The following is a 72,089-nucleotide window of genomic DNA, read 5'->3' on the forward strand; positions in this document are numbered from 1 at the left end:
CAACCGTGGGATGAAGATGAGATTGGGAGATGTGTTGAAACCAAAAACAAACATATAGGTTGTTTTAAGAATTTTGTAGGGAAAAGGGGGGGATAAAAATTTAAAGCTTCCATGTTTTCTATGCAAAATTCTTAGATGGTCGTAGCAATGAAGATCATGGTGTTTCAACAGGGTTTAGTCATGGTATCTTTTTGGTTTTGAATCTATGTGACATGGGTCCGACCTAGTTTTTGGATCAAAGGCGCCTGATTTAAGATTAGGTGATTCAAATGAATCAGATGAAGATTGAATACCGTGATTGAAAATCCGAGTAAACTGTTCATGATCTTTGCTTAACATGTGTTTGGGATTTTGTCGAAAAGCTTTGGTGATAAAGTTAATCATTTGTAGCCGAGTAACTAAAAATCAAACCTTTATTTAATGCCAATGATGTAGAGATGATTAATCTGGTGACTAAATGAAGAGGTTGCAGATTAAGTGGTTCTCTATGTATTTTGGAGATGCTTACCTTGAGGGGGAGATTTGATATGAAAGACTTTAGGTGATTGGTGAATTCATGAAGATACAAGACAAAGTCAGACACTATTGGTTGAAGACATGGATCTTGTGAGTGCTGCATATTTGAAATTCAAGTTACAAAATTTCTTATCGTTGTGAGAGCTGATTAAATTCGATGCTGATTGTTGGAGATTCAACTTCTTTATCATATGTCGGTTAAGCTTAAAGATCAAAATAGATTGAGCGATGTTATTTTGCATAATGTCTGGAGTGATGATATCCGAATTGCATGAGGAGGCAATGATGTCTGTATTACTTTGAAGTGATGATGTTTGGCATGATAATATTGCTTGGAGCTTAATTTGGTATTGTTCAGGAGGAGAATTACAATCTGAGTATTGAATTTATTAATTGTTATAAGGATACAGAGATTTTGCAGTTTGAAGATCAATGTGCAGCGCATAAAGATCAAGTCTTACTAAAAGAAGACATAATATTATTAGTTAACGAAAATTTGTTGATTGCAGATTTTTTAACTAATGATTGTCATTATTGATAGCAATAGTCAAGGAGTGCTTGATTGAGCATTTCCTTTACCATGTATTACAAGTGAAGACTTTGAAGATCGATGGAAACTTCTAAATGCTGATGTCAAGGGGGAGTCTGTTGGTGCATTTCCGGGTGACAACATCATTATAGAAGTTTGTCTTGAGTCTATTGAATATGTACTTGTAATAAACGTTAAGCTTTCGCGTATAATAAAGTCAACCTCGACCTTTGACCAGTCAACCTCGACCTTTGACCAATCAAACTCGACCATTGACCAGATCAGCCTCGACCTTTGACCAGGTCGAGATTGGGCTTGGGTCCGTGAAGTTCGAGGTCTGTTTAAGTCTGTAAGTTTTAGTATAAATAGGGATTAAACCTTATGTTTAAGGTTTAATCTTCCAGACGTTTTGTTTTCATATTCTCACACTTCGAACCTGGTGTGTTACTTGTAATTGCATTTACTGAAGTAATATACGGTTCCGATTTGTTCATATTTGTGTTCGTGTTCATATATTGTGTTGATTGCTAGTATATAAGAATTTTCGCGCTTATATATTAGTCACTTAATCTCGTTGATCCGGTGGCAAAGGGACTTACAGATTTTATCAGCGAGGTACACGAAGGCAACAACTCCATGACACACTCCTTGTCGCTAGAGGTAATGGGAAGTGTCAAAAATGACACCTGGAAACTATATACCGACGGAGCCGCTAGCTCCAATGGTTGCGGAGCCGGACTTATGTTAATCAGCCCGGAAGAGAAAGAATTCACCTATGCACTCAGGTTCGAATTCAAAGTAACCAATAATGAAGCTAAATACGAGGCGCTGTTGGCAGTGCTTCGTATCGCAAGGGATATGAGGATACGGAACATCCAGGTATATGTTAACTCCCAACTAGTGGCGTACCAAGTGAAAGGGACATACGAGGCAAAACAAGGTACCACGAAGCTATACCTACAAAAGGTACATGAGTTAATAGAATACTTTAGCCACTTCGAAATAGAGCATATAAGAAGAAATCAGAAAAAAAAGGCAGACGCCCTGAGCAAGTTGGTATCTCTTACGTTCGGGCATCTGGGAAAACAAGTGCTAGTGGAAGTTCTGAAAGCAAGGTTAATTGGAGAAAAACAGATATCAGATCTCGTAGAAGAGGAGGGCAAAACATGGATGACCCCCATCTACGAAAACCTTGTAAGTGGGATACTTCCGGCCGATAGGAGTGAGGCTCGCAAGATAAGGGTCAAAGCCCCGCAATATAAGATACTCGATAAAAAGCTGTACAAAAAAGGTTTTGTTACACCTTGGCTTCGTTGTGTAGGGCCTAAGCAAGCAGAGATGATCATCCGCGAGATACATGAGGGAATTTGCGGTGCCCATTCAGGAGCAAGATCTGTCGCTACGAAGGCCATGCGACTCGGATATTTTTGGCCAACAATGCACCAAGACTCCACGGCCTTATTAAAGAACTGTGAAGCTTGTCAACTGCGCTAATGTTCGCGACAACCGAAAAATGATATGATTTCAGTAACCTCAGCATTGCCATTCATGCAGTGGGGAATCGACCTCGTGGGACCCCTTCCCAAAGGTCAGAACAAAAAGAAATTCCTGGTCGTAGCCATTGATTACTTCACTAAATGGGTAGAAGCAAAGCCACTTGCCACAACAAACAGGGATCAGATAAAAAAATTCGTATGAGAACATATCATATGTAGGTTCGGGGTACCACATACAATAATATCTGACAATGGCCCACAGTTCGCAAAGGGTGTTTTCCCTGAATTTTGTAACAATATGCAGATAAAACAATCGTTCACATCTGTATATCATCCCCAAGGAAATGTGCAAGTAGAGGTGACCAACAGGGAAATAATAAAAGGTATAGAGAAGAGACTCGGACGAAGTCATAAAGGATGGATAGATGAACTACCATCGGTCCTTTGGGCCAATAGAACAAAACCCAAAAGAAGCAATGGGGAAACCCCCTTCAGTTTAGCGTATGGGATGGAGGCTGTAGCACCTGCAGAGTTCCAAGTCTCCACATATAGGACACTGAATACCGAAGGAAACTCGAAAGAATTGAGGGTTGACCTCGACCTATTGGAGGAATGACGAGAAATCGCAGCTATCAGAGAAGCTGCCTTCAAAAAGAAGATTGAAGGATACTACAATAGAAGGGTAAACCCTACAGCATTCAAAACAAGGGACTATGTAATGAGATTAAATAGCGCAAGTGAGAAGGAATACACTGGAAAGTTAGGCCTAACAAGGGAAGGCCCATATCGGGTGCGAACAGCGTTCGGGAACGAAGCATATAAACTAGAAACACTCGAAGGAGCCCCGGTAGACAGAACTTGGAACAGTTCGAACCTAAAAAAATTCTACTGTTAGATTTTCTCTCTTCTCACATAAGCATTTTTTATGTATTTTATATAAAGCAGAAATCCTGCAATAAAAAAGGACCAGTAGTCTTCAAATAAGAGACGATTAAAGTCCTACACATACATGGTCACGAACCATATTAAAGCCCCACGAGGGACATACAAAAAGACTAGTCATTTACAAATAAGAGGATCGCAACCTCATAAAGGGAAAAAGCTGACAGGGACGCCTGAACAGACGACCCTATAAATACATAAATATAACGGAATCCAAGTAGAGGGAATACGAGTCTGATACAACTAAATTCCATATAGCTAATCAAAACGGGGCTTAACAACAAGAAAGTAATACGCCCCGGGATCACAAAGATGAGTGATATAGTTACTATGATAACTTGCCAGCTTAAAAATGGATTGGTGGAATGCCTCCTTTGCCTTCAGGTATTCTGGAGACTCTTCGGAATGGTTAGCAGAGAGAATCCCTTTCTTCTTGGACGTATTCACAACAGCATCAATCAAAGCAACAGCCTCAAGACCCGTTGCAAGAGTTTCGCAGACGTGAGGAATCACCTTTTTCACAAATGCCTCCACTTCCTCCCGTAGACACATGTTCTCCAGATCCTTCTGCAAGATCTCATCATGATGCCTTCCTAAACTAGCCCGGAGTTCTTTTACCTCTACGTCCTGTTCCGACAACCGCTTTTCAAGAACAGCGATTTTGTCAAGTAAATTCCAAGCCATCGACTGCGACTCTTTCAACATATCTTGAGAATACTCGTATTCTCGGCATAACCCACGGACCAATAAGTTTTTCCGTTCACTCATTTCTTCTGATGCCAGTTCTTTCTCCATAAACTCACGAGAGGAATTACCTGAAAAAGATATGGGGGGAACAACAGTAACACCTTTTCCCTTCTTTGCCAGAGCATCATCCATAGGAGCAGCCAATGATCCAACCTCTGTCGCCTTTCTTTTTGAAGTCATGACAGTGGAGGACGATAGAAATTAAGCAAAAAAGGTATGATAGCACGATAGAGAAATGAGAAAAATGCAAAACAAAGTTATTTAAAGTGACGGTTGTATACTTTTATGAGGGAACAGTCAGGAAACCCTAACCGTCGATCCAGCACTTTGGGATACGTGCACTGACAACGAGGACTTTAGGTTTTCCCACTTTTTCACAAACACCCCCTGAGCAAATATAACAATCTCCGAATAAGTCCAATGCAATGATTGTTTGGCAAAAATCATCACCTCGGACTGGGGGGCTTGATGACATACCCTATCGGTACACAGGACAAACCGCTAGGAACTACGATACCAAGGGTTGTCCGTAACGAAGGCTTCCGCTGTAAGATAAAGAGATAGGAATTGTTCCCCTATAATTCAGGGATTCGGTCTTATCTCTTAGTCCATTAAAGAAGGAAACGATCCTCCTGGACTCTTATTTCCTAAGACTTAGGGAAACCCTAAAAAGTCTTTAACTTTTCCTCCAAGATAAAGTCTCCCTATAAAAGGAGACTCATAAGACCTTACGAAGGCATTCGAATCATTATTCACACACACACGATCAATCAGGTCTAAAAACATAATCATCGGCACGATCCCAATCGGCCATATATCAATCATACTCGAATCGGCGTAAAGAGACTAACTCTACCTTCGGGGAATCGCCAACAAACAACCAAAAACACCTATCATCTCTCCTTTCTAAACCTAATCTCGGTTTGGTGTACAATCATTTGGCGCCATCCGTGGGACCCGCTCGCTCTATAAAAAGAATTATGTACGCCCACCATGGTCACTATAGTTCATGCATATGTTTAAATTCTGGCTCCCCCTTCCGAAGAAGAGGACCACATACATCAAGTTACCTTGATTGCGTAAGCCTTTAAACAATTTAAATTACCAAATAATATCACATAAACACATAAACATGCTGACTGGAAATTTCCAGCAGCTTGAAGACCAGTTTAGACCTGTTTCTGGTCTGAATCAGCTTTCGACCAAAACTACAAAGTTGTGACCCTATGAGTCTACAATCTACAGTCCGAATTTCGACTTCTAACTCGTTACCGATTAAAAGATATGGATTTTTTAGTGAACTGTCGTAAATCAGAAAAATCACACGAAAAATTCACAGTCACACAATTATCTAATAATTAACCCTAATTATTTGATCATCATGCTTTGGAATATATATCTCTATATATTCAGTAAAATCATAATTAATTTTGCATGAATTCCTTGTGATTTTACTATTATTTAACAACTTTAAATAATTAAGATATACGTAACATGCAATTTATAACACATAAATCATGTCAATTCACAATTCAAAACTTTTATTTAATTAGGTCAAATTAATTAAAAAAACCCTAGATTTTATTTAATTAAAATCGATTTTAATTAATTAAAAAAAAATAAGAAAACTCTTTTAATTATTTAAACAATTAATTAAATATAAACCAACCATTAATTAACCCCCCTTCAAGTTTTGATCTTTGTAATTAATAAATCACATATGTGGCTCGTGATACCACTGTTAGAATGTATACACTAATCACGAGTAAAGCGCAACAGAAAGAAACGTAACATATATGCAATCAAATTAATTAACAAAGAATATAATTGAGACGTATAGCTTATGTTCCAATAAATAATAATGATATTATTATTATGATGAATTAGGGTTTAAGTAAAACCCCTCTACGATCGCACACTAGACACCCCTTATATCGTATGCTAGTACCCCGATCACGAACAAACAACCCTTTGCAACCCTTGAAGTCGAAACCCTAAAACCCGAACCCCTTGGGGTTTTCTTTGCTTCAGCCGAACGAAAAAAGAGAGGGAGAGAGAGAGCATTTTTTGTTAGAGTTTTTCCCTTGTAAACTTATGAAAAACCCCTAACTTTAATCTTCTATTTATAGGCTTAGGTTTAGGGTTACTTAACTTGATGGACAAGTTTAGTTTAGGGCCTAAAACCCCTTAGATGGTTCGGCCTCCCCTTCCCCTTAATCCTATCCCAACTCCAACTTTTAATTCCTTTTTAATTAAGAAACATTATTTATTTTAACATTTAACAAATGTTTATTAATCATGATCAAATTAATTAATACTCGTATATTACTTTAATATACTAATTAATAATATAGAGTTACCGTGTCATTTCTTGTGACCCCGTAAACTTAAATTATTTCCGGACATACATTTATAATTAACATGATCACACTCCAACAGATGTTAAGATGGAGGTTAAAATAATTTAAAGTATAAAAGAATGATTGCGAATGTGGTGATAACTGATGACGTAAATTATTTTACTAAGCATAGGATTGTCATTTTTCATTTTTTTTTTACACAAGGATGTAAAAATTTTATATTAGTAATGTAACATAGATAATGAAAATGATTCAGTTAATAAAATCAATATAATGGGGTTTTTTTCAAAAAATTATGGAAAGTGTGCAGGATTATTTTGAAAAATTAGAAAGTGCGTAAGTACTAAATTTGCATGTATAATTAGGGATTGAGATCTTGTAAAGTTATTATCATTTTGACAATTGAATTAAAATTACGTGTCATGATTCAAAGATTATTTTTGAATCATAACCTTTGATTTTAATTTAAGGTTCAAGATGTCTTCAGTAAAGCTAGAACCAACTTTAGAGGATTCTCATCCTATATTGGAGGTCGAATTTAGTTAGCTGTCATCATTTTGTATAAAAATAGCTTAACACAAGGCATTATAATTTACACAATTGTTTCAGTGTGAATTGAATCAACAATTTTGTGTTAGATTGACAAGTGATAACAAATAAAGCTATGGTATACCAGACGAGATTGTTGGATTTTTGTGATACTAATGCTGGTGGTTCGTGGTTGTGATGCTTACGGTTGTACGTTGTAACCATTAGTTAGATATACTATTTTTATAAGTTTATACAATTTCATTTAATTAATTTTAGTTTATGACTCATATTTGATAAAAGTTATGGTAGGCTGGGGAATAATATATGGGAAAGGATTCCTTAAAGTTATTTCAACCCTTGATTAAGTTTTAAATCTTGACCCTTGATTTTCATCCAATGGTCAAGATTTTTCCAATTTGACTAAGATAATTTTAGGTAATCCCTCACATAATATATACTCTTTAGCATGAAAGGGGATTCTTTAAAGTTCTCTCGACCTTTAGATAAAAATCATAGATTAAAATTTAAAGATAAGTTTTAAATCCTGACCCTTATTTTCATCTGATGGTTAAAATGTCAACTTGATGTCTTTAGTTTAGGAATGTCTTTCCCTTTAGCATGGGAAATTGGGAATATTATAATGATGTCTTTTGACACAGGAATAGTGTATGATGTCTATCGTGTCAAAATATATATATATATATATATATTAAGGTTTTTACCCGTACGATGTACAAATATCTAAAACAATCATTAAACAAAGTTTTAACTAACATTCTTTATTTTATAGATATAAAAGAATAAAAATTATCAATGATAATACTTTTCATAATAAATAATTGTAATAGTGTATCAGTACCACCACACTGTCGTTGTCATGACTACCGGCGCATTTTCATTGATACCGTGTTAGTAAATCAAAGGACGATGCATTGAAAAAACACCCAAAATATATATAAAAAAAATGAAAAGAAATAGAATATCACACTTGAACTCTATTTTATACTCCACCGGTTAACATAACGCATCCGTTTCATTCTCCGATTAATAGCCTGTCGCCTGACCAAAATTCATTAAACAACAAATCAATAAATTAAGGACCCATGGTCAACAACAATTAACAGGAAAAAAACAAATCCTTGATGGTTCATATGTAACTAATTAAAAAGAAGGGAAATATAATAATATTTCTTTAAATTAAAGTTATAGATAAATGAACTTTACAAATAACATATCTTTTGCTTCCATTAATCATCGCATCTTAATCAACCATTATCAAACTAAAGATTTGAATTGGGAACCCATAAACTTTAAAAAATCATTGTATTGAATTAAACATGTAAGAGAAACATCAATGAGAAACCAAACTAATTTACATATTGAATAAAAAAATTTGATACGATGATATGATATTATCAATATGATTTAGTATATTGATATATTTCAAGTAATATAGAAAAATTTTAAGATAGGTTATTCCAAGTAATAAAAATTTTAATATATGTTATTCCAAGTAATATGGAAGATTTTTAAAATCTAGGGAAAACAAAAAGATTTGTCTAGAGTATACGACTATACGTGACTTCTTATATTTTAATGTAATGTATTTAATATCTAATATAATTTTAAACTCAAATAAATATGGTTAATTTAGATGGAAATAATTTATTTTTTTTATCTATATAATTAATAAGATAAATAATTATTGACAAAAAAATTATAGAAATGGCACATTGGATAAAGTCTTATGTGGCAATCTTTTAGTATAGGTTTAGATTTGAAGAGTGTTTTAGAATGCTCAGTTAACTATTGTTTTAATATATATATATATATATATATATATATATATATATATATATATATATGGGGTGAGTTATTTTGAGAACTCCTAAAGAAAAGAACTCAAGAACCATTCTGGACCACACATTCTTTTACTCTTTCTCTCTCTTCAATTAAATAATAAAATTCACCCAAATTATTCAAAATGTTCTAACTCACAAACCGTAAATCGTTAGACGAAACAAAAAGCATGGGTAGTCTTAAAATTTTGTCATCTTTCATTAGAGATCCAATTCGATATACTTTTGACGACTTTTTAATTTTCGTTTTCTTTTTGGTAGTTACACATAACTTACACATGTGTAGGTTGAACTTACACATGTGTAGGTTGAACAAAAATTATGATTCGGACAGGGCTTTGCCCTTAAGGATATTCATAAACCAAAGCTAGTGGGGGTGATAGGTCATAGGATGTGATAGGTCATAGAGGGTGATAGGCCATAGAGGGTGATAGATCATAGGGGGAGACCAGTGAGGGGTGATCTACCTAACAGGCTCCGCCCTTAGCCGCTATTCCTCCGCCATGGACTGACGGGCTCCGTCCTTGGCTACCATGACTCTGCCATGGATTGACGGGCTCCACCCTTGACATTCATTGTTGTGTACTTATGTTCATTTACTAATTTACATGTGAAAACAATGATCTTACACATGTGTAGGATGAACGCGGTGGGAAAAAAAACAAAAATTAAAAAGTCGTCAAAATTATATCGAATTGAATCTCTAATGAAAAATGACGAAATTTTAAGACTACCCATGCTTTTTGTTTCGTCTAATGATTTACGGTTTGTGAGATAAAGCATTTTAAATGATTTGGGTGAATTTTCTTATTTAATGGAAGAGAGAGAAAATATAATAAAATGAGTGGTCCAAAATTGTTCTCGCATTCTTTTTTATTTGTGAGTTCTCAAATAACCCTTCCTCATATATATAGTTTTCGGTATATATATATATATATATATATATAAGTGTGTTAGTTAGTCCATAACCATAATGATAAATGTGAAAGATGTCATATGAGGAGAGATTTAATCTTTGATGCTTGAGAGGTTTTACTGACTACTAATGAAGATGTACCTCTTTGCTACAGTAAATGCTACAGTATTTTCACTCACACAGCCGATAAATGTGCCTTGTTATATATATATATATATATAGGGCCTTATTTTAAGAACCCATTTTTTTGTAAGAACCTTGAGAACTCTTAAATTATGTATTGGATCACATGTTTTTATTGTTTATTCACATATGAAACGTTATAAAAATACATGTTGTAGAAGAAAGTTTTTTTCAAAACCTTATATATATATCCATTTGTTAACATGTGAATGAAAATGTGAACATATCCATTCACAAATTCACAAAAGGCAATAATGAAGGTTTTTAAAAAAAGTTTCTTCTACAGCATACTTTTTTATATCATTTCAAATGTAAATGAACAAAAAAAACATGTGAACAAATATATTATTTAAGAGTTCTCATGGTTCTTATAAAAAAACGGTTCTCAAAATAAAGAAACTATATATACATATATATATATATATATAGGGTAACACTCCGGTGTGAACACTTTTAAAATAAGAACGGTGTGAACACTTAAAACATCATTTTGATGCACTAAAAGTCCATAAAACTATCATAGTGCATAACTAATTATCATTATATAAGTGTTTAACAACACATTGATTCGTCAAAATCGAAAAAATCATGTTTTTTGTTTAGTGCATCTATCTTGGATGCATATTCATCAAAATGATGCATCCACCAAAAAACGTGATTTTCTCAATTTTGACGGATCAATGTGTTGTTAAACACTTAAATGATGATAATTAGTTATGCACTATGTCAGTTTTATGGACTTTTAATGCATCAAAATATAGTGTTTAAGTGTTCTCATTTGTTCTCATTTTAATTTGGTTCTCATTTGATAGTCACCCTACATATATGTAAGACTGTCTGGTATCTATATATATATATATATGAGGGATGGGAATATAAGACTGTCTGGTATCTAAGCTTAGGTGTGGAACACTGACATATTATTTTTTTAAATCATAAAAATCATGTGGGTCCATGCATTTATTCATTAAACAATAAATAATAAAATATTAATATGTGAGGGGTTCCACACCTAAGCTTAGGTGTCGGACAGCCTTATATTCCTTTTTCCCTATATATATATATATAATAGTATGTATGCTGGCTAATTATTAATAAAATATATATAGATTTAAATCCAATGTTAAAGAATGTACAAATAATTCTAATAAAGTTAAATAAGGTATAGTGACGTATGATGTGATGGCAATAATTCTTTTCATAAAAAAAAAACGCATACATTGTACGAAAATGACAATTATGGTTCGAGAAAACTTACGCAGAAGACAATTTCAATAAGAAAGAAAATGACTAGTTTTCAGTTTTCATATAGCTCAAATCTCAAACAATCAACATGACAACATGACAAGTTAGGTAAGAATATAGCTTTGTTTATACAAGAATTTGATGTAAAAAATAATTTATCAAAATTCATGATTGGCGTTAGTTGAAGATATATCTATACTATACTCCCTTATAAAGCATATTGACCTCTTCTATTTTAGGAAATTCAACATTTTTTTATACCCAAAATATCTCTATTTCTTAATTCTAATTCCCTATAAACCTAATCTATACTTTTATTTTATTTAACAAATAAAACAACCCTCTCTTTAAAAGCTATGGGGGAATTAACTAAAATATCATTAATGATTAAATTACAATATCAGTTATTTATCCAAAATATGCCCATTAACCTTGTACATCAATTATCTACATCAGTTGACGTTGTCGCCGCCACCAACAATAGCCCTCGCCACCACACCGTTGTCGTCACAACTACCGTCGCATTGCGCGGGTACTATGCTAGTATATTATAAAGCAAATAGTCCATGTTTAAAATTTTAAGTTTCAACATTTCTATACTATTTTATTATAAAACAAATAGTTCATGTCTAAAAATTTAAGTTTCAACATTTACTTTCTAAAAATGTCCTTCTATCTATTTTATATTTACTTAAAATAACTATAATATTTTTATACTCTCCTCAAATCTCAATCACTCATTTATTTTCTCTCTCCTTCATAAATCATTTTATTCCATTAATTTATTCAAAATCTATTATCTCAAAAACGGTGCATCAATCCAAGTCTAGAGCCTATACGGCTAAGGGTGGAGACCGTCAGGTAGATCACCCCATCACCGCCAACACACCTTTATCACCTACATTACTGCGCAATGCGCGGGTACCTTTTTCTCATCTATATATATATATATATATATAAATAAAGGTTCATGTGAGAACCCTTTGAATTAGAAGAACCATGAGAACTTCTATATTATAACTTGGTGTTCATATATGAATTGTATATGTAAACATATTCGTTCACATATTAGCTATCAAATTATACTTATAATTCAACCCTATATATATATATACGGATTTTACTCGAAGGAAGGAGAGAGAAATCGTGAATTTCGTTTTGTGCCATATTTTTCGGCAAATTGCCATATTTTCCGGCGACGGCTTCTGAAGTTCATTTTGGTCAGTTTTTGTGCGCGGTGGAATTCTGAATTTATTGGTATCAGTTTCGAGTTTTTACTCGAAGAAAGGAGAGAGAAATCGTGAATTTCGTTTTCCTGTCGCGTTTTCAATTTTCCGCCAAACTGTTGAGCATTCCAGGCGCCATTGTTTCTTACATTTTGATAGCTAAATTACAAAAATTTCATTTATAGAGCTCATAAAATTTTATAAATTTTTACAATACACTCACGTGTGTATTTCTGTGACAACACGACAAACTTTTTGACCCCTTACACTTTTATAAATTTACAGTTAAACACCATTTTTAATTCTAACAGCACTTAACGGTTTCATTTAACAACCACCGCTAATTTGTACCAAATTTGCAAAACGTTTCCGAAATAGGGATTAAAAATGCAATAAAACTTGAAAAGGTCCTGAACCTGCCAAAGCATACAAACCACATGGACCAAAAATGCAATTAGCTCTATATATAAGGTATAGATCTAGAGAGAACCTTCTTAAGGATGGAAGGGAGAGAAGATTCGTTTTAAATTTTTTTTACCTTGTTATTTTGATTTATTTTTTTCACTTTTTCATTTTTTTTAATTAACTCAATCCATAAAATTTAAAAAAAAAAGTTAAAAAATATATTTCTAACCCGAGTTAGTAAGTTAAACATGTAAGGGTACGGTACGGGCTTCGTGCTTAAGGATATTAATAAGGTCAGCTGATGGGAGTGATAGGTTATAGAGGGTGATAGATCATAGGGGTGATCGGTGCTTGGGTGATCTACCTAACGGGCTTCGCCCTTAGCCATCATGGCTCCGCTATAGACTGAGAGGCTTCGCCTATAGCTTATGGCCGGGATACGTCCTTTTAAAAAAATAAATATATTATGAAGTTTTTTAAAATTTTTATATGGAATTAGTTAATTAAAGAAAGGATAAATAAAAGTGAAAAAAAAAGCTAAAAGAAAAAAAAAATCAAAAACGAATTTCTCCCTCTTTCTCCTTAAGGTACATTCTCATTTGATATATATATATATATATATGAGGTTGTTATGCACCAAACTTGGGTGAAAAACCCCTCACAAATATTTTAATATTTTGAATAAATGTTTGGCCCCTTTGATTTTTATGGTTTAAAAAAAGGTATGTGAGGGGTTTTTCACCCAACTTAGGTGCTTATATATATATATATATATATGAGCAAATATCATATATTATGAAAAATGATAAATCCTTCTAAAGATTAACCTAAAAATTCTCTTAAAACTATAGAATTGTGACATGTGTTGTCCACTAATTTTCTTTCCTAATCTTATCCCCTGATTTTGTCACATGTTTTCATCTAATAGTTTGGAGGATTTTTAAGTCATTTTATTAAGAGGATTAATCATTTTCACACACACAGATATATATATATATATATATATATACAATATATAATGTATGTAATAAAAGAAAAAAAACCTTAATTAATAATCGCAAAAGTTTAGACCTTTAGATAAAAAATAAATTTAAATTAGCCGTTAGATTAAAATGATGATTTTATATACTTTCTATAATTTTTTTAGGTTTATATTTAACTTAATAAATTTAAATGTGACCATTAATTATGGAAAATGATTTTTTACATTTTATAATTATCCAAAGTTTTTAATATAATAATATAATTATGAAAAATAACTATTAAGCTTTATATTATTTTTTAAAAATCTGTTATTGATTTTTTTTTTTTGTTATCAAATTAAGATTTTATATATGTTTTTATCATATAACAGAATAAATATTGGTTTTAGTTATAAGTATATAAATTACATTGTTAATATCTTATGATATTTAGATAAAAGATATTTCTGATCTATATATGGTGTCTTGAATAATCAAAAAAATAAAACTTTATTAAAATGATAACATCATCATTTTTCAACATCTTTTATATATAAAAAGTAAGTAAGTAACTGCTCAGTGCCGTCTTCCGCGGGTTTTGAGCCTCAATACCTCGACGGTGTACGGGGAGGTTAAGATGTAGGCAGACCTTACCTCTACCTAAGTAGAGAGGCTGCTTCCAGTTTCTACCTAAATGGTAGAAAAGGCCCTCCAACCTTTGCATGGGATGAGGATCGAGCCCATGACCTCTGTCTCCAGAGGCAAAGGTGTTTACCACTAATTCAATCATGCTGCTTAATTAACATCTTTTATATATGTTTTGTTAAATAAATAAAATGATACATATATAATATGAAGATTACGTATGTGGAGAATTGACCATTAATTTATTAATTTTTTTTCATTTTTACACCATGCAATTATTTTGTAACATATACATATACTTTTTTAACTATATATTTAAATATTTAACGCATTATTGTTAGCTTTTATTTATAACTTGTCAATATAAAATATCATGATTTTTTTAGTTTTATATGTTTATTTACATATTACACAAAATATGATCTATTTAATAATATAATATAATTTAATGAATATAATATAACTTTGGTTGTATGTTACATCATCAATTTTAAAAATAAGCATTTTTTCCTTTTAACACAGAGTAATATAAGATAAAAGAGAGTGTATATTTAAAAAAATTTATTATATTATTTTATCATACTTTCCTTTTAGAATGACAAATGTTAGATGTTAATAATTCGAACTCCAACAGTACCATCTAAGGTGGTCAATAGTTGGAAGTTGAAACTCGCACAGTCCCGCAAAACATGAGTAATAACACAAATTTTCAAACGTTCAAGAAGTAAATGTCCGAAACTATAAAAATCAAAATTTGATCTCAGGTCTACAAACCAACACCTCCTCCATCAACTTTTATAAAAAAAACTCCAGCTAGCCACTTGATGACTAAATAGTTTATTTTATCATACTTAGATTACATGTATAATGAGATATGTCACCCGGGCGTTGCCCCGGGAGACATTACATTTGTTAAGGATTTAATAAAAAATACAGTATTATTCAAGAGATAATGTGCCATAAACTTTTTGAAGAAAACATGTATTATTCAAATTATTAAAAACTGACATTTGTCAGTTAAAAAATGAACTGTAAAAGTTTTGTGTGAAACTGAAAGTCGTTCGCGTAAAAGTTTAGTGCTAAAAGTGTAAGAGACTTAAATGTTGTGGTGAAACTAAAAGAAAATCAAAAATTTTAAAAATTTAGTGCTAAAAGTATAAGAGGTTAAAATGTTGTGGTGAAAATAAAATGAATAGAAACTTTATTATTTTTTACAAGTTTTCCTATATATTTCTTTTTAATATGTGTTAAAAAGTTTGTTGCTAAAGTGTAAAAGATTAAAATATTATAGTTAAAATAAAAGATTATCAAAAAGTAGAAAAATTTAGTGTTAAAAGTGTAAGGAGTTAAGATATTGTGGTGAAAATAAAAACATTAAAAAGTTTACTAAGAATTATATAAGTTTTGTTCTAAAAGTGTAAAGAGTGAAACTATTATAATGAAAATAAAAAATAAAATAAAAAGTATATTATTCTATACACGCTTTCCCGTACCTTAAAATAAAAGAAAATTAAAAACTATGAAAGTTTAGTGCTAAAAGTGTAAAGAGTTAAAATATTTTGGTGAAAATAAAAAGAATACAAAGTTTACTAAAAAATATTATAGTTTAGTGCTAAAAGTGTAAAGATCGAAAGGTTTGTGTTGAAAATAAAAAAAATAAAAAGTTTACTAAAAAGTATTATAGTTTAGTGCTAAAAGTGTAAAAATTGAAACTTCTGTGGTGAAAGTAAAAAGAAAAAAAAGTATACTATTACTAAAAAATATTATAGTTTAGTGCTAAAAGTGTAAAGATTGAAAGTTTTGTGGTGAAAATAAATAGAACAAAAAGTTTACCTATACATTTCTTTTTAATATGTGTTAAAAAGTTTGTTGCTAAAGTGTAAAAGGTTAAAATATTGTAGTTAAAATAAAAGATTATCAAAAAGTAGAAAAATTTAGTGTTAAAAGTGTAAGGAGTTAAGATATTGTGGTGAAAATAAAAACATTAAAAAGTTTACTAAGAATTATATAAGTTTTGTTCTAAAAGTGTAAAGAGTGAAACTATTATGGTGAAAATAAAAAATAAAATAAAAAGTATATTATTCTATACACGCTTTCCTGTACCTTAAAATAAAAGAAAATTAAAAACTATGAAAGTTTAGTGCTAAAAGTGTAAAAAATTAAAATATTTTGGTGAAAATAAAAAGAATATAAAGTTTACTAAAAAATATTATTGTTTAGTGTTAAAAGTGTAAAGATTGAAAGGTTTGTGTTGAAAATAAAAAGAATAAAAGTTTACTAAAAAGTTTAGTGCTAAAAGTGTAAAGACTGAAACTTTTGTGGTGAAAGTAAAAAGAAAAAAAAAATATACTATTACTAAAAAATATTATAGTTTAGTGCTAAAAGTGTAAAGATTGAAAGTTTTGTGGTGAAAATAAATAGAACAAAAAGTTTTACTAAAAAGTATTATAGTTTAGTGTTAAAAATGTAAAGATTGAAACTTATGTTGTGAAAATAAAAAAAAATAAAAAATATACTATTCTTTACACGTCTTTCGAGATTTTGTTTTTAATATATATTATAATATAATGTGAATTAAGAGTTTAAGACTATGACAAAATTTTGACAAATACGAAGACACAAAGTTATCTGAAAATTTGTACTTTATATACTTTGACTACATGTATAATATGGATTAAAACTCTGACATTTGACACACATGAAAACAAGAACTTATCTTAACTTTATACTTTATCAACTTGACTAAACATGTAGATAAGAATTTTGTATAATGTGAATTAGCACCATGACATAATTTTGACACACATGAAGACAATATCTTAAACTTTTCACTTTATCCTCTTGATTATTAAATATATATATATATATATATATATTGAGAGGATTTTTACTTATGAAAACAAGAAGTTATCTCGACTTATATACTTACTTGACTACATTACATGTATGTATGATGTAAGTTAACACTAGAAAGGGTACCTGTGTGATCCGACGGTGGTGATGTAATGATGGCGATGGTGGTGGAGGTAACAGGTGGTCGCGGGAGGTACTAACGGCAACGATGTTGGCGGCGGTGATTGGTGGTGGTGGTGGTGGCAGTGGCGAATAGTGGTGATGGTGGTGGCGGTGACAGCGACGAGTAGTGTAGGTTATTGATGTAATATCGTTTTGATGAATTGTTGAATGTCGAAACTTAAAATTCAACAAATTTAGATGTCTTTTATAATTAATACGAGTATATAAGTATAGATAAATAATTAGATTAGGGTTTGATGGTAGATTTTCGTGGATTGAAATTCTTAGCGGTATTTTTGGTACTTTTAATGGATGATTGAGAAAAAGGTTGAGTTTGTGAAAGTAATTTGGGTATTACAAGTTCTTAATTAAGTAAGGAGGTGGGTTGGATTTGTTTTACTAGATTGGTGTCTACGCAATGCAACGGCGGTAATGGCGACGGTGCTGGTGTGCTTATTAACGTAAAAGTAATTTCATTGCGGTTGGAGATGTGATGAATTGTTGCGTGGGATATGCAAGGGGGAAGAGGGGGACGGATTTTGAGTTAGGGTTTGTGTTATGTGTTTCTGTGTGAGTGAGAGATAGATGTTGAATTTGTTTAAGGGCATTTTAATCACAGTCATAAAATGAAAATAAGGATATATTAAAATGTGTCATTAAAATGGGAGAGTCTGTTTTATAAAGGTATATAGATAATATATTATAGACTATGACATGATTTTGGTTTTTAACTTCGAAATTAAGTATAATTTATAAAAGAAACATAAATGATAAACTAAAAACATAAACCTAAAGTTGTACCTATAGTCTTTTTTTAAAATAAAACATGATCAAGAGGAGATCAACTAGCAAGTTACTAGAGATTCCAAATAAGAGTTATAAGAATAAAGAAAACTCTACATTACAATAAAGGAACAAACTCAAGACTTAATTGCAAAAATATACCTAATGTCTTAAATGCTTGACACATATATCATGAATTTTTCTTTTGTAATTTTACCATTCATAAGATAATATGTAGTTATCATCTTGTTGTTAGACGTATTTTAAACACAAGATTTATAAAATGAAGTTCTTTTAAAATATATGAACAAAATTTTCTACTCAAGGATTTTACAATTTAGACATGAGATTGACAATCTTGAAAAGACACAAAAGTACTTTGGAGTTTTCTTGATTGAAATAGTTTTGGGCTTTTGGCACTACATTCTCATTCCCCTCCATAGACCCATGAATTTATGCGAAACTTCTTATGATTTATGGACACCTCTATTATAAGTAAACTTTTGTTTGGAAGTTTTCTCTTATACCAGTAAATTATAAATTAATTTATTAAAGTACACACGCTTATCAAACTAGTATATTAAAATGGAAGCAAATGAGATCAACTCAACCGATAAATGTATCTCTTTGTTTTTTCTCACGGATGTCAGGTTTAACTTTTTAGAATAACAAATTTGTAAGTTTTTTCCCCTCAATCACCTATAGTAGCTCATGAATTACATCTCGTTCTCTAAAATACGTGCAGTGGCCTTCACCATTATATGGTGAGGTGTCCAGTGATATCGAATACCGACTGACCGTTAAAAAACTATACTATAACAGAGATATGATTAATGTTACTCATTTAGTAAACCTGAATACATATTCGAGAATATAATGTTAGCATTTGACAGACGAAAAGTTCAATTTAAGAGAAAAAGATACTAAGATGATTATGTGCATCCAATAATCATGTTGCGTAGTATATTATTCAGATTTGGCAATTTTTCTTTGGTGTTGTGAGAGGTTAGGATCAAAGAACAACATCAATATCTTTCAACAACTTTTTGTTGTTTGAGCAACCTACAGAATGCAACACAACCCGAGTGCATATTGAGGCCAACGTCAACCAATACAAGCATGGTTATTATCTAACCCACGAGATTTTTCCACGGTGGTCTACTTTTATCAAAGGTATGGCGGTATCACCTGACGAGAAACAAAAATAATTCAAAAGTTCCAAGAAAGTACAAGCAAAAAATGTTAACGAACATTTGGTATGCTACAAGGTAAATGAGAATTCATCAAGAACCCAACTAGATCTTGGACCATAAATAAGTTCACATAAATCATATATACTTGTATCATATTACATAATATGAATGTTGAGAAAAATGAACATTGCAAATTTGCAATAAATACCTCCATTCCATGCCAAGTTGTTCAGATCCAACAAACATTCAAGGTCGAACATTAGAGAAATTGGTTGATCGTGTATTGAAATTTGAAAATAATGTAAGCTACGCTAATATTAATAAGATAGATATCATGATTCATGACCTTCGACAATATCTTACAAATTACATTTGGAACTGATGTAATAATGGTAAGTAGTCAAAAATGTTAAGTTAACTAAGGGGGGTTTGGTATTGCGATTACAAAATAAATTTTGCGTTTTAAAAATAGACTAAATTTTAGACCAGTGTTAAATATACGGTAACTACAACATTATTAATACAAGAATTAATAATGGAACAAAAAAAATTTATAAGTGAAAATGTAAATATATATTTGGAAAAAAATTGAAATATTCAAATGTAAATAATGAATACTAAATCATATCAAGGCTGGATAGAGTAACAAAGTTTTTTTGATACAAACTCTTTTAGATAAACAATATTTTAACCTTGATTACACAATTAATTGAGTTCTTATTAATGTCTTGCAAAAAAATATTTTTATTTTCGTTAGCCACGGTTCTTAAGTACAATAAAAGTAGCAGTTGGTTCGTGATTTTTCAAGAATTTTGTGTTTTGATTTTATTTGTAGAGTTCGGTTTATATAAGAAGAATCTGTATCCTAAATATAGTTTAATTCCAATTACTAACAACAATGATTATCTTAAATTGGGTAAAAGTGTAAATTGGTGATGAAAATCAAAAATGTAAATTAGTTATTTTTAAATTGGGTTAAATTGTAAATTAGTGATGAAAAATCAAAAAGTGTAATTTACTTTAGACATATGTTGATTTAATTAATTTTGATAAATTAAGAGTTGTGATTGGTCAATTAAGGTTTGGTTAGTTGCCTTTTAAGATTATGCGTTTTCAAAATTGCGTTTTTCATAACTTTTTTTTTGAACGGCATTCTATTTTATTCCTAAATTACACGTATGCCTGGAAACCAGGACTCTCGAAAAACCCTCCATAAATTCACCCCACAAATGTGGGAAGTGAGACTCGAACTCAGGTGGATCCTCCCAAGGTCAAAGACCTTACCAATGGGCCACCAACCCCATTGGTTGCGTTTTTCATAAGTATTAATCATTTTTTCATACAAACACTTTTTTAGATTATTTGCGATTTACAAACGTAATAATTAGATAATCAATTTATAACACAATCCCAAACACCCTTTAATTATGTGTTTATAGTAAATCTAGTATTTCTTCTATACTATATTATAAAAAAAGAACATTTTATTTTTAGAAGTGTTAAAAAAATGCAATATTTTCACTTAGCACTTCTTAAAATATTTTCACATACATTACCTCCTTAAAATAAATGATTAAATATATTATCAATCATTTATCTTTTAATGTATTTCCATTAACCTTTTATATTAATTATATTTAAACCAATTATTTACACCACCCGTCGCTTCTAAGGCCAACAGTCTCTCCCACCACCAACAGTCATCACGGCCACCACACCGTCGTCAACATGACCACTAACACATTGCGCAAATATCATGATGGTTTTTATTTAATATATTTGAGTCTTTTTATCTTTTACTAAAGAATAGATCTTTATATAAATATTTAGTTTGAAACCTCTTTCATAGTTCATATACCCTGCAATCCAATATCTAAATAATCTCAACTTACAACCACCGGCCACTATATATAATACGCTGATTACATCTCGATGTACACAAAAAGGAAAATTTGAGTTTAACAAACTCCAACTTTGTTTTCAACCAACCTAATTCGAATTACAAGAATTTTACTTTTAGATTAATCAACTTTTAATATACACCCGAGATAATATATATACAACTTATATACCATCACATATGTCTTATTATTCTTAAAAGTGTTTGGCAAAAAGAAATCATAAAGAATAAAAATATAGTAAAAAATAAAAATATTTGAAAAGAGAAACCAATTGATCATAATCAACGGGTACCGTCACTATATGAACACATGGGCCCACAGATAAAGGCTGCAAGTCACATGTTGAAATATTGCCAAAGACAAGAGGAGAAACTAAATTTAATGACCCATGTTTGAGAATGTTGAGTCACCAGACATAATTCTATGCGGCCTGCACTCTGAATACCAAGACGGTACACGGGACCAGAGGTTTCCCACACATTTACCTCTTTTTTTATTTGAAAAGAGAATAGATTATGTTGTTTGATATCTACATAGAATGAACATAGAAAAAATACAAACATTTAAATAATAGTAAATTAATACATATAATATCCTACAAGAATAATTTCTTTCACCCATTGTCTACTCTTAAAGAATGAAAATGATTGTTATTTTCTTCATTCTCATTCCCATTATTCATTGCAATCAAATAAAGGAAGTGTTTTTCATTCTCTTTTCCCCCTTTTCGTTCCATCGTACCAAACACTCTCTTATTCTTGCTTACAAATTGATAAGGTCTCTTACTAAGTTACTATCATCCTTTCATTCTCACCGCCACATTAGTTGTTTCTCTTCAACACACATCCAAAAACACTCTCCATTCTAGGGATGAGAAAAAAAACCGAAACCCGTGACCTGACCCGAACCGACCCGAACCAACCCGCCCGTAGGGCTAACGGGTCGGGTCGAACCAAGACAAAAACTGAAAAAAGATGAAGGAAAGCCGTGACCCGCCCTCGACCCGCCCGAACCCGACCGACCCGAACCATCATGGGCCAGGGCATGGTTCCGATTTTCATGCACTTGTGGGTCGTGGGCCGGGCCGGGTTTTCACAGGCTGGGCTGGGTCGGACCATTTGCACATTCCTACTCCATTCTATCATAATCTCATCGCTAATTAAAAAGTATAAACTCCCTAACACATATAATTTCTCTCTTCATCCACAAATAACAAACAAATAAACCATATACATATATAGTTATGTCAAGTTGAACAAGCCATCATGACGACGAGCAAAAATGAGCGGCTGCTAGTGTCGTCTTCAACAACGACCAAAATGACAAGGCGATGGCAGGCCTAAGGGGAATCACTGAATAATAGATTTTTTTTTCTTTTTGAAACTTTGATTAAAATCTAACGTTCAATTATTAAAAAGTGTATTCTTGTTCCAGTTATCTTCAATATCCAACAAATTTTTTGCTAATTTTATTTCCCCTGTGGCTTAGACTGTTTTTTTAATGTATATGATGTTTTAGTTGTGTTTGTGTTGCATGCATGGTAATTATTATTCATTAAAGGTTGGTGTTGTGTATTGGGGTTCTCGAGACTTGTTCATTTATAAAAATCACAGTGGAGTGAAAAGTGATAAATCGATTTATATTGGTGAGGGTTTGTCATATGTCTCAAAATACTTATAATTGACATAAGTTTTTCTATCTTTTTTATAAACTTAGTAATTTAATGTATGTAGATTGTGTAGTTTGTTCATGTCTAGATATTAGTGTTCGGAACGTATATAAAGGAGAGTGATCCTTAAATAATACATTTTTATCATACATAACAATGTATGTATCATATAGTTATACGATACAACTGTCCAATTCATATAAATTTATAAATAAAAAAAATTAACTTTTTAAGGATCATCTCGTTTATATATATATATATATATACTACCCAATTAAACCTTGGTTCAACCCGGGTTTATTAACTAAAATTTTAAAATCATGAAATACATTAAAAGTATATGTAATATTTGTTATTGATACATTATAAATTAATATGAAACAAATAATTCAACTAACATAATATATTATAATTTATAAATCAACAAAAAATTTATAAATATAAGTAAAATGATTGAACTAAGTAAATAAAAAAGACTTTTTATTTATAACATTATATAAGATAGATTTTTTTTTCTTTTTAATAAATAATTAATATTTTTATTAAACATGTAAGGGGTTTTAAAATTTTTTTTTTTTTTCATATGATATCATAATTAAATAAAAGACTTTTTAATGTAATATATGAGTTTGTCACATAAAAACTTTCTAAAAAAACAATATGTTTTATTTATAATAGAGATATATCATTTTTCACTAATAAAAAAATAACAACAAATAATTAATTAATCTTTATAATAAATAAAAGAGAATTGTCTTTTAAAAGTATTTTTAGAAAAATTATGATGTGACAAAGCCTTTTTTTTTGTCAATGGGTTGGTGACTTATTGGTAAGGTCTTTGACGTTGGGGAAGTCCACCAAGGTTTGAATCTCACTTACTATATTTTGAGGAGTGGATTATTTAGGGGGGGGGGGGTTCGAGAGTCATGAATTTCATCTCAGGCATGCGTGGTTTGAGCACTGCATACTGCCCAATTAGATGTTACTGTGGTGTCTTGAATGCTAACTATTAACTACTAATTATTAACTCGCTGTTAAAAAAAAAAGTCACATATTTTAAAAAAAATATTTTTCTTTAACTTATGATGTCATATATATCAAATAAAAAACCCCACTAAACAATTATTTATAATTCCTAATCTTTTATCGGAGACAAAGAAAATTAATTTTTTTAATATAATTTTATAAAATGTCCTTTTATTTTAATGCAATTGATATTTTTATTTTATGTATGTTTTTGTTAGCCTTTTCACTATATTTATTTCAATATCAAGTTATAATATATCAATACCAAAAAATATATATATTTTTTTCACATAACTTTTGGTTTTAAAATTTAATAAGAATATCCGGATTGAACCCGGATTAATTAACAATTACATAATTAAAATCCAATGTCAGTCATACCCAACCAACTTTAAACAAAAACCAAAAACATAAAAAGTAAAAAAAGCCATGAGAGTATGACCATAATTTTGACTAATAAAGTGTAAACAAACCCACACATACTCACACACCCCATTGTAGGGTTTACAGCCTGTATATCTATATATCTATATCTATCTATATCTATTTTTGTTGCTGCTCACTTCCCGTTTCTATCATCAAAACCCTCACTCTCTCACACACAAAAATGAAACCCCTCTAAAAAATCAAACCCCAACATTTCTTCAAAAAAACATTCTCACATTTTTTTTTTACAAATCTTTTTTTTTTTAAATTTTTTTTCAAGAAATGGGGTTTCGATTTCAAAATGTAACCGCAACCTTACTGTTTTTATCCTACATTTTTGTCATTCTCTCCGCCGTCACACCGACAGATCTGTCTTCCGACAAGGCAGCACTGTTGTCTCTCCGGTCAGCCGTCGGTGGCCGTACACTTTTCTGGCCATCCACTGAACAAACCCCATGTAATTGGTCTGGTGTACATTGTGACAACGTTACTAACCGTGTTACTGCTCTTCATTTGCCAGGTGTCTCTCTTTCCGGTTCACTTCCGGTCGGCATTTTCAGTAACTTGACTGAACTTAAAACATTGAGTCTCCGGTTCAACTCGTTAACCGGTTCACTCCCGGTTGATCTTTCTTCTTGCAGTAAGTTAAGAAATCTTTATTTACAAGGAAACCGGTTTTCTGGCGGTTTTCCTAGTGATTATTTTAGTAATTTAATTGATCTTGTTAGATTAAATGTTGCTGAAAATAATTTGTCTGGGGAGATACCTAGTGGGTTTAATAATTTTACTAGGTTGAAAACATTGTATCTTGAGAATAATCAGTTTTCCGGTTATTTGCCCGAATTAGGGGATCTTGAATTAGAGCAGTTTAATGTTTCGTTTAATAAGTTAAATGGGTCGGTTCCGAAAACGCTTTCAAAAGAACCGAAAGAAGCGTTTTTAGGGAATTCGTTATGTGGGGGTCCTCTTGATGAGGTTTGTGTGAATGGTGAGGATGTTCCTCCTGCGGTTTCGGTTGACTTTAACCGGAAACGTAAAGGGAAGGATGGTTTGTCTGGTGGTGCTATTGCGGGGATTGTTATTGGGTCGGTTTTGGGGTTGGTTGTGATTTTGATGTTGTTGTTTATTGTTTGTCGTAAGAGGAAAACGAAAAAGACTAGTTCAGTTGATATAGGTGGGACTAAGTTTGCGGATGCTGAGGTTTTAGGGGAGAAACCTTTAACGGGTACGGGGAGTAACGGGTTTTCGGTGGCGGCTGCGGCTGCTGCTGCAATGACGACGACTGCGAACACGGGTGGTGGTGGTGTTGGGGATGGTAGTGGGAATAAGAAACTTGTGTTTTTTAGGAACTCGAGTGCGATATTTGATTTGGAGGATTTGTTGAGAGCTTCTGCTGAAGTGCTTGGGAAAGGGACATTTGGGACGGCGTATAAGGCGGTTTTGGAGGCAGGGATGATGGTGGCTGTGAAGAGGTTGAAGGATGTTACTGTTTTGGAACCGGAATTTAGGGAAAAGATTGAATTTGTGGGTGCGATGGATCATCTGAATTTGGTTCCGCTTAGAGCTTATTATTACAGTCGAGAAGAGAAGCTTCTTGTGTATGATTACATGCCAATGGGAAGCCTTTCTGCACTTCTTCATGGTTTGACTTTTTTTCATCCTACGTTTCTTATCATATTTGTTGCTATTATGTATTTTGATATAGTGTCGAGTGTAAGTAACCATTATTTTTAAGTTAGTTTGTGAGAATAAACTGTAAATATTGATTGATTATAGCAAAACTTTGTCACAACAACAGGGTCAAATGAATATTTTTAAAGTAATGATTGTGACCTAACAGCGTTATTAGGGTATCTTTCAAAATCTGATTATTTTGCCGTTGGACTGAAGCTGTCAAGTTCTTGGCTCCTTTTAAAAAAACAAATATCATACTTAACTTTCATCATTAATTGAATAACTTGCCAACAACACTATTTTTTAAAGAATAATGGTTAGATAGGACAATTAGAACAAGTATAATGGTTAGAAATGCCATCCACTTGTTTATTATCTTAAAAGGTGAACTGTCTTCTTTTGCTAGAGTTTTGGAACTCATTTTTGCTATTTTGTTGCCTTGTTGGTAGTGTGCTTCCATTTGGAATAATAGTCTATATAAACAATTATTACCACAAATGACTTAGAATTTTAACAACTAAAGGGGCTCACTCTCGTATAGAACAACCATTCTATGGGTAAAACTGCAAATAAGTTTGTTATATTTTGGACTGAAGTTGTCACATGTTTGCAAAAGAAACATCCTACTGTTTTATTCTGATGTCAAAAGTTGAAATTGTTTGTGTTGGTTTTACTTTTTTGTATTTCAAAAGTTATATTACTACAAAGAACCATTGTTTCATGTCTGATTCCCCTTCGATGACAGTTGAGTCTAGGAGAGTTCAACATTGTTAAATGAGTTGAAAAATTTGTGTTTTAATTACACAAGTCATTTCCCTCATTTTATCTACAGCATTTATGAATTGGTCCCGAGTCTTTCATTTTGGGAATTTTAATGTTATTTGGGACCATTACAAAGTTAAGTGAGTCTTGATGGCTTCGTAGCAGAGCATCAAGTTTATGACAATTGATTTTGGTTCTCACTAACTAGTCTCTTTTGCTGACATTTATACTAACGTGTATATTTTTGACCATAAAATGCACTGGTCTTAACTATATACATAAAAGAATCTAAGTTTGTAAACAATGAAAGGTATTGAACCAAAGGTGTTTGTTTCTTCCATGCTGTATTGTGTGGTAGGTTTTTTTTAAGCATTATTGATATTTTTGGGACACAAATGAAGCATGATGGTGTCCTAAAGTTTATAATCCCAGGGAATTTGGAGTATCTCACTTTTAATATATTAGCATATACTCGTAATAAATTTTTTCAAGTTTATACTTCCAATAAAAGGTTTCTTAAATCTTAAGCATTAATAAAATGTCAACTTTGCTGAACTATGGGAGTATTTTAATGTGGTTATAGGTGGCAAAATGGGTAGGTCTGGCAGTGGCAGGTTGGATAATGGGTCAAGATGGGCAAATTTAATGTACTGTTCAAAATGGGTTGGGTTATGTAGAGCTGAAACACTTTTTGCTCAAGTTTAAGTTGTTTTTGTGAATAATTAATGATGTTCAATTCAATAATAGGCTGATGTTTTTTGAGTAAAATAATTTAGGAGGTATTAACGTTAATAATACACTTTTTGCAAGTTTTCAACCATTTGTTAGCTTTTTATCCCCTTCTTTTTTACCCTTATGAGCAGTTAGAGATAAACCATATGTTGAATCAGCCGGTTTATTAGTAAATGGGTCAACATTGCCTCTTATAATATACAGTTAAATCTCATCATGGTGAATGATGAGACAACATATTCATTAATTCTGAAAAATGAACTATTTTGATTGTGATTTTCGATTATTTCAGGTAATAAAGGTGGTGGTAGGACACCATTGAACTGGGAAATCCGGTCAGCCATTGCTCTTGGAGCTGCCCGTGGCATCCAGTATTTACACAGTCATGGTGACAACATCTCCCATGGGAACATCAAATCATCAAATGTTCTATTGACCAAATCTTTAGAGGCCCGGATATCTGATTTTGGTATAGCCCATCTCGTGGGTCCTCCTTCAACTCCTAACCGAGTAGCTGGATACCGTGCACCAGAGGTCACCGACCCACGCAGAGTCTCCCAAAAAGCAGATGTTTACAGCTTTGGGGTGTTGCTTTTGGAACTTCTAACCGGAAAAGCACCAACCCACGCTCTTCTAAATGAAGAAGGGGTGGACCTTCCGAGATGGGTTCAGTCAACAGTCAAAGAAGAGTGGACTTCTGAAGTGTTTGACCTCGAGCTATTAAGGTACCAGAATGTGGAAGAGGAGATGGTGCAACTTTTGCAATTAGCTATTGATTGTGCTGCTCAATACCCTGACAACCGGCCCACAATGTCAGAGGTGACGAGCCGGATTGAGGAGCTGCGTCGGTCCAGCTTAACAAGAGGGGATGACAGCACGGATCAAGATCGGGTCCATGAGTCAGATTGAGGCCTCCACAGGAATGTAGTTGAATTAAATGTAGTAGTTGGAATTCAGATTGAATGGATGGATGGATGGTTGGGTGGTGGTGTTGTAATTATGATTGCTTTTATCTTTTGCTTTTTGAGAAGCAACTTTCATGTGTTTCAAGATAATGACCTGTCTTTATTTTTCCAAATGGTTTGCCTGCATTTACTTGCTTTTTTATGCACCGCATGAGTAGCTCTAAATGTCTTTGTGGCCCATGTCACTTTGCATATATTTGTCAATTTTGTACACATTTGCTCTTTGGTGGTTGTCAGTCACAGGTCACAACAACTAACTAGGTCCATAAAACACAAACTTATGCTCTTTTGTTAGGATATAACTAGACAAAAATTCAGCCATATAAGTCATGTTTAATTGCCAACTTCTTTTTTCTTGTGTAGGTTGAGTAATATTGGTTCTTTTGAAAGTTCGTATGCTTTTTTAAAATTCCTGAGAAACGCCATAATTCATGTAAAAGGGTATTATTTCATGATGGGACAATTTGCAAAAAAGGTGGGATTTTAGGAAGGGTTTGTTTGCGATATTCATTTTCTTTTATTTTTATTTTTTATTTTTATTTTTATGTTGGTGCAAAATCTGACTTTAAAATTATAATTTAGCAGGAGGATCTATGGATTTTGGTGGTTGTGTCATGTGTGTCTTAAGTCATAAGTGATCGTAACTTGAATTATGTGGTCTGAAGATAATTAGAGAAAGTTAGGCCAAATTCGGCCATCACTTAATAGCCCTCCTAATACATTACTTAGTAGAACTATAACACTATAACGTAACTCTCTTATTTGATGTCTAAAATGAAGTTAAAAAAACTAATACAAGATACAATTAATTGGAATTGGTAGTTTTCGACATTTTTTATTCTTCTTATAACGTTATTTTGGGCCACTAAGCTTAATTCGAAACTTAGCCCAAAAGAATGTGGGATAATAAAAGTGTGAGCCTTATAAGTTGAGCAGTAGGTAACTAACATAAGTGATTTTGGAAAAAAATAATTTGGGCCCTGAGCCTATGACCACGTTGCCCTTCGCCCCTTCCTAAAAAGCCGGCATTAATAGACACATAAATGTATCATTTACAAATTCATTAAGTTAAAGTTAATTTTCTTCATTAGTGTTTAAAATTGTAACAATTTCATTTTGTTTCTTTCTAAATCTATGATTGGTTTCTAACATTTTAAGTAATTCTCACCGAACAAAATTCACATACTATAAATTATTTCTTTATTATTCTACAAAGTACTTTTTTGCATTTCTTAATTTTTGCCAAAACCAACTTATTTCTCTCCCATCCTATTGCAAAAACATGTTATTGACTTATTGTCAAAGCTTTCTGTAAGTCTTTGTTTGATTTTGTTTTTTACTTTAATAAACAAAACAAAATTAAAAGAGAAATGGGGGAGAAAGAAAATATTAGATTTGTGCACAAAACTCAATTTTAAATTTTATCTGTTCAGGTTATTTATTATTATATACATATGACATTCATACATACATACATACATACATACATACATACATACATACATACATTAAGAAGATTTGTAGGTGTTGACCGAACGTAAAAAAAAGGCCCATAGGCTAAGCGCAACAAATTATATTTATATATATTTTTTGAACAACGAGTTTATATTATATAAGCTAATCTTTAAAAACGACGATAAATGTTATATCAATAAACATAGTTAAAGTTATTCTTCAAGAAACTAAAAAAAATTCAAAATTATTTGCAATAAATCGTTATCTACATGAAATAAATAAAAAGAGAAAAGTATCACCTGTAAATTAAAAAAAAAAAGTGAGAACAAGGACAATTTGTGATCAATTTGACAGAATGAGAGCACCGCGAGTCATACCAGAGTTGCCAAATTTACACGCTCACGCTACCCCGCCTAACGCAGACAAATGGATTGTTAAGTTTCATCACATACCGCTTATGTGCCATGGTATAAACGTACTTGACCACCATATGCCCTCTTCGTACTTTCTCCCCTTTTATACCTAAGTTAGTTATAGTTTTTCATTTTCATACCTAACAAAACCCTAAAAAAGTTATATCCTTTTCCATTTTCAATGCCGGGCTCCGGTTGTTTAATCTGGCCAACGGATGTCGATGATTACAATCCCTAAAATGGTAAGAAACCCAGTTTTTTTTTATTTGCTTTGTTCTAAACCCTAAAATGTGTATTTGGGTATAAAAACCCTAAAATAAATTAATCTTTCATATTTTCATTATTTTTTCTTGTTATATTCGTAGATGGGAAACCTACAATGTTGACATTAAAGTTTCATCATGGGAGTATAAAAGTTGAAGATGGACGAAGCTTCTATGCTGGAAAGACTACTTATGTTGACTACGTGGACTACAAAACTTTTTCTTTGCTTAAGATGAACCCCATTATGAAACACTTAGGTTACACACTTACACTGCAATTAGTATTAAGTCTTTTGAGTTTGTAAGACCTCACTGTTCTTATGACTTAGGAGCCATTTCAGTTTGTAATAATGAAGATATAGAAAAATTGTCTATGCACACTCAAGGTCCATGTAAATTTCTAAATTTGTATGTTGAGCATAACCTTGAAGCACTTAGGTCACCCTCTAGATCAATAACGAGTCAATCTTTTTGTCTATCAACTAGCTTATGTTCGCAAATTGGTGTGTTTGACGAGGACTTACAAGGCCAATTGCAGATGACATACATTAACAATATGTCATATAAACCGATCATTTGTCCAATCCGTGCAAAGGCCGGAGGTCATTGTCTATAGATGAATCCTAGGTAGAGGTAAAACTGTCTACATCTCAACCTCCCTCATACACCATCGAAGTATTGCGACTCAAAACCTTTAAAAGACAACATTGGGTGTTACATTTATATTTTATTTGTTCAGTCCATGGACGACACAGTTGTGTAGATTATTTATAAACTTTGACAATATTCTATGCAAATAATTATAAGTTTCAACATTTTATTAAAATCAAATTAAATCAATAACCTACATACTCACCGCCGCTGCACCGGCGCCACCACCACCACCGATCTTTGTAGCCACCACCGTTGCTATCGCCGCTCGCCACCACCACCCGTCACCGTCACTACCGCCACCACCATTACATCGTCATCATGCATCATCGCCACTTCCACTACCACCACAACTTGCGGGTACCATTATAGTCTAAATAAATTGAAGACTTAGTGTGAAGATGAGATCAAATTTCTTGGCACCTAAGTAGCAACTGCCTCTGGATTTGATTTGGTTATTGAATTGCTTTTCCACTAAAGCAAAGTTACTCTAGATCCTCTTTATTCCTTGCGTGTATCATGTGACCAACTTTATATCCCAAGATTCATCTTTCACAACTTTAACTTTTGATTTACATACCCCTCCTAATTCTCTTCTTAGCTAGCTAGATATATAAGCTTAATTACAAAAGGCAAATATAATCTAAATTGATTTATAATAAATAAATAGATAAACATGTAAAAAATTGAATACCATGTATTTGTGTACTCTTACTATCATAATGAAATATACGATATGATGGTGATCATTATTACTATCACTAATGAGATGATGAATCAACTTCTCTCTTCCTATACTTATTTGTTTCTTAAATATCTCTAACAAATCAAGATCTCCATCATCCGTATGCAACTTTCACTAAATGTAGCTATATATAATATCATATATGTCACTTATTTCTTTGTCATTGTTTAACAAACCAATCAATAGTTTAGATTAGTTTATCATATCAAAGACAATATAATGACAATATTATATAGGTAATTAAATTTATCCTAATACACAAAACCCCATAGACCCTCATCCATCTTTATCCATACATCCATCCATCATTGCATGTGGCTTCTCTGATTTATGCATGGCCAACTTTGAACTTTCCATGAGTCTATTTACAAAAAGGAGTGAAAAGGGATATTCTTTATCATTCCATGCACATTCACAATCTAGTCATGAAAGCAATAAGCACTTAAAATTGGTGGGGTGATTGTTTTTATGTCTTAATGAGCTGGAAAGAAAAGTGGTGAAGAATCTCTTTGTAATTTTCCATCAGAAACTTTCACTTTGGTCATTTTATCTTCACACCAATGCATCTGTTCTTCACTTAGATCAGTAGTTCTTAAAACTCTTGACACCACTTTTAAGTCTATTTGTGCCATTAAGACGTCCATTTCGTTTTCTACCTTTGATCTCCTTCTCCGTAAGCATTTGCGCGAACGTCTTAAGTCTTTTAGCTTCAACTTTTTCTGCGTATTAAAGTAACAAAAACATATATGATTGGAAGTCGCAATTATACAGCTTTAAGAGTGTATTACAAGAAGAAAAACGCGTATATACCACAGGTCCACAACTCCTCAAGCTTTAACATAAAGACGCTTTTTAGTTTTAATTCGCTTTTGCTAGTATTTTTTTGTTGAATATGTTTTTAAAGTCTGAAGACTCATTTAAGCTTAAACTAGCCATACAAGAAAACATACAACACTACTAACATGACCAAAACTTTGCTAGTATATATATGTATGTATGAGCATGGTACCCGCACAATGCAGCGACGAGCCGTCGATGACGGTGGTGTGATGGCGGCGACGGATGTTGACGGTGGTGGTAGTATCAATTGGTGTAGGTAAAGGTATTTGATTTAAAGGGTGTTAGTAGAGATATTTTATACGGAGTAATATAATGGACTAATAGTGTAATTTATAACTAAAGGTTGAAGGTGATTTAATATATTAAGGGTATTTTGATCAATTCGCATGTCCTATTTTTGTAAACTTTCAACATGAGCTAATAAATTTTGATATATTAGTATAGAAGTATCGATATAGAAGTATAGATAACATATAGTTTTAAGCTTAGCCGAGTTTGGTATTCATCTCGAGCTCAAGCATGTTATAAAACGAATTCCAATTTAAGCTTGAAATCGATTCGTGTTTTTTTAGGCTCTGATTGAATTCGAGCTTTTAACCTGTCGAGGTCGAGTAGGTCACGAGTAGTTTGACTAGTTTACATCCCCTAATTTTACATCATTACTCTTATTTTTTGTGTAAAGTTTTAAAGAAAGGGATGTGAAGGGGTTCTGACCTTATGGTTGACTTTCTTGAGCAAGAGAAGAACGGTTGGATCGACTGAAGTTCTTGGGTTCTTAACGCGAAAGATATGTCTAAATATGTGGAAATGATTCTCTTTGTCAGCCTTGAGAAAACTCATGAATGTTTTGATTGCTTCCTCCATGATTACAAGGAATGATTCTGATGATATTCTTGACCCCAAATATTCATCTTTCTTCTCTTCATCGGAATCTACAAATTTTTAATAGAGAAACAAGTAACACATGGTTCCATCCATCAAATTTGGGTATGTTTGATAAAAATAACTGCAGTTGGGACTGTGGCCCGGAAATACTGGAGCTTCGGGTTAATATAATTGGGCTAGAAGTTGGGTTTGTTTTTTTTTTCAACTCTCCTTACAGAAGATTTTATATTAAAGACTTTTAAGGACTTTTAGGAACTTTTCGAATAGTATATCCAAAGAAGACTATATACTTAAAAAGAGCTTATCTTTAAAAACTTGGGGTTTTAATCTTTTAAAAGCCCCTTAGGCCCGTTGCTAAACATACCGTTAAATCCTTAATTACAAGATAAACAAATCATTTTAATTAAAGGTAAGTTTAAATTTACCTCGGTATTCCGGGACTTGAAGTAATTTAGGAGCCATACTTCTCATTCTAGCATAAACTATGGGTCTCCTACCACTCTCATAAGGTTCATTTTCGACATAGCGTTGTAAAAGCACTTGGAATTGCTGAAACTGTTGGGCAATGTAAGCAGGGCATCCCGGGTCAGATTCTAGACGCGACGCTCTTAATTGGTGGAAAAAGTTGTAGTTCCAATTTAGAGCTTCCCATGTCAAGCAAATCTGGGCTACATATGCCGCTTCCAATTCATGATATGAATTCTGATAGATATACGACGTTTTATTGTTTCTTGATGCTAATTTGTGTATGATTTTCTCTGACATTGATGAATGGACTGTTGTTGACGACCTAAATGACTCTGAAAGAATGCAACATTTGAAGCATAATCAAAAAACAGTAGCAACATATGTGTATAATTGCATAATTATATTTTTGGCGATTTGATATATAGCACAAGGCAGTCACAAAATATTTAACATCAAGACTTAACCTTTTACAATTTTTGAAAACAACATGTCATTCTCTTTTGACATCCAAACTTTGCAAAAGGCAGAACATTATTGTTACTAAACGGTTAAAAGAAATGAAATACGTTTTTTTTTTTTCCTTTTCCTTTTAAAAAGAATTGAAACCTTTAACTATTTGATGGTAACATCTTCTTGCATATATACAACGAAATCAACTGAGGCAAATATTTTTTAATAATTTATCAAAACTAATTTTAGCGGTTTTTGAAGTTTTTAACAAGGGAGGTGATCCTTATAAACACATTTTTATAATTGTATGTCGCTGGAGGATCTTGGCAAGTACTATATAGGGCAGCGCACAAAACCCCACCCCTTTTAAGACGACCCCATTTAAAAAAAATCTTAGTTATATATATATGTATGATTTAAATATTAATATTAAAATCATTATTTTAAGAATTTATAGATATTAAAAATAAAATTAAATGCATTTTTTAAAAGAGACTAGTATTCAATGAAGACTAAAAAAATTTGTAAGTTCTAACTACTTATATGAAGAACATTTCGTGTTTAATGAATTATTATAAGATAATTACTATTTTTTTGTACATTTATAATAATTATCATAAAATATATGTATAAATAATTTTTTTTATATGGACACTCATTTTTAAAATTTGATTTTGCACAAAGATGTCGAAATTCACTTGTCGGCCATGCTGTATATCAACAACATAATTCGTGATATTGTACAGTGTTACACCGTACTTAAAACATATGGTGATATATATATGGCTAAATGCATCAGCATTCTACAAGTTGCTTACTTGATTGTTGTATACATTACCGAGTTAATAGAAAATAAGCTAGTTTTACAAATAATTCAATGCCAGTTAAATAATCGATATATTTTAAACAAAAAGATCCATATGTGGTGATGTTGTATAGATATATTTAAAAACTTCATTTTTAAAAAATAAAACTTTACTTTTATGCAACATTTCCAAAAAAAAAGGCCATTCCAAGTTTACTTCTACACTAAGGAAGTTAGGAAGTAGCTATAGTACCTGTTTCTTGAAGCTTTTGTGCACTAATTCTATCTAAAAACAACATTTCTTCATCATACTTCTGAAAGACAGTGTAAGACTCCCATTTTGGGCAACTTCTTCGTGAAGAAGATGAAAACGGGTCATAACTTGGATCTCGGCAGTTAATGGAGCTTCTCCATTCAGATGAACTCTTAGAAGTTGACCCAACTGTATTTGTATCACCAAATATTTCTTCTTTATCCTTTTCTTCTAGCTCAAATTTTGAATTTATTGGGGCTAGATTTGGAAACTTGTCTACTTGTGTTATATTCGATTCTAACTTCTTTCCGGTTTCTCGATATCTCTCTGCAAAAAGGTTAAAAACTAAGTTATATGACGGCATGTATGATGAAACCAAATCATTGTTTGTTTGAAGTCGATGTTTGACAAAACTAGCTGAATGCAAGTTTGAAATTATTTACTTAAAAAATTAAAATATAGTTTTTGTAATTTGATATCATTATAGTACTATAAAATTTAAAAAGTAACATATACAATCTCAAAGTTTCTATGGATCATAATACCAATGTTTACCAAAATGTTTTTTTGGAAAATTTTCAATCTTGTATTAAAATATTTGTGGTTGTGTAATTCTAGTTAACCATTTGGAATATTCCCAAAATGATATACTAATAGCAATAGATTTTATAGACATATTGTCATGTCATGGAATAAGTATATTCCATGGCTCAAAAATACAGAAAATACCTTCAATTTTGTCATCATCAAGCACAAAAGCGATTTTCTTGGTAACACGCAAAGAAGGTTCATCTCCAACGTATCTAAAAGAAGTGCAAGTAGACCTAGCCCGAGTGGTTATAGCCGGCGAGTTAACTTCATATCTAAAAGACTTTGAGCCACGAGCCATCGATATCTTGTCCTCCTCCTTCTCCTCTTCCTCTTTTTTGTCTTCGCCGTTAAGACATTGTGAATCGTAGTGTTCTTCATGCTCATTAGATTCGGGTAGGCTATAAAAAGACGAATCATCACTACTTTGATCAACGCTTATAATTGACGCTTCTTCTTCTTCTTCCTCCTCTTCTGATACCTCAAGAGGGTCGTTGTGAACGATCTCATCATCATCATCATCGAAAATAACACTATTTTGACATGAACTTGGTGAACTAGTTTGCAATATGTCATCCGCAACATGATGATCATAATAGTCTTTCTCTGGACTCTCGTCGTAAATTTGTCGTTCGTCAGTACTTATTACTTCTTCTTCTTCCTCTGAAAACGTTGCATATTCGTATTCTTCGTCGTTTCTAAATAGAATCAACCACAAAAAAGCATTAGCACAACATATTCTTATAGAGTCCCAAAAGCCTTATCTATATAGGGTACTAGCCAAACCAAAAGTACTACAAGAAATTTGGGTTTTAGGGACGAGTAATTAATATGTACAACTATATATATATAATATACCTTGGGAGGAATGGGATGGAAGAAATGAAGAACAACAACTTAGAAAGGAAAATGGAGGTGAGATAGAAGAAGAGGAAAAGAAGTTGAAAAGAACTAGAGGCGTTGTAGAACAAACGAACTATGGTTTCTTTTGAACATTGCATTTTTGTTGCATCAAAGAAATAGAGTCTTTCTTCTACTAACATCACCTCTTCTTTAATAAAGGAGACTCTCTCTCACTCAATTGTATAAAGAAAGAAAATATAAAGCAAAGTCATTAAGACAAACAAAGTGGCTATTTTTTAAAATTGTTTTTTAAAAAATACTTACATGAAAAAATTTTAGAAAACCAGCTTTGGATTATCTCATATATCTAGAAAAAGAAAGGGAAAATTGCAAATTGTATTATATATCTCATGATAATGAAAATGAAAATTGGTTTTGATTAACTCATTTATCTATTATATACTGTATATTGTTTTGCCACAACAGTTAAACAAATATTAATAATCTTATCACATTTCGTATAAAGGCATAAAGCAGTAATGTTACAGTGTTACTTTATAAAAGGAGGGGAGAATTTAAAAAGTTAAGTGCTTCATATTTAATCACATTGCTTGATCTTTGGATTAAGAATTATTAAAATTCTTCGCCTAAAAGGATAGCAAGGCTAAGAGTGTATACTATATAAGAGTGTTTTATGAGTTTCTTGTATCATATAATAATCACTCGTTTCTTGGACGCTAAGGATGCATTTGATTTTGTGTGATACTTTGATAGTATTAAGGTATAAGATAAATATTAAATTTAAAGTAGATTATATAATGAAGGAGTTAATAAAAGTGTTTTTTTTTTTCTTTTTTTGAAAGTGTAGAAAAGAAGAGACAAATTTTGCCACAAAGATGTATGTAACTTAACAAAACCACTTAGACATGGAAGATATATAATAATTCAAAATATTAATATGTTCATTGGGCTTGACACCTTGGGCTCAGGTCTTGGAGTTTCAAGTTGGATTCATGTATTGCACGGATCAGTTGGAGAATCTGTTGTTTCTGGTCTCCAACAAAATAGTCGTCGATCCTTTTGAACTGAAGCAGTTTTTCTATATTTGATAGGATAAGATTATTTACCTCCCATCTCTTGTATACATCGTGGAAGACGGTACTGGCTAATTGTTGGTAGTGTTGAAATTAGTATAGGCAGTTTTAAACTTTTAATAGAAGGCCATAAGATATCACATTAAAGACTAATTGAAGGACTTCAATCGATAAATGTATGTTACTCTTAAATCGTAAATGTTAAACCTCTATGGTATATAGATAGTGTTTTTTTTTTTTTTTTACATTTCCAAAATAGTAAATAGAGGGTTCAAAGCAGCCAATTATCGACGCTGACCAACCTTTGTAAATGGGGTATGGATTTCACATTATATGTTGTGTGATATGAAAATGACGACCAAGAGACACAAGAGACAAATTGGATTTAGACCAAGAGACGCATTGTTACAAAAGCATCGGACATTTAGAGAATCATTTGAAAAACATAACAAACTACACCACAAATAAAATGTCATTTAGTGGTATACAAAAAGTGTCAATAAAAATGAAAAAAATGTCATTAAAAGTCAACTTTGGATGCTGTGGCATACAAAAAAAAGTTATTGTGTCACTTTTTGTTGAGTCATTGTTGACGGAAGATATTTTCATGGCATACAATTTGTTGCCACTAAGACTAACAGGCAAATTTAATGAATAATGCTACATATACATTTCTTAATATTTAATTAATTATTTTCATTTGATTAAATTAATTTCACTTGTTATCCATAATCATACAAAGCATACAAAAAAGAAAGTATTATTGAAAAAAAAATACAAATGTTAGACCATCCCCATCGAGGGAAATTTAGTCTAGTCGGTCGGTTAAAATGGAATCTTTTCACTGGGGCTCATTCAATAAGCCACCCACTGATTTGGTGGTGTAAACATTAGTTGGTCGTATACTCTTATTTTTGTTATTATATATTTTTGGAGGATGGAGTCAAAATAAATAGAAAATCTTTATATTACTTTTTATTTTTTAATTTATAATTTAACTTATATATAATATAAAAGTAGTTATTTATCTTATTAAATACGTTTAGTAAATTTGAAATATTTTTTAATCTAATTAATTTATTTTTATTATCTAATTAATTTGAAATATTTATTAAACTAAAAAATAGTTTAGTTTTTTTATTAGTTTTGAATAACAAAAGTGTTAATTTTAAAGAATTATTATTTATTTAAAAAATAGTTTGGTTGGATTGTTGACGGAAATGTAAAAAATAGGTTTAGTTGAGTTGGATAGATGAAAAAGAGAAAAATTAGTTTTTTAGTGAATAATATGATTGGGTTGGGTTGTGAATGGGGATGGTCTTAAGCTTATCCTCGAAACACCATACCAACAACTTTTGATACTTGAATTGTTAAATTAACTTAACTAAAACATACATAAAAAAAGCAAACTGTAGCGATTCTTCAAATCCAATCATGTAGTAACGAGCCTTAAAACAACAAGAACTTGCAAATAGCATTCATCGGATTGATCCGTTCTTGCCAACGTTTTTACCTTAAGCTCTTTGCCTCTTTCAACTTAGCACAAAATGCAACACATAAGACAATTACGCCCCCCATATCCCCACCACTAATTTTTGGTAACCCGACCACTACTACTTTTTGCAGTGAGGGTCGCTGCAAAAAGTGAAAAAAATGCGGACCCCCATGTCTATAATGGTAAATATGACAGAATAAAAGCGGGCCCTGACAGGGTCGCTACAAAAAGTCTGGTCTGGTTACCAAAAAGGTGGCCGGGTTACCAGACGCCATTCCATAACACAACAAATTAGTGCGTGTCACAGTATCTCTAATCAGAGACCACGAAAACGCAATCAAGAATATATCAATAACAACACCATTCATAGTTTAGAATTATTATAAATGGACATTGGGCACCACTGATTAGTCATTTTTATAAGTTGTAAAATAAAATAAAAATTCCATTCTCATTATTGTGAGATAGGATTAGACCCTTTTGTTATTGGGATACATTTCAATTCCATCACATTATCAATATAATTCAATAAGTAAAACCAGCAACCAATATATATTTTTTTCCAAAAATAATCAAAAGTTTATAAATAAAACTGAATCAAAAAATCAAAATACATAAAACTCAAAAGAAAAGATTGAACTTTTTATATCTTATAGTAAATGTACCTGGCCTGAGTTCCAATGAGCCTTAGCATTTGAAAACTTCAATAATAATGACTGAAAGCTATTTTTCTACAGTATCATGTAAAAATAGGATTGGTAAAATTCCAAAAGAAAGAACTTGTATGTGAACAAATTACATAAAATAATACTCGTAGTACTTTACCTATTTAAATATTTAATCGGTTTATAAAGGGTTCATCATTTGAATCTTTCTCCTCGATGGGGTCACGTTCACTTTTTCAGTTGGGATCTGCTTACATCAAAAATACGCACAGGCTCACATAAACAGAAACATAAACAAAGATTATATTGAAGTTCATACTTAATCATTAAATACCAACATAGGTTCTTATTTAAATGATTACAAACATAGTTCCTAAAACATAAATAATAATCAAATCTATGTTGCTATTGTCACACAAATCTGCATCTACAATATGTTGAAAGAGTAGGATAATCAATCCCATCATCTTCCTCAACTGCATTAACTTGATTATCAACATGTCTCGTGTAAGGTTTGCTTCTTGGCTTGAAGACTGGAGTTTCCGCCTTCCAATTTGGACGATCATATGATAGAGCTTCTAATTTTGAAGAAGTCAGTTCGTTTTCTTCAAGCCTTGTAAATCTAGCATCTCTGGCTTTTGCTTCGTCCAAATTTCTGCATGGTGTCATTATAAGATCTTCCTAGAATTTGGATCCCAGTTTGTGCCCCCTCTGTAATGCTTGGATAGGGGTCAACATATCCAATATTGGAATATTAAGTGACTCCTTTGTAAACCTGGTCATAAAATCTCTAAGGGATTCGATAGGTCTTTGAGTAACTTTAGAGAGAATATCTGTCAATTTTTCAAAAGTTCTACTACAAGGAAATTGACTATAAAAGAGATTAGTTAAATCTGCAAAAAAAAATTAATAAATAAAGAAGGCAAACTCTGCAACCATTTTAAGGCTGATTTAGAAAGTATAGATCAAAAGCTTCTACACAAGCAAGCTTTTTTTAGGTTGGAGGGAAGGGGCACAGTCTCCTTCTTCTCTAAGTATAGTGTTATATGCTCTTGAGGATCTGTAGTTCAATCATATGGTTTCATATTTGGAACTTGAAACTTCTTTGGGATCACTACATTGGCGATCCTGTCACCATATCTGTTAATTAGATAAGATGCAGGGTTGACTTCTGGGATTGGATTACAAAATCCAGGAACAGTAGAGATTGTGTCTTTCAGTCTTTGAAACTCCCTGCAATGTAGTCGTTTGTTGTTTGACCCTGCGATGAGTTAGTAAAATCAAAACAACCAGAAAAATTATTAGCATTATGTAAACCTGCACTCATGGACGCAGATGTCCCAACAACATTAGTATTTTGTGGAATGTTGCTCCCAAAATTCGAAGTCGCAGTTAGGAATAGCGTGCTTGGAGGTGCAGATCCAGGGGCTGTAGATGGTCTTGGAGTTGAAAATAGATTCCTTAGAGTGAATGATGGTCCATTCTCTGAAATTCTGGACCTCGAGATCTTAAATTGAGCTTGAGTAAACTCCTATTTTGATTTAATCGCGTCATTAATTTTTTGCAAAATAGTAAATAGGTTAGGCATGTTATCAGAATCATTATTTTGAGTAAAATCTCCAAATCCAATATAGGGTTCCGGGTTCCCATTGCCATCATAAAAGCTAGTTCGTCTCGTCTGGCCAGATCAGTAGCTCCCTTGTCCTTGTTTTGATTCGAGATTTGAATCGTATTGTTCCTGTTTCTTCGATACAAATTGTTTCCTGCAGAATGACCTGTCATAGAAGAAGAAAAAGCAGGAGTTTGCGGGGAGTTAGTTGGTTGAGTCAACATTTTCAGAATTAATTTCAGAAATTTAGTTTTCTTTGACAAAAATTGAAAATTTTAATCGATTGAAAGTACCTTTTGCCCCACCATGGGCGCCAAATTGTTTTGGTCAAAAATTACCCAAGATAATCAACTTTGAAGACTTAGATCAATTATGTAACCAAACTTTTGTTCATGAGGTTAAGGGTTCGTAAATTATGTTGAATTTCAAAGATGCGTGTTAAAGAAAAGATTTGCTAAAGATTTATGCCGGCTAAACAAGGAGTTAAAGGACAAATATAATCGTATATAAAGAACTTAAATGTATCGAAATAATGTAAAGAACAAAAAGTAATGCTAATTGTAATAAAGATTTAATAATTAACAAGATAAATGTAAAGATAATGGAACAAGAACACTGAGATTTGTTATCGAGGAAAAACCCTTAATCCTTATGGATCGACGACATAAAAACCCTGGGAGGAAGCAATAGTCCTTTTCTTTTTTCTGTTATTAATTATTGTTAAAATGATCACAATGGTGGAATTCGGTTGATCGATTATTTCTAATTGTGAGAATAAAGATAAGAATGTAGAGAATAGTGTGTGAATACAAGTAATCAGAGAAATTGCTAGTGAGAATTGTATATCCTATGTCGATCAACCTCATTAGTTTACATAGATCTAGATGCTAACTAACTCTGCGATATAGTAGGGATCTTCCAGGTCTTCAATATTGAAACGTTGGAGAGTATCTTAACCAGTCAAGTGAACGTTGAAGTCTTTCTCCTCATGCTAAATTCATCTAGAAGTCCGAATATAATGCAAGACCAAGTCTTCTTTGCGTGTTGATGATTAATCCCATTTGTGAATTCCTCTTTGTACCGTTAGAGATATTTTTTGTTATAGGACCAATTTTGGTTTAAACTGGCCAGTCTCCAGTTACATCTGGAAACAAGAAGATTTGTCCAGAAATATTTTGAAGTCCAGTTGCAGCGTACAGTTAATGCAACTGAACACTTCCTCCAATTAAGATCGGATTAGAACTGAAGACATTCCAATTGAATTCGAAGACATCAATTGGAAGATAGAGAATGACAATGGCAGCGAAGCCCAGTTGGCATTCTACTCAGATAGAAACTGGAGGGAATCAGTTTAAAGCCTTTATAATGCTTTACACTATTTATGAGAAAGACCTTTTTGCTTTATGCAGCTTTATACAGACATTATCATTTGTCTATGATTAAAGTACAAAAGTGCATAAAGCAGGTTGGATAAAGTAACATCTTGACTGACCTTATCAAGCATTTCAAAGAAACTCATCTAGCTTCCTTAAATGCTGTCAACCATATCTATACGACAAAGTTAGAATCAGAATGCCAACTTTGTCTATAAATAGAGGTCTTTGCACAACAAGAATATAAGTTTGCATATTCAGACTTTTGCAACATTCTTGGTGTACTTGTGCAATATTCTCTCAATCGTAAAAAGGAACACTTCACAACTTTAAGTGTTTCGATTGTGAAAGAGATTTTCCAAGTTTAGATCAATTGTATTTCATAGGTTGTTAGGATATTTACATTTATGTATTATCTTGGTTCCGCAACAACCTTGTATTTTATTTAACATCCATAAATAAAATACATTTGAAAATTATAACTTGTTCACACCATATTTACTTATTGCATTGTCATTTACTTATTATCACCATTTAAGTAATCTAACCAAGGACTTGATATACATTCACTGTAACTGGTCGTCTCCAGTTTAGTGTTTATATTGCAAAGAAATCTCACCATTGACATATAGGTGTTTTCAGTCAGTACCATCTCTTGAGTTGGGACTTATAAGAGGTATCAGAGCAGTAGAAGGCTAATGTAATTGCCTAAATCTGCTAGGATGTCTACTACTAAAGGTGAGAATGGTTACGGTCATGATGAAAACCCTGTTAATAATATTGTACCTAATCAGAATGCTAATCCTATTAACACCAACCCTCCTCCTCCTCCTCTTAATGCCCCTAACCACGTCCATGTTCACTACTCCAATACTCATGTTCCCAAATTTGATGGGAATGGTGAAACTTTTGGAACATGGAAGGCCAAAATGCTCTTGCATTTTGGTGGGATAGAGAGGTATATGCTCAAAATCCTTAAGGATGGACCTTATATACCCATGTCTCTTGAGGTAAGTCCTCTTTTAGATCCTACTGGAAGAAGAGGCTCTAGAGAAAAACCAGAAGACTACTGGTCAGATGAGGATCGTAGACTAGTAGACTTGGATACCAGACTGAAAAACATGATCCTTGCTGCTGTCCCTGAAGACTTAATTCCAACACTTGTGTTGTTTCCCAGTGCCAAGGCAATGTGGGATGAATTGGTCATTCAGTTTGAAGGAGGTGATGATACCATTGTCACCAGGAAAGTTGCATTGAACAAGAAGTATGAATCCTTTTTTGTTCTACCTAATGAGAGTCTAACTGGTACTTATACCAGATTTACTAGCTTTATCAATCAGTTAAGAGGTTTGGGTATTGAAAAAGATAAGGGCATCCTTCTTGAGAAATTATGTGATATTCTTCCATCTAAATTAGAAAATATGATTCTTGTCTTAAGACAAGGTAAAACCCTACACAGTCACACTCTTGTATCCCTCTATGGAGCTTTTAGACTCATTGAGGATAACAATGCTGTAAGACTTGTGGTTGAACAGGATGCCATGAACCATGCCCAGAGTTCCAAGGTGACTAGTTTCACTGGACAACCTTGTGCTGCTTTAATATCTGTTGAGAATGTCCAGCTACATTCTACGAAGGAGATGTTAAACAATTTGATGAACTCTGGGTTGACCACTGAAATCAGTATTGGTTGTGATGAAAGTGACGATGATGATCTGGTAGCCATGATTGCAAAAACCTAATAGATTTAATGGTTCCAACCATGCTTTCAGCTCCAACTCTCTGGACAAGGCCAATCTTACATGCTATAAGTGTGGAAAGAATGGCCATTTTATGAAGGAATGCAGATCTAGTCAGATGAACAATCAAGCTGGTCCCCTTGTTCCGACCTATAATGTGCCTGATGACAAGTATAAAGCTAAATTCAAGAAGCTTAAGGCACAAATTGCCCCCTTGTCTATTGAGAAAGAAAAGGAAAAGAACAAATGCATGATGGCAAACACTGAAGGAAAGTGGGAACTCTCTGATGATTCATCAGATGATGAGGAAGAGATTAGAAATATGTGTTTCATGGCACTGGAAGATCAACAACAACATATGGTGAAATATGATGTCATTGCAGAAAGATGGGTGGACATCATTTTGAGGAAGGTATGTGATTATGATAAGCAGGATGACCCAGAACTGAAACTGGACATTGTTGAATCACTCAATGGTGATTTATTGTTTGTTGAAACTGTTAGACTGATAGTGAAAGATATCTGGAAACAATTTTTAACTGAATTAAACAATGTGAAACCCCAGTTGAATGACTTGCAGGGTGTCCAGTTGGCTCTCAAAGAGTCAGTTTTGAAAGTTAAAGCTTTAGAACTTGAAAGTCAAAGTTTAAAATCTGACCTTGAAAAAGAAAAAATGATTTTGTAAGTCCTGGGTAAAAGCATCTGGAAAGAACTATGATGCTTTTTCAAGAACCATTGATGCCCAAAAGAATGCATGGAAATCTGGGTATCTTCAGATGGCAGCTGCCATACCAGATATCCATCCATTGCCTTCATCTCTTCAAGTTGAAACTCCTTATGATCAACCTAAGAGTATCAAAACTGTATCTGTTGAAACTACCCCTTTTGAGGCTAAACATGAGCCAATCAGGCTAAAGCTCCAGTTAAAAAGGTTGCTGGTGAAAAATCTTTGCCTCAAAAGTTGAAGGAGCCCAAGAATCCCAAGACCAAGAATCAAACTGAACCGAAGTCCAAGGTTCATGTGTCTGTTGAAAATGATATTTTGTTTAAACTGGACAATCAACTCCAACTTTTGTCTAGGATGGTTCAGAGTTGCACTGCCAGAATCAAAAATCTGGGAGGAGCCTCATCTCTTTCAGTTGAAAAACAAAGTGTCAAAACCCCTTCCAAATCTAAAGAGAAACAAAAGGTTCCAACTGGAACCAAAATTGAAAATAAAAAGGGGAACAAATACCAAGTACCAATTGTTTTTACTCCTGGATCTGGAGCCATTGAACAAGCTCCAGATTCAGTCTCCAGTTCTACCCCACAACAGTCAACTGAGGCTTCTCAAGTGAAGTCCAGTGAACCCATCAAGAAAAGATGGTTCACAAAAATAACTAATGATTTTGTGGGTGTGCAGGGCGATCGAAAGAAGCATACCTGGTATCTAGACAGCGCAGCTGGCCGGACTATGATCGGATGTAAGCTCCTGCGGGAAGAGTTCACTGTCCAAGACGGACCGGCATTGACTTTTGGTAATGATGGTAGTGGAAAAACTGAAGGATATGGTGTGCTTAATAATGGACAAGTCAAATTCACTAAAGTTGCATTTGTGAATGGTTTGAAATATAACCTGATAAGTGTAAGTCAACTTTGTGATGATGGCTTCAGAGTTTTGTTGGATATTGCACAAGGCACCATATTTAACAAGGATTAGAAAGTGGTAATGATTTCTCCAAGAAAGGGAAACGTATTCATAATGGATATGGAACCAGCTCCAAAAGAGCATTGTTTCTATACCAAGGCTGATGAGGACACCAACTGGCTGTGGTACAAGAGATTATCCTATCTCAATTTCAAAAATATAAATAAGTTGTCTCGAAAACAACTGGCGGATGGGATACCTCCAGTTTTCTTCAAAAAGGAAAAGCCATGTCCAATGTGTGAGATGGGCAAGCAGAAAAGAGCCAGTTTCAAAACTAGGCAAAATTTTAGCATGACAGAACCTCTTCACATGCTTCATATGGATCTTTTTGGTCCAGTGAATGTTCAAACTAAAGCTGGAAAGCGTTATACTCTTGTTGTGGTTGATGGATTCACCAGATTCTGTTTGGTGATATTCCCCATATCCAAAAGTGATGCAGCTACAGAAATTATTTGTAAGTCCCAACTACGAATAGATGAGTGCTGAAGACACCTCAATGTCAATGGTGAGTGTACTTTGCAACACTTTCACTTAATTTAGACATGACCAGTTTAGAGTGAACAGTGTACCAGGTTAACTGGAGGTATACTTATTAAGGTGACAAGTCAAATAAGTAAATACAATGCAGTAATGTAAAGTACAAGTAAAGTAAATTGGTGAGACAATATGTAGTTTTTCAAGTGTATTTTATTTATTAATGTTAAATAAAATACAAGGTTGTTGCAGAACCAAGATAATACACGAATGTAAATATCCTAACAACCTATGAAATACAATTGATCTATACTTGGAAATTCTCTTGAAATTCGAAACACTTAGAGTTGTGAAATGTTCCTTTTTGCGATTGAGAGAATATTGCACAAGTTCACCAACAATATTGTAGAATGTTGTGTTTGCAAAAGTTGTAAAAATGCTTGTGCAAGGACCTCTATTTATAGTCGAAGGTTGAGCATTGGGATCTCAACTTCGACGTACAAATGTGGTTGACATCACACAAAAGTATTAGTAAATAATTCTTTGTGTGTGTGCTAAATAAAGTAAGACAAAATGTTACTTTATTCAACCACTCTACATCTTTGCACTTTTATCCACAGACAAGATTATTATTCGGGTAAAAGGATGTAATGTAAAAGGTCCTCCTCATAATCAGTGTAAAACTTTGTAAAGGCATTTACAATGGAGGATCTCCAGTTGATTAATCTGGTAGAATGTCAACTGGGCTTCGCTGCCATTGCCATCCTTCTTCTTCCACTTGTTGTCTTCGACTTCAACTGGAAGGTCTTCAGATACAGTCTTCAGATCTCAACTGGAGGAAGTCGTTAGTTGCATAAACTGTACATTGCAACTGGACTTCAAATATTTCGGACAATTCTTCATGCTCTCCAGATGCAACTGGAGAGATCCAGTTTTCAGCAAAACTGGACCTAACATATTCCCCCTAATTGTCCTGAAATATTGCCAAGTATTTTCAAACTTGTTTCTATACAAGTGTAAGTTTGAAATACTTGTGTTTGATAAAACCTATTAATTTTACAAGGCATTTTTATAGATCATCAAATGCCCTGGGTTCAGTTTTAATTGTTTGTAGATATTATCAGCTATCTAACTTGTGGGTTACAATCTGGCAACTTGTATATACATAATTTTACAATGAAGTTACAAGAAGGTAAATAAAATTACAAGCAGATAGATAGAAGGAGAACTTATACAGATGGCCCTTCGCCAGTTTTCCTTTTCTTGGCAACAGATGAAATTGGTTGTTTGTCTTCCAGATCGAAGCCCAATCTTTCTTCAATATTTTCTTTGAACTTGATCAGGTTTTGCAATACATACTCCCAACCTTTTTCTGCCTTGTTCTTGTGTTGCCTTTTCTCCAACAAGTTCAACATCTCCTCATGCTCTGAATGGCCGTACTGATGGACTTCAGGATTCTCAGTTGTTCTTGTTGGCCCTCCAAAGTATTGAACCTTAATCACAAAGCATTTGGCACCAGGTTTGATCGACACTTTCACATCTTGGATCTTTCCTTTATTGTGCCTTCGACGCAGTACATCTGACAAATAGGTGCGAGCCTCAGATTCATTGGTCAATTTAATCTGGCTCGTGCTAAGTTTATGAGTAGCTGCTCGAATGTCTTCATTTGTTAGTTCAGATGGTTCTGCCCAAGTCCTCAGATTTGCTTCTCTGGACAAAGCTTTTTGTTTCTTACCTTTAGACTTGGGTGGATTTAATACTTGTTTGACCACTTTCTTCATTTGTTCAATACGTTTGAGAATCCTTTCTGACCTTATCTCTTTCGCCTTTTCCACTGACACATTCAAACACTTGGCATCATGACCAACTTCATCGTCTTGATAGTGTTTGTCTAGTTCTACTTCCAGCATTTCCTTCACGGCATTGACAATCCTTGGATCTTCTTTTATTTTCTTGTACTCCAACAGTTGCAAGCCAAGGAGTTGTGCGTCAGTTGCATCAATAAGAGTGGGTGGGAGAGTTTTCCTTGATTCAAACTGATTGACTTTCATTTGTTTCCTATCCTTGACCAGATACCCAATCCTGCTAATTTCCGACTTTCACTTTCAGTAACTGGAGGCAGTTGGTCAACATTGCCAGTTTCCAACATAGGCATATCAGTTTCAGTGGCCAGCTTATCAGATGGTTCATCAGTAGCCATTGCTTTTGCCTTATCAACATTCCCCCTATCACCTACATCCTCAAACTATTCGATAACATGGCCACCAGCTTCAATACTGGCGGCAACAATAACCTGACTAGCTTCAGTACTAGTCCCTATAACAACTACCAACTCTTTCCCAGTGGACTTGGGGATTTCAATAGCAGTAGTAGAGGTATTCTTAGGTCTAGTTTTGCTGAAAACTGGATCTCTCCAGTTACATCCGGAGAGCATGAAGAATTGTCCGAAATATTTGAAGTCCAGTTGCAATGTACAGTTTATGCAACTGACGACTTCCTCCAGTTGAGATCTGAAGAACAACAATCTGAAGACATTCCAGTTGAAGTCAAAGACAACAAGTGGAAGAAAGAGAAAGGCAATGGCAGCGAAGCACAGTTGACTTTCTACCAGATTAATCAACTGGAGATCCTTCAGTGTAAATGCCTTTACAAAGCTTTACACTGACTACGAGGAGGACCTTTTTACACTACATCCTTTTACCCGGATAATAATCTTGTCTGTGAATAAAAGTGCAAAGATGTAGAGTGCTTGAATAAAGTAACCTTTTGTCTTACTTTATTTAGCACACACACAAAAAAAATATTTACTAATACTTTTGTGTGCTATCAAACATATTTGCACGTCAAAGTTGAGATCCCAATGCTCAACCTTCGACTATAAATAGAGGTCCTCGCCCAAGCAATTCAACCACTTTGCAAACTCACACATTTTGCAATATTGTTGGTGAACTTGTGCAATATTCTCTCAATCGCAAAAAAGAACATTTCACAACTCTAAGTGTTTCGATTGTTAAGAGAATTTCCAAGTATAGATCAATTGTATTTCATAGGTTGTTAGGATATTTACATTCATGTATTATCTTGGTTCCGCAACAACCTTGTATTTTATTTAACAATCAATAAATAAAATACACTTGAAAAATTACATATTGTCTCACCAATTTACTTTAATTTCTACTTGTCACCTTAATAAGTATAACTCTAGTTAACCTGGTACACTGTTCACTTTAAACTGGTCACATCCAGATTAAGTGAAAATGTTGCAAAGTACACTCACCATTGACATAGAGGTGTCTTCAGCACTCATGTAATAACACGATTTTCATCACCGAATTCACATCAACAATGGTGTTTGGTTAGTATGTGTGTTCTTGGTGTTTGTGTGTGTGTTGAGAGAGAATTGGGATTAAGTGTGTGTGATTAAGGTGTAAAAGTATGAAATGTTATGTGTGTGTTATCAAAGGTTATGATTTCTAAGTTGATGAGGGCTATTTATAGGCTAATCTAAACAACTATGCTAATTATCACAATTAGCCACTCAACCTTAGAAATCACAATCTCATGACTTAACAACAAGTAAGTCCTATAACTTAAATTAAAATGTATCACTATTTTGGATTTCTAACATTCTCCCCCTTAGTGATATATTGTAAGGAATGAAGTACGTGTTATTTTGTCTTGTAGGTATGAATTTGATGAGCCCGGTGGTGAAGACAATTGGTGTGTTGAAACAAGTCTTCAAAGCTTTCTCATCGTCTTTGGAAAACTTGATTCAGTCTTGGTCTTGGACTTCTTGATGTTAAATCATTTGTTGATTCTCAATGTTCTTTTTGAACAGAGAATGATAAGTGTGTGTGTGTATTAAATCTTCGAGAATTGTTGAATCAGGAATTAGAGTTGTCTTTTGAAATGCGGAAGGTATGAATTGGTTTTGGATTCTTCAATCTTTGATTCTTGAATTTTTGATGTCTTGGAATGAATCTTCAGAAATATGTACTCTTCCCCTTGATTTATGCATTGTAGCTTTTGGTAAAGTGTTGTTGTATGACTTTGAAGATCTTGTATAAATTGAATTGATGAAGACTCTTTTGAAGCTTTTCTTTTTTGTCTTGAATCTTCAATCTTTTGTCCTTTGAAGCTTTGATCTTTGTCACATCATCTTAAGCACTTTTGAGAGTAAACATTTGAATGAGGTTTTGAAAAGTCTTTTATGAAGTAATCATGCTCCCCCTCGATTTTTGAAAAGTCTCTTGTTACATCTTGAATGTATGTCCTTTTCTTTTGAGATGAATAATCTTCAAGTTGAATTTGGAACCCTTGCAGTTTGGAATGAAATTGACAAACAAACTTTGAAGAAGAATGATGAGTTGATGTCACAAATGAAATTTGAGATAAAAGAACTCCAAATAAACTTGAAAACTTCCAACAAGAAGCTGAATGATAGTATCTCGGAAAGCAAATCAAGAAAACTTGAAACAACCAAACACAAACTTTTCTCCTTGTCCTTATCAATCATTCTAATTTCTTCTCCTAATCAATAATCAATCATACTTTTTTCTCCCCCTCATAATGACAAAGTTGGGAACCAATGTCATTATGTAAACATTGAGTGATTCGAATGTTAAAAGAAATAATCATGACTAAAATCTAGACATTATGCACATGGAGAATTATCAACCATCAAAACATCAATCTAACCAAATAAACCAACCCAATTGTTCCTATGGGTGACTAAAATGTAAGATTGAAGTTGTTGGGATAAACAGTTTAGCATGGTGTTAGTGTTTTCTGTGTTGGGGTGATGAGAAATGAAAACCGGATAAGCATGATCCGTTTACATTTGCAAAAATCGAAAGGATTAATGAAATGACCGAAAGAAATGTATACCATTTATCGGATTTCCTATGTATCATTGAGAAATGCACAAAGCACAACTCTAACATAGTTCGGTCTTTTGGCTTTTCAACCTCAAGAATGCTTCAAAGAATGTAAACCATGGTCAGTGTCACCTAAGCGTTCGATAACCATGTTCTACTATCCTTAAACACTTTTTTTGAAAAATCCAAGGTCACTATAGACTTCTTGGTAATTCAATAATCACACAAAGGTAATTATGAAACCTACTTTCAAAGCTGGAAGTGATGTTAGCAATGGTAGGATTTCCATTTGATCATCGTAAAATATCAATTAAGATATCACTACAAATGTTCCGGCTATATCACAAAGATAAGCATTTATATCACAAAGATATGACGCAAATGTGTCCTAAAGAATGAAAAATGATCAAATCAATGATCAATCAAGATAGCTCTAGACACGAAGTAATCAAATGAAGTCGGGAACTGGAGCAGAGTGTCACCCTTTTTCAATATCGACGTCTTCCAAATGAAGAGTCAATAGAAATGAGAAAATCTCTGTGAGAAATAAAACAAGCATTTGTTAAGAAACACTTGAGTGGTTAGGTAAAGATGTGCATCGCTTCACTGGGTCCCTGAAGGCTTCTTCAATATCGAGATATCAACAAATAACATCCGATAGAAATGTGTTTTACCCGGCGATTTGAGAATTTTAGAGAAGGGTATCAATTATTTTAACCCTTTTCTCACAACATATCACCATAACCTCTCACTTTTCGACTTTACTCCCTCCATCCTAGTTGCACGAAATCATCATCACTCAAAATACCCTCACTATCTAATGAAAGAAGTGAATACTCTGGGGTTAGAACTCATCGGAGATGATGAAGTCCATGGAGTCAATTTTGAGAAAACCTAGTCGCTCATGTGCAAACTAAACACCGAACTTCCTTTGGAGAAAATCTTTTGAAAATCATCAAATGTGAAAAAAATGATTTAAAAACACATTTGAAGTTTGACAGAGGTTTGAAATCACAAACTCCCCCTTAATCTATGCAGAGATATATCAAAATGTTTTCATAGAAAGGTGGAGCAAAAATGAATTTCACAAAAACCATAATGATTTGACTCAATCAATTGTTCAAGATGAGACAACTCGGGAGTACACAAAGGCGTTCAATCCTTTGCTTCTCATATCAACAATTGAGAGTTTTTGAAACGAAATTCCATTTGAAAATTTTGAATATGTTTGCAACAAAATCAAGATTCTTGAAGAGAATTGTTTGCAATTTCAATCAAATGAAAAACTGCCATTACACATACATATTCATATAAGACCACTTGGAAGTACACAAAGGCGTTCAATTCCGCGTTATCTTACATCAATCTATATGTATTACAACACATTTTATACCAACTTTGAAATATAAATAATTTTAAATAAGAACGGGTTATGCACAGAGTATGCATAAGCCATTTTGAAATAAATAGCTCAATGAAGAACGGGTTGCATACAGAATATATGCAAGCCATAAAAAAAACATTTTGTTTCTTTTTGAAAAAAGTTTTTTTTTTAATTTTGTATTTGATTTTATCTTTTCAATTTTTAATTTTCTGAAAAAATGTATCAAGAATTCCTTCAATGGTAAAGTGATTCAAGGATCAAAATTCAACATACCAAGTTTAGAGATTAGAAAGTTAAACCTCTTTTCATCCAGTGGTTTAGTGAACAAATCAGCAAGTTGGTAGTCAGTTCCCACGAAGTAGAGCTCAATGTCACCTTTCTCAATGTGATCTTTGAGAAAATGATATCTAACATCAATGTGCTTTGAACGAGAGTGGTTTACTGAGTTGACAACAATTGCAATGGCACTTTGCGAATCACAATAGATAGGGACGCGATCATAATTCAGACCATAATTGGTAAGTTGTGTTTTCATCCATAACACTTGAGCACAACAACTAGCCGCAGCCACATATTCAGCTTCAGCAGTTGACAGTGACACACAGTTTTGCTTCTTGGATGACTGACTTACAATCTTATCACCTAAGAATTGTAAAGTACCAGATGTGCTCTTGCGATCAAGCTTACAACCTGTATGATCTGCATCTGAATAGGTAGTTAAATTGAATCCAGTATCCCTTGGATACCAGAGACCAAGATTGGGTGTACCCTTCAGATAACGAAAAATTCGTTTCACTACTTGGTAATGTAAATCAGTCGGAGCAGCTTGATACCTAGCACACATACATGTTGCAAACATTATATCTGGGCGAGATGCTGTAAGATACAACAATGAACCAATCATACTTCTATATCTCTTCTGGTCAAATGGTTTCCCATTTTTATCAGCATTAATGTTTATACGAGCAACCATTGGGGTTGAAATTGAAGAACATGAAGTCATATCAAACTTTTTCAACATATCTTTAATGTACTTACCTTGTGATATAAAAATACCAGTTGGTAATTGTTTGATTTGTAGACCCAAAAAGTAGTTCATTTCCCCAATCATGCTCATTTCAAAATGATTGACCATTAGAGATGAAAAGTTTCAGCAAAAAGTTTGACTGATTGACCCAAAAATAATGTCATCAACATATATTTGGACAAGTAAAACATGCTTACCTTGCTTACGAATAAACAAGGTAGGGTCAATAGTGCCTTTGGTAAAGCCTCCTTTAAGTAAGAAAGTAGTTAAGGAATTATACCATGCGCGGGGTGCTTGCTTCAAACCATAGAGAGCCTTGTCTAACCTGTAGACATGATTTGGTCTCTGAGAATCAACAAAACCTTCAGGTTGCTCCACGTAAATCTCTTCTTTGAGCTCACCATTCAAGAACGTTGTCTTTACATCCATTTGAAACACTGTGAAATTTCCGAATGCAGCATAAGCTAAGAATATGCGAATGGCCTCCATTCTTGCAAGAGGAGTGAAACCTTTCGCAACTACACCAGGTTGTTGGCAATAACCCTTCGCAACTAATCGAGCTTTGTTCCTTACTACAACTCCATTTTCATCCTTCTTATTCTTGAAAATCTAGTTGGTGCCAATTGGTTCTTCTTTCCTCGGATTTGGAACCAACCTCCATAGCTTCAGCCTTTCAAACTGAGCTAGTTCATCTTGCATCGCTTTAAGCCACTCTGGATCATTAAGAGCTTCAGAGATTGTTTTGGGTTCGATGTTACTTAGTGAAAGTGCAACAAGACACTCATTGACTGAAGTACGGGTAGTAACACCAGCTTGTGGATCTCCAATTATCTGCTCTGTAGGATGATCTCTGCGCATACGTGACCATTTGTTGTCATGAGGAAGAAGATCTTGTTGATGAATATCAACATCATCATCATTAAAGCCTGAGTTCTGTTGAGAAATGGAATCATAACTCGGAAGACATCTTTCCTTAAAATCTGGATGATCAAAATCCAGTGGCACATACACAGTTGGAGTATTTGATAGGTTTGTTGTCTGGGTGATCTGAGAAGGTTGTTCTTGAACATTCTTTTGAGAATAAATATCACTTGAAGATGATTCTTCTTGCTCTGAAGAATTTGAAGATGGTTCATGATTGTTGTCAGGAACTGGTTCATTTGTTTGAATGGAATCATTGTTCGGAATTGGTTCATTGATGACTTGAGGTTCCTTTGCTTGAATCGGTTTTGAATTGTAGAACTCTTCGAAAAGAATATCTAGTTCTTCACTTGTTGGAGTAGGATACTTCTTAAACTTGGAAGCTAAGGTAGACGTCCTTGAGGAAGCACTTGAAGTACTTGGATCACTAATTGTTGGTAGCAAACTTTCTTGTTCAAAAATCATGCCAGACATCTCATCAAACCAAACATTCATGGTTTCTTGAATTGTGTTTGTTCGGCGATTGAAGATGCGATAGGCAATCGATGTCTTTGAGTAACCAACAAAGTAACCTTCGTCACCTTTCTTTTCAAACTTTCCAACATTGTCCCCATCATTCAAGGTATAACAGACACACCCAAAAATATGGAAGTAACTGATGTTGGGTTTGCGTTTGTTAATAACCTCATAAGTAGTCTTCTCATGACGCTGATTGATAATGGACCGATTCTGAGTGTGACAAGCAGTGTCAACAGCTTCACCCCACATGTTCGATGGTAACTTGGAATAAGCAAGCATTGTCCTTGCTGCTTCCACCAGCGTTCGGTTTCTCCTTTCAACGACACCATTTTGTTATGGGGTGCGGGCAGCATAGAATTGCTGAGTAATGCCTTTTGATTTGCAAAATTCATCGAAGACGACATTTTTGAACTCAGTACTGTTATCCGAACGGATGTAATGGACTGTAAGTTGAAGATTTACTTTGGTGGAGGTGATGAAATCGATCAAAATTTGAGTAGTTTCATCTTTTGATGCAAGAAACTTTACCCAAGTATATCTTGAAAAATCATCAACGATAACCAGAATGTATCTCTTCCCGTTTCGACTTTGTACTTTCATAGGTCCACAAAGATCCATCTTTTGATCTTCCCAACTGCACAAGAAGGACATACATGCTCACTTTCATACTTGTAGTAAGGCAAGCCTTCAACAAGCTGGTTGTTGACTAAAGCATTGATGGTTTGATAATTCAAGTGAGAAAGTCTTCTATGCCACAACCAAGAATTCTTCGAAGTAGCTTTTGAAACAAGACAGATGTTATCAGTTGGTTGGTTATCATCAAGATTAACTGTAAAAAGGTTATCACCACGATCTCCGCAGAGGATATCAACTCCATCTAGAGTTTGGACTTTGCAAAGGGACTGTCGAAAAAGAACTTGAAGATTGTTGTCACAGAATTGTCCAACACTGAACAGATTATGACTCAAACCTTCAACATAATGAACTTTCTTAATGACAACTCCGTTTCTTTCAATATCTCCATAACCTAGAATAGGAGCGAAGTTGTTGTTTCCGAAACGAACAGTTCCCATGAACCTTTCAACGAAGTTCTTGAGCAATGATTTATTGCCAGTCATGTGCTTTGAACACCCGGAATCGAGTATCCATACACAGATGGTTATTTCCTGCAATCAAAGATTTTAACCGACTTTAGGTACCCACTTAAAGGCGGGTCCTTTGTGGTTAGTTAATACAGGCAGGGGGTATAACTTAGGAATTGCATACAAACATGCTTTAGAATCAATATGAGCATTAACAAGCACACCATCAATAAGCACATTCGTATAAAAGGTACGCACATTCACATTTGAATTGAAAGTAACATGTTTAACAACATTAAAACAAGCACGAGATTTAACATTGTTTACAGCCTCACAAGGCATAGCCTTGGAATTATTATCATTGTTTACTAAAGATGAATTGTTTAAACAAACAGAAACTCTTTTCTTTCTTTTCCAACCATTCTTTCTCCTCCTTTTCTTCTTTTTCTCAACAGACACTTGCTTAATATTGATCTTAGGTTCTAATAACTTAGGAACCCAATTGGTCTTTCCACATGTTGAATTGACACTAAGAAGATTAGAATGAGGGGTTTTAAACATTTTCATCTTTTTGGTCTCTTTTGGGGTTAATGAAACTTCTTGCTTCTTAGGTTTGTCATGTGAAAACCATCCATATCTATCCCTATATCTAGTTGAACCATTCGATGTGTCCTTATTTAGCAACACTGAGCTAGACTTAGACACCTTAGGTAATGAACTAGATTGAGAGTTAGACGAAGAAGCATTGTTATTGTCTTTTGGAAGTTTCACTTTGTGATACCTTGGTCTTGGTGAGGTCTCAGCTTGTTTCTTCTTGACATGTTTGACAGAATTTGGAGGGGTAGGAGTCTTTTGTTCAATTTTGACGAGTTTGGGTTTAACTCGTTCCTTGAAGTAATATGACGTTGGAGCTTTGGACAATGATTTTGGTTTTTGAGATTCCTTTTTTATTTCAGTTTTGATTTTGATAGATTCAATCTTTTTCTCAGTTTCTGAGTCAAAAACATATTCTCCCTCCATGAATTTATCAAAATCATCTTTGGTGAATTCTTTTGAAAATTTAGAAAAATCAGTATTCTTGTTGTCCAACATCACATCACAGTTAGTCTCAGGAATAATGTCAACTTGAACTGACGCATCTTTGGTTTCACAAGAGAATTGAGTAGAAGTCTCAACACCTATACTAGCACTAGGCTTAGGGTGAACAACTAGCTCATCAACATTTTCGCATGTGAAAAACCGATAAAAGTACCATATCAAAACTAAGTTATGCGCAAGATCTTCATCAGATAAATCAGATTGCACATAATTTGCAGCTATGGAAGTAGTAGTAGTTTGACAAGTACATGCAAAGCAATCAGTCACGGTCTGGGTGGATGAATTTGTAGATGAATCACAGATAGTTTGAGTGAAATGGTCTATTAAGGGATTTAGTTCAGTTTGAGTAGAAACATTCACACAAACTTTCTTGATATCCACAACAACTGATTCATTCTTCGAATTCGGACTTTGAGACTTTAGATTATTGATAAGGTTTTGTTGAGATTCCACCTTTTGTTATAAACTTTCTATTTGTTTTTCCAAAATTGTGGATGGAACATACAATCTAGTTGGTTTAGGTGGGGAGACGACAGATTCTTGGTTTTGAAAATTAGACGCGATCTCTTCTAATTCAAAAATTGATGACTTTTTCGTTTCGTAAGAAGTATTGATGACATCATAATTAACCAAAAATTTATTGTTTTGAATTTTCTCAACTTCATCTGTCTCAAATTCGTCATCCAATGGACCAATGAATTGTTGAACCATACCAAGTGTCAAAAACTTTTCATCATACAAGGGTTCAATCTTGTCTTTGGCTTTTTGCAATGGAGTGATATTCTCAAATCCCAACCCAAGAAGAAGTTCCAATCTATCAATTTTTGATTTATTGAAATAGGTAGTGAAATCCAAGAGAGGATTTTGTTCAACTTTGTACAACTTTTCTTGATAGAAAAGTATATTCTTTTTAAGTTTCTCAACTTGCTTTTCAAGGTTTTCAATCTCAATGCTTTTAGAAAACAATTGTGATTTAAATCAAAAACTTTTCTTTCGAGTTCAATTGTTTTTGGTGTAGCTTCTTGAAGCTTCTTATTCAGAATATCAACATCCATTTGTCTCGCATTCGCACGAAGCCACTCATTGGTCTTTTGAATTTCAAGATCTTGATTGGCTTTATCAAGATCAAGAATGTTCTTTCTAAATTATGACACTTTTCTAATAACTTAAAATCTGGAGAGGCATTCATCTCACATTCTTTCACCAACATTTGCTCTTTATAATTTTGAAATTCTTGTTTCATAGCATCATATTCAAAAAGTAGTCTTGAATTTTCTTCAAGAAGTTTTGTGTACTCACTTTTAGAAAATAAAATGCTATTTTTCAATTTCTTGTTTTTGTTGGCTAGAGTAGTGAATTGATTTGTCAAGTTGGATAAGGCAATTCTACAAGACTCTTTATCCTTAATTAATGAAAAAGTAGAGTCGAGATTTACCTCTTCATCAGGATATTCCTCGTCAATGCTTTCAGCCTCCAATGCTTTGTCTTTGCTCAACCTTGCCATGAAACATACATTCGCATGCAAATCTTCATCTTCATCATCCGACAGCAAAAGCCACTAGTCGTCCTCAGCAATCAAGGCTTGGCCAGCTTCCACTTGCTTTGCCAGTAGCATCTTCTGCTTGTAGTAATCATAGTTCTTCTTGCGAGGCAGCTTGCAATCCACAGCAAAATGACCAGGAACACCGTAGTTGTAACACTTTTTTTCAAATGCTTTTCCTTTCTCCACCATTTGTTTCTCACTTCCTTCCTTCTTACCTTCCTTCTTATCCACATTCTTTGATCTACTCGATTCTCCTTGTTCAAAATTCTTGTGATGATATTGCTCTTTCTTTGGAAATGCACTTGTTGATGAAGTGCGGAGATTGTTATTAGTTGACCTCGCTTTGTAGTACTTTCTTTTGAAATGCTTAGTCACAGCGGCAAGAGCTTGGTAAAATTCATCATGAACACCATCTCTTGGAGGCAAAAAATCATCTCCCTCCTCATCAGACGACGAAACAACAGTCTTTTGTTTCTTGAGTGCCTTAGAAATCTTTCTTTCAACAATTATTGCCAAAGGATCAGCAGATACAACTTCTGGCAGTTTGTTGGATGAGTACTTGCTAAGAACTTGATGCTCATTCAACTTGAAAGATTCATAAAGGGTATGAATGGTAAAATTGGTTAAATTTTGATGTTGCTTGATTTGAGTTCCAAAATCTTCCCACTCGGGACCAAGAGCTTTGATGAATTTGATATTCAACTCAATTTCAGTTTTCTTGACCTTGTTCTTTCTCAGTTCATTGATTACATTGCAAAACCTGTAGTACACGGACTCGAGAGATTCATTTGGTGCTTTCTGAAAGTTGTCAAACTCAGTTAAGACATTTGTCAGTCGGATTGTTGAGGTTACATCAGCTCCTTCTATTTGCCTAGCAACTTCATCCCAAATCTCCTTTGCTGTGTCATAGGAATCAACTGAGCCATAGATCTCATCCGGAAGTGCTTGATATAAGCATGACCTAGCTCTGTTGTCAGCAGCAGTTCGATCTTTTTGTTCGGTATTTAAAAGATCAGGAGTCAAGATAGCACTGGTAGTAGGATGACGTTCCACATAATCCGTGAACCTTTTCTTCCAAAGTCCATAGTTACCACGACAAAGAACTGGAGGTCTTGTGTCAGTACCCAAAGCCAACGCTTCACGAGTAGCCATTAGAAATTGATTTGAATTGAGAATTGAATTGATTTTTGAAGAAGGAATGAAATGATCTAAATTGGAATGAAATGAAACGATCTAAATTGAAATCGTTTTAAGAAAGTGAAATGAAACGGTTTAGAAGAAGTGAAAATGAAACGATCTAAATGGGCAAGAATGAAACGATCTAAATTGAAACGATCTAAATTGAACCAGGAATGAAAGGATTTAAAATGAAACGATCTTGAGAATTTTGAAAAAAAAAATTCTAAGTATTCTGAAATGATTTGGGTAGAGTTTTGGTATGAATTGGAATGAAATGAATTGAGCAAAACCAATCACGAAGATCAGTTACCCAAGAATATTATGATTCCCAAACACAACTCTTCACGAATTACTCAAACCAGAGAATGTTTAAGTAAAACTTGAAACGATCTAAAAGAGATCGTTCCGGTTTCACAAAAACTGAAACGATCTAAAAGAGATCGTTTTGGTTTTCAAAGGCTGAAACGATCTAAAAAGCGATCGTTTTGGTTTCTTATCAGGATTTCTCAACAACTTGATTAATTTTTAAGAAATTGAATTGACCAAACCAATCCAAAGGATCAACTAGCCATAATCAACTCTTCACAACACAACCACACTTGTCAAAACGATCTAAAAGAGATCGTCTTACAAGCCACAAACAATGAAATGATGTATAAAAACTAAAACGATCTAAAAGAGATCGTTTTAACTTCAGTCGTCTTCAACCTCAAAACGTGAAAAACTCCATTAATGAACCTTAAAACTTCAATAACTTTTGATTTTCTGGGAATTAGAACATGAAACCACTTGCAAACTGTTTGAAATCACCTCAGTAGCGATCCGATTAACACAATTCAACTCAAAACATAACAAAATCAAAACCCAAATTTTAGCGCCAAAAACTCAAAATCTGAAATCGTGATCCAGATTGAATTAGAACGTGAAACTTGAGAGGAATATGTTATCAACTATCAGGAATCGATTGGTGAACAAACATTTGTGATTTTATGTGATTTGAGAGGTTAATTTTTGAATTTTCAATGAATAAAATGACGAACTAAAAAACAGAATTAAAACAGAATTAAATTTTGATTTTCTGATAATTTGTGATTGAATTCAGTTATGGATCGAGATCAAAATGATATTTTGCTCTGATACCACATGTAATAACATGATTTTCATCACCGAATTCACATCAACAATGGTGTTTGGTTAGTGTGTGTGTTCTTGGTGTTTGTGTGTGTGTTGAGAGAGAATTGGGATTAAGTGTGTGTGATTAAGGTGTAAAAGTATGAAATGTTATGTGTGTATTATGAAAGGTTATGATTTCTAAGTTGATGAGGGCTATTTATAGGCTAATCTAAACAACTATGCTAATTATCACAATTAGCCCCTCAACCTTAAAAATCACAATCTCATGACTTAACAACAAGTAAGTCCTATAACCTAAATTACAATGTATCACTATTTTGGATTTCTAACAACTCATCTATTCGTAGTTGGGACTTACAAGTGGTATCAGAGCAGGCAGGTTGAATTGGTACTTACACCAGATTTACTAGCCTAATTAATCAACTTAAAGGCTTGGGAGTGGAGAAGGATAAGGATATTCTTTTTGAGAAATTTTGTGATATATTGCCATCCAAATGGGCACACATGGTTCTTGTCTTAAGACAAGGTAAGACCTTGCACAGCCATACTCTTGCTTCCCTATATGGAGTCTTCAGATTCACTGAAGATAACGATGCTGCAAGGTTATTGGCTGAGCAAGATGCCTTAAACCATGCTCAGAGTTCCAAGGTCGCCAGCTTAACTGGGCAACCTTTTGCTGCTTTAATGTCTGCTGAGAATGTCCAACTACATTCTATGAAGGAGATGTTAAACAACTTACTGAACTCTGGCCTTACCACTAATCTCAGTAATGGTTGTGAGGAAACTGACGATGATGATCTGGTAGCCATGATTGCTAAAACCTTTAACAGGTTTAAGCATAAATCTAATCAATTTAAAGGGTCCAATAATGCTTCCCGTTCCAATTCTCTGGATAAGGCCAATCTTATCTGCTATAAGTGGTAAGAAAGGTCATTTCAAGAAGGAATGCAGATCTAGTCAGATGAACAACCAAATTGGTCCCTCTATCCCAAACTTTGTCAAATCTGATGATTATAAGGCCAAATATAAGAAGCTTAAGGCCCAGATTGCCCTCATGTCTCTTGAACAAGAAAAAGGGAAAAAAAAAAAGAACAAGTGCACGATGGCTCAAACTGAAGGGAAATGGGAACTCTCTGATGACTCATCTGATGATGATGAAGAGATTAGAGATGTGTGTTTCATGGCATTAGAAAATCAACAACCAGTGGTAAAAGATGATGTTGTTTCTGGAAGATGGGTGGACATCATTTTAAAGAAGGTAAGAGATTATGATGTTGAGTTGGATACAAAACTAAAACTGGACATTGCTGAATCATTAAATGATGATTTATTATTTGTTGAAACTATGAGAACTGATTGTGAAAGATATCTTGAGACTGTTTTAACTGAGCTAAATAACATGAAAATTCAATTTAATGATTTACAAAGTGTCCAGTTGGCTCTCAAGGAATCAGATTTAAAAATTGAGGCATTGGAAAGAGATAACCAAAAATTAAAATATGATCTTGAAAAAGAACACATGGTTATCAAATCTTGGGTACAAGCATCTGGTAAAAGTTACGATGCATTTTCTAAAACCATTGATTCTCAAGAAACTGCCTGGAAATCTGGTGATCTCCAAATGGCAGCTGTTTTACCTGCGATTCACCAGATGCCTGAATCAGTTAGAGTTGAGACTCCATATGACTCCTATAGCATTGCCAAATCTGAATCCATTGAGACCACCCCTGTTGAGGTCAAAACTGGAGCCAAAAAGGCTAAAGCTCCAGTTAAAAAGGAAGCTGGTGATGTTCCTTTGCCTCAAAAGTCCAAAGAGCCCAAGAATCCCAAAACAAAAAAATCCACTGAACCTAAGTCCAAGGTTCAACAGCCTGATGAAAATAACTTTTTGCTAAAACTGGAGAGTCAACTCCAAAATTTATCTAGGCAAGTACAAAGTTGTGCTGCCAGAATCAAAAATTTGGAAGGAGCTTCATCTTCTTCAGTTGCAAAACAAGTTGTTAAAACTCCTCCCTTAAAACAAAAACATTTACCTCAGAAAGGAGGTTGTTGTTCCCATCAAATCAATTGTTTTTACTCTTGAAGCTGGAAATAATCCTCCAGTTTCAGCCTCCAGTTCCAACCCAAGTAAATCTGCTGAGACTTCTCAAGAGAAGTCTGGTGGACCCATCGAGAAAAGATGGGTTCACAAAAATAACTAATTATCTACTTGGGCGTGCAGGGCGATCGAAAAAAGAATATATGGTATCTGGACAGCGCTGCTGGCCGGACTATGTACCGGATGTAAGCCCCTGCTAGAAGAGTTCACTGTCCAAGATGGACCGGCAGTGACATTTAGTAATGATGGAAGTGGGAAAACTGAAGGATATGGTGTTATTGACAATGGACAAGTCCCACTACAACAAAACTGGGTTTTTAGTACGCCCAAAAGCGTCCTATAATGCTACTTTATAGGACCTTTCATTTGATAGGACCAAAAGTAAAAGCGTTTCATGTAAAGGGGTCGTAATAGGTTTGGAAACTTAAAAAGTGTCCTAATATCAAATAAGATTATGAAACCAATTTTATGGTTACATAATATGTCGATGGACAACCCAAGTAGCGTCCTAAAAAAAACATGTTAAGACGCTTTTATAATGTCTTAACATGTGCTTACCTATCTTTAATGTTTTAAGACACATACAAGCGTCCTAAAAGAGTAACTAATAGGACGCTAGTGTCCTAAAAGAGTAACTAATAGGACGCTAATGAAGTAATATTATACCTATGTTAGTACCAACAAAAGGGTCCTAATAGGACAAAATTTCAATGTCCTATGACTCAAATTAACGTCCTAATAAGTAGATGGACCTTGCATGTATCCCTTTGTTAGTACCACATAAAAGGTGCTAATAATGCAAAAGATTCATAATAAATTTGTTACGACCAAATTATAGTGTCCTTATATGGACTTTTCAATCTAATAAAACTGGTCCTAAAATGTGTTACATAAGTCAATACGTAGCATGTACAGAAAGTAGATACGCGTAAGAAATAAAAACAATATCAATACAACTCCAGTTTAGACAAAATCAACCAAATCATATATTCGGATATTTTATAGTTCTTACAGGTGTCAGTATCAATACAAGAACATGCTTAAACTATGGCAGAAGGCAGATCATATCGAATCTGCTATATAGACAATAAATACAAAGATTACATTTAAATTGAACAACTAAAAACTCTATAGTGTCTATTAAAAAGAAAATTAATCTTCTATATATAGACCTCAGATTGTGATGACAGCTTGAATTGTAGTAGTGGTGTTAACAGCTACATTGTGGTTGTAAGTTGTGTGTAGCGTGAGACTCTTATTGAGTAAGAGTCTTGAAGGCTGCTTAGAGATATCCACCATAGTGTTGGTTGCGTGGTCCATAAACTCCTTTTAGCTCATAGCCACGATCTTCATTAAGTTCATATATAGTCACAACTCATCAAATAAAAACACAGCCCAAGTAAAGGAGTGCCCATCATATGCATCCTCATATTTCTCGTTACTTAAAAAAAGAAGATTAACATTGTAGAATTGCTACAAAAGATTGCAATTATTACCAAAAGTTTAATTATGCAAAGAATAAAGAATCTAGACACTAACTATGGCATTCAATGTAATCACAGTATTCAAAATTATGAATATAATAGAGAGTATAAACACTAACCAGATCACTATATTTAACACCCCTTCAAAACTGTCTCAATATATCCAAATTCTTTTCAAATGGTCAGAACAAGACTATCATTCTCCTCGAATCTGAAACACAAGAACCTAGAAATAAGAACACAGTAGCCATGTCATTTGTTACTGGGGGCACAAGCAAAACTTTAGGTTGGTGGCTCACAAACATGCCAATAAATTAGAAAAATATCATTCTTTAAGTTTACATATATATAATCCTGATAGTCCATAAACAAAGCAACAAGCCAACAACAAACTAATGTTTAGAGAATAAATGTGAAAACATTTCCAAACAAACAGGTCAATTCAGGGTATGTTTTACCTCTAACGGGCTAAATAGATATAAACTTCTTCAAGGGCGTAGACAAGTAAAATGGGTCAGAAAAGTCAAACAGGTCAAAAGTCATCTGACTTGTATGTCCTAAATAACTGAATAAGAATATCAGTGTTACTCACATAATTTAACTTCACTAATCGTATTTGATATACAACTGGTTTATTAAAATAATATAAGTATTATGCGTCAAACCAACCCATACCAAAATCATCCAATTTAAGAAAAACCCATTTTGTCAAGTTAGTAGTTACCCAACCTGACCATGTATATGGTAGCACCTCTATTGAAATGTGAATGAGACTGATAAAGCTTACTTCACTTGTAAAAAGTAACCTTGCAAGATTTGAGAAACAAGCACTTTAGCATTACATGTAGGTTTCAATCAATTAACTAACCATTGGCTGTCAAGAATCTCAAACGGGTCAAAACAAAAAATTAGCTTAAAGGGGAATGGATATAAAAATTTTATGGTCAAAACAACCAATCCGATCGGTTTGATATAACCTGAACCCATTACCTCACCAGCCAGCTTGTCACTTATTCACTTCAAAGTTCAAAGGATGATTTCTTATATGATTGCAGCATAAGATTCCTGTGAGACTCATGTTCATTAGGAATTGAGCTCTTGGAATTAGTCAGTTTTTATTTTGACAATCTATGATTCACTAAATCTGACTAAAGTTAGTGTGAGAACGATATTCCAATATCAGCAACTAATAAAATTTACCAGATAAAAGGATGTTGGATGCTGTTCTAATGCTGGCGTATCAACCCAATAAGACAGCCATTGATCATTTCCATTTCGAGAATCTGCATTAGAATTGCTGACAGGCATGTTATGGCTGTAATATACCAACCAGAGAATGCAGCATAATTCCTGTACAATAAGAGAAAATAACTGTACAGATGGATCCTTGCACAGAAGGAAGCAAGTAACCGACAGATAGTTTTACATTTCAAGTCTTACCCACAAACTAATATTCAAGGAGTTGATATCTACTAAGCAAAGGCTGAAAAAAATCATACTTTAGATACAGGAAACATATGTCCTTCAACCCAGTTATAGCATAAATCAGTAACCAACTGGATTATGGTTCCAAGACAAATAAGATGGATCTCCAGCCGCTGCAGCAGCAAATGAAAGCAAATTAATATCTTCCATTCCAAGAAATAATAATGATCAACGCCATCGATTTTGACCCTATACTAATCTTATGAGATGATGATTTAGATTAATGCTTTAATCTTTTACTGAGGAGTAGATTGGTTAAACCTTTACTTTTCTACATATCATGACTATCTTAGTTGCAAATACACCAGCTTACGCGTATCAAAGTCCAGCTCCAGCAACATCTCATGTTTCAACGTCAATAGTTGGGACACTTAGCCATCTCTAAGGTAGCCTTGTGGTAAGGCATCCTGAAGGTCTCATAAGACAACCAAGTGAGACTATCAAATCTAACCTGGTAACATCTTGGGATGGACAGGGGAAAAGTCTAGAAAAGGGCCACGGGCCAAAGGCTTGACATTCCACGAGGAGCCTAAACACAGACCTCTCTCCGTTTATCAACAGTTGAGGCCACTTAGTTGAGGCCACTTGGCATCAACTGCACGAAGGACATCATCTAGCATGACTAAGTCAGATCCATAGTACACAGCCATGTTCATCCCCATAAGTATAAGAATTTTTATGAACAACAATAAACTTCTTGCACATTATCATCAACTGTGAATGTTAATGAGAAACGATAGATAACAGCACTTGGCAAGGTAGACGAGCTCTCTGTACTCCTAAAAGACTATACCTTTCTTTCCAATATAAGCCATATCACCTCCAATCATGAGGGACACATCTGTGTCAAGGGCACATGCCTCTAGAACAGTAGAAAATCGACCGACACGTTATTTCAATACAATGGAAGGAAAATCGACCAATAGGTTATTTCCAAACAATGGAGACTTTCACAATTTTTATACTCAAGAAAATAAAAAATATGACCATAGCTTCGTTTTGGTTTGAGCAATGTATAATTGAATGGGATAGGTGGATATATTGACTCATGCAATTTTGAATGGGTCACTTCAGGGCTTCAGACTATGTTTTATTTCTAACGGAGTAAGCACTTTTATTTCTAACGGAGTAAGCACTGAAACTTGCTTAAAGCGTGATGCCTCCTAAATCAATTTGTTCATAAGTAGATTGGTTTTGTGATTTTAAAGATTCTGTAACCCGTATCATACTTTTCACAGAAGTGTTTGGAGTTAAACTGATGTGACCCATTTCAAACTATGCATGAAAATTGCCCCTTTCTATTCATTACCCATCCTACACATTTTGCCACCTCAATGAATGGAGTACACTTGAACAGATTAGGGATCAAAATCTTCCGAGCAATAATATCTTTGAAAGGTTTGTTCGAGTTCATTCTCAGAGAGAAGTACCTGGTCGGATCATAATCCTTTCCAGATATAATATTATCACGAATAGTGCCAGAGAGAATCCAAGGAATCTACAGATCCAAACAAAGATAAGTTAATAAGTTATATATCTATGACTCAAAGAAAGTATGCGGTCATCATACTTAGTGAAGTTATTATCAAACCTGCGGGACATATGCATCCAAGTACTTCCTTGTCTATAGAAAAGAGGTCAGGCATAAAGATTCATTGCATTAGGATGTGAGGCTCTGACTATGGGTGGCAAGGTGGACGGGTCGTGTCAAAGCATGTTTCCGTCAAAATGGGTATTTTTTTTCCAGATTGGCTTGCGGTTGACCAAATACACTTTTTGTCCACTTCATTTATAAACAAAATGGTTTCAGTATGTTTACAATTTTCCAGGAAAGTGATTAGAAGGTCTCATGAACTCAAAATATAATCTAGGCAGTTTTCTTTTAGTGTTTGAGCTAATTTATTTGTTTGACCCGTTAAAGATAGCACATAACCTTAATTTGAACCCTTTTAATTCAAGATTATTATCTAGTGAGGGTCCAATTCCAGACCTTTTGTGTGAATATCAGGATGCTACTAGGAGTGTCAATTGTGTCATGTTTGGGTTTGAACCCAAACCCAACCCATTTAATAGTTATGTCAAAAGTTGAACCCAATCTTAACCCACCTAATAAACATAAGCACATTAACTTATAATATGTAAGTATTTAACTTTTCTATTAGTAGTTTTAAATGGCTCGATGGGTTGTAACAGACTAACAAGATTAGAATAAAGTTTTAGAATAATGATAACCGGGAGCCTCTGAATACCCAGAATCCATTAGATTCTGTTTACAACGCACAGTGGTCTCCGAATACACTCTGCTCATTGGCTTAAAATGTAATCAAACCTACTTAAGTTGAGTCGATGAGTCCTCATTTTCAATGCCCTCAGTATCCTGTGATGCTAAGGCAGATAACTATCTTAGTAAAGCATTTGTGTCCATGAAGTAATCTTATTTCATTTCCTGTTTGTAACTATCTTGCAACATTAAAGTGAGGTACAAGTCTCTAGTAACATATATCCTACAGTAACATATATCGTGACATGTCTCATCTCTGTAATCATTAACTTGGGTCTATTTAATATACGCCTAACAATGACTATTTCAAACTCGAATGGCCAATATTTACTTCAGCTAGCATAACAAGAACTTGGGTCTACTTAATATACGCCTAACAATGCCCGTATTTTATATTCTTCCAAAACCCATTTGGACTTTATATCTAGCAAGTACCACTCTAGAAGATATTCAGATATCAAATAATATATAAAACATACATAACGCATAAGTGGTTTATTAAGCGTGACTAATTTAAGTACCATTTTACCCAAAAAACCTAACTAATTTTTTTTAATATTCAACGAAACAAGTACCATTTCTTGGCAATAAACCCACCTATAACCCATAATTCTAACTTCATAATCAAAAGTTTATACAAACGAAATAGCGGCATTCAACCAGATTGGTACAGGTCTGACAAACTAGAGACCGAAACTCGGGTCATTCTATAGCTGTCACTTTCTTGACTACCATTTTAGTTTTAGAATAAGATATTTATCCAAACAATGATTTTTGACTCAACACAAACTAACACAAACCCAAACCATTGGACCTGTTTCGATCCAAACCCTTTCAATCCCTTACCCAACCTAACCACCCATTTCACACCATCGATTTTTATATATCAAAACCCCTGAATCAAAATCCTTTCAATCCCTTACACATTATATATCAAAACACATATATTATGAAACAATAAATAATATATCTATATCTATATCTGAAACAACAACAAACAATAATATATCTGAAACATAACCCCTGAATCAACAAACAATAATAATAATGATGATAATGATAATAATAATACCTGAATCGGTGTTTTGATTTCAGTTCGAGATGGAAAACCCAAATTTGGAAGCGTGATGGTGTTAATTTGGAAGCACCAAATTTTCATCAATTAAATCAATATAGAATTGGTGGTGATGGGATCGTGAATTTGGAAGCGTGAATTTCGGCGGGCTTTGAAATCAGTATAGAGTTGGTGTTAGTATAGAATTGGTGTGATGGTATCCTGAAATGTGAATGAAAGTGATCTTATAACTTTCCGATCTTATATTTCTTTTGTTTATTACATATTTTTATACTATTGATATTTATAATATGATTACGTGGGGTATTAGTCATTTATCCGTTGCTGCCTTTAAAAAAAAAAAGATATATACCGGCGCGATGCAGCGACGACATACTGCGACGGTGGGCGGAAGTGACAGCGGTTGATGGTAGTAATTTTCATATAAGTGTTAACAAAATTACGGGTTACAAAAAAGGGACAGTGGTTAGAGCGTGCCTTATTTTAGGGTGGAGAGGGTATTATAGGAATAAAAAATGTCTAAGGGTAATTAAGGTATTTCATACACAGATATAATTAATAGAGAGAGATTTGCTATATTAGGTAGTATAATAGATTATTATTTGTATAACCTTAATTAATTTTCTACTCTATCGTATTTATCTATGAAACGGACTCTTTCCTTTTAAATTCTAATAAACTTAATAATTATGAATTTAATACATTATGTGTTATGTTTTTCATGATGTAATATGTTTTTCATGATGTGTTATTGGGAATCCACTATCCTACATGAAATTTAAAAGGCTGAGATTACTTGTTAACATTACATATATAAATTGACACATACTTAAGATATAATGAATACGAGAAACCATCGTGGAAGCATCCTATCTTCACTATCGTGATATGGATAAGGCTTTCTTTGGTAAACAAATGTGGTTTTACTTAAACAATACGTGTCATTTTATATCCATATTTATCTTTTTTTAGAGTTCATATCTCGTTGTCTTGAGTATGTGCAAGATCTCACCATTATACAATGAAGTTTTCTTAATGTCGTATATCAACTGAATATAATATTAATTTAGTTATCCATCATATACAATATAAAAAAAATTCATTATAAAATCTTCTTCAACTTTTTTCTTTCCAATTGAATTATAAAAAATACGGAGTAACATGTTAAGTGATATAACAAATTAACAATAACTACATCATCGGTTAGTTAACAAAAGAGGGAAATTTAATCATGGGTTGTTACAAGTATTCGAAAAGAAAAAAAAAGTCTAAGGCTTGACATCGACTAATCCCTAAGAATCAAATTCAAAACCTTGAATAAAATCAAACATATAGCTAATATAGACCTTCAGTTAAACTAGATTTATTAACGATTGACATACTAGCTAATATATATGTA

At 33.5% G+C, this 72,089-nt stretch overlaps 3 protein-coding genes and 1 long non-coding RNA gene across 4 annotated transcripts; 2 read left to right on the plus strand and 2 right to left on the minus strand.

Annotated features, from left to right (window-relative positions):
- The first annotated feature begins 1,708 nt into the window (after positions 1–1,708).
- LOC122587140 lies at positions 1,709–3,157 on the plus strand. The gene is made up of 3 exons (XM_043759232.1): positions 1,709–2,440; positions 2,600–2,737; positions 2,846–3,157. The coding sequence occupies exons 1-3, from the start codon at positions 1,709–1,711 to the stop codon at positions 3,155–3,157; spliced, it is 1,182 nt and encodes a 393-aa protein (XP_043615167.1).
- A 21,545-nt stretch (positions 3,158–24,702) lies between these two features.
- Positions 24,703–28,821, plus strand: LOC122604530 (probable inactive receptor kinase At1g48480). The gene is made up of 2 exons (XM_043777420.1): positions 24,703–26,217; positions 28,036–28,821. Exons 1-2 carry the CDS (start codon positions 24,858–24,860, stop codon positions 28,650–28,652), a joined length of 1,977 nt encoding a protein of 658 aa, XP_043633355.1. The 5' UTR covers positions 24,703–24,857; the 3' UTR covers positions 28,653–28,821.
- Positions 28,822–32,376: 3,555 nt separating this feature from the next.
- LOC122580976 lies at positions 32,377–37,525 on the minus strand. Its single transcript, XM_043753124.1, has 6 exons — positions 37,383–37,525; positions 36,666–37,222; positions 35,937–36,263; positions 34,386–34,760; positions 33,790–34,007; positions 32,377–32,954 (listed from the first exon to the last, which is right to left on the minus strand). The coding sequence occupies exons 1-6, from the start codon at positions 37,523–37,525 to the stop codon at positions 32,709–32,711; spliced, it is 1,866 nt and encodes a 621-aa protein (XP_043609059.1). The 3' UTR covers positions 32,377–32,708.
- A 27,802-nt stretch (positions 37,526–65,327) lies between these two features.
- On the minus strand, positions 65,328–70,877 carry LOC122585311. The gene is made up of 7 exons (XR_006321689.1): positions 70,688–70,877; positions 68,765–69,117; positions 67,290–67,447; positions 67,050–67,199; positions 66,840–66,914; positions 65,969–66,060; positions 65,328–65,838 (listed from the first exon to the last, which is right to left on the minus strand). It is a non-coding gene; the product is annotated as an uncharacterized LOC122585311 (long non-coding RNA).
- Between the last annotated feature and the right edge of the window lie 1,212 nt (positions 70,878–72,089).

This window comes from Erigeron canadensis, chromosome 1, assembly GCF_010389155.1.
Source record: "Erigeron canadensis isolate Cc75 chromosome 1, C_canadensis_v1, whole genome shotgun sequence".
Taxonomy (NCBI): domain Eukaryota; kingdom Viridiplantae; phylum Streptophyta; class Magnoliopsida; order Asterales; family Asteraceae; genus Erigeron; species Erigeron canadensis.

Coding starts and splice junctions, on each gene's coding strand:
- LOC122587140 (XM_043759232.1), top strand. CDS start 1,709: ATGGGAAGTGTCAAAAATGACACCTGGAAACTATATACCGACGGAGCC. Junction 2,441..2,599: donor CCCATTCAGGAGCAAGATCT/GTCGCTACGAAG, acceptor CCATTCATGCAG/TGGGGAATCGACCTCGTGGG. Junction 2,738..2,845: donor GGGATCAGATAAAAAAATTC/GTATGAGAACAT, acceptor AACAATATGCAG/ATAAAACAATCGTTCACATC.
- LOC122604530 (XM_043777420.1), top strand. CDS start 24,858: ATGGGGTTTCGATTTCAAAATGTAACCGCAACCTTACTGTTTTTATCC. Junction 26,218..28,035: donor CCTTTCTGCACTTCTTCATG/GTTTGACTTTTT, acceptor CGATTATTTCAG/GTAATAAAGGTGGTGGTAGG.
- LOC122580976 (XM_043753124.1), bottom strand. CDS start 37,525: ATGCAATGTTCAAAAGAAACCATAGTTCGTTTGTTCTACAACGCCTCT. Junction 37,223..37,382: donor TCCATCCCATTCCTCCCAAG/GTATATTATATA, acceptor GATTCTATTTAG/AAACGACGAAGAATACGAAT. Junction 34,008..34,385: donor TCAAGTCCCGGAATACCGAG/GTAAATTTAAAC, acceptor AAAAATTTGTAG/ATTCCGATGAAGAGAAGAAA.